The sequence below is a fragment of the Schistocerca piceifrons genome, chromosome 1, assembly GCF_021461385.2.
Source record: "Schistocerca piceifrons isolate TAMUIC-IGC-003096 chromosome 1, iqSchPice1.1, whole genome shotgun sequence".
Taxonomy (NCBI): domain Eukaryota; kingdom Metazoa; phylum Arthropoda; class Insecta; order Orthoptera; family Acrididae; genus Schistocerca; species Schistocerca piceifrons.
This window is the reverse complement of record NC_060138.1, coordinates 848,205,530-848,277,618: the sequence shown is the minus strand read 5'-3', so window position 1 is coordinate 848,277,618 and position 72,089 is coordinate 848,205,530. Positions and strand designations below refer to the sequence as shown.

General features: G+C 39.7%; 2 protein-coding genes across 2 annotated transcripts; one reads left to right on the top strand and one right to left on the bottom strand.

The window, feature by feature from the left end:
* Positions 1 to 20,730: 20,730 nt before the first annotated feature.
* On the top strand, positions 20,731 to 47,357 carry LOC124775872 (glutathione S-transferase theta-1-like). The gene is made up of 4 exons (XM_047250709.1): positions 20,731 to 20,842; positions 39,962 to 40,049; positions 40,137 to 40,287; positions 47,343 to 47,357. Exons 1-4 carry the CDS (start codon positions 20,731 to 20,733, stop codon positions 47,355 to 47,357), a joined length of 366 nt encoding a protein of 121 aa, XP_047106665.1.
* A 122-nt stretch (positions 47,358 to 47,479) lies between these two features.
* On the bottom strand, positions 47,480 to 48,944 carry LOC124775861 (glutathione S-transferase theta-2-like). Its single transcript, XM_047250698.1, has 3 exons — positions 48,919 to 48,944; positions 48,493 to 48,698; positions 47,480 to 47,779 (listed from the first exon to the last, which is right to left on the bottom strand). Exons 1-3 carry the CDS (start codon positions 48,942 to 48,944, stop codon positions 47,616 to 47,618), a joined length of 396 nt encoding a protein of 131 aa, XP_047106654.1. The 3' UTR covers positions 47,480 to 47,615.
* Positions 48,945 to 72,089: the final 23,145 nt, after the last annotated feature.

Here is a 72,089-nt window from a genome sequence, read left to right as displayed (position 1 = left end):
TGTACCTTTGCGTGTTGACCCACGTTTTGAAACATACCACACAAAAAAGAAGAACTTTTAGTCAAGTTGCTATGGCTGGAAGATGAAATGAAGCCCTTACTTCTGAAAAAAATTACTTAAAAATTTAAAATAAATTATAAAAATTAAAAAATATATATATTTTAAACTTCGCGATTGCCAATCCATACCCCCAGACGAATTACTTTGCTGGCAAACACCTTATGTACGAACATTTGAAACATCCAGTCTGTGCTGACACACACAGACTACATGCTTCAAATGTTCATAAAGAAGGTGCAAAAATAAAAACTTAGTACAAATTTATGGATTCTTCCAGAACTTATTGGTAGAAGTTAAACCTTAAACTTGGTGCAAATATCATTAATTAAACAAAAAATTCTAGCATTTTTATTACTACAAAATTGTAGCCTGGGTTGCAGTAAAAGATATTTATTTAAGCGGCGACTAGTTTTCAAACCACCATTTATTTATTTATTCATCCATGGAACAATAAATATTGTATGGATGTCGTCAGATTACAACACATGAGCACACATACATTTACAATTAAACAGGTTTCTCATATTTTGTGTAGTTTTTATAACTAGTCATACACATATTTATAATTACATAATATTTTGGTGATAATGTCATATGTTGCTAATAATCTACATCTATGTTAAATATTCTTTTAGAGTATAACAACTTTTACTTACTAAATAGGTTTTAAGCTTTTGTCTGAAAGTGAGGGGCTCATTTATTTCTTTAATTTCTTGTGGTAATTTGTTATACAGTTTTATCCCATTATAGAATATACTTTTTTGCGTCTTTGCCTTGTTCTTTCTATCTAGATGGAGGTGGTGACAAGCTCTTGTTTCATGGTCATGTATTAGGCTGTTTGTGTTGTACATGTTGAGATTTTTCTTAATGAACATTATGTTCTGAAAGATATACTCACAAGAAACAGTTAGAATTCCTAGCTTTCTAAATAATTCTAGACAGCGGGCCCTGTTGTTGCTATTTGTTATCATCCTTATGGCTCTTTTTTGTACTTTGAACACAGTTTGTATGTTACTGGCACTTGTTCCCCAAAACATGATCCCATAGCTGAGGACTGAGTGTAGATATCCGTAATATGTTATTTTAAGACAGGTATTATTGCATACCGGTGCAAGGATTCTAAGAGCATAGCATGCTGTGGATAATTTCTTTGCCAAAATGTTGACATGGTTTGTCCATTTCAGTTGGCTGTCTACATTCATCCCTAAGAATTTGGTACTTGTTACACATTCTAATTCATTATTATTAACTTTTATTCTAGTGGCATTGTGTTTTTTGTTCAATTTGAAGTGAATATAGTTAGTTTTCTTAACATTTAGGGTTACTTTATTTTTTAATGACCAGTTGTGGACATCATTGAGAGCCTCGTTTGCTCTTTCTGACAGTTGTGTTGGATTTTCACCTGTTATTACTATGTTGCTGTCATCAGCAAAAAGTATTTTTTCGCCATGTCTGATACTTTGTGGGAAGTCGTTAATGTATATAAGAAACAATATTGGGCCTAATACACTTCCCTGTGGGACGCCTATATTCACATTTTCTGGGTCAGACAGGTGTTTTATAAGGGAATTGTTTGAAACTTGTGATATCTCAACTCGTTGAACTCTGTTTGGAATTGTTTGAAACTTGTGATATCTCAACTCGTTGAACTCTGTTTTCCAAGTATGATTTGAACCACTTCTTTGTCACACCTATTATTCCTATTTGCCCTAATTTATGAAGTAAGATTTTGTGGTCAACTGTATCAAAGGCCTGGGACAAGTCTAAAAAGATACCACTTACATTTTCACCTTTGTCCAGTGCTTCTAAAATTACTTTAGTGAACTGTGCTATAGCATATTGTGTACCTTTTCCGGGCCTAAAACCGAATTGGCCATTGGAAAGAAGATTATATTTATTCAGGTAATTTAGCAGTCTCTTTTTGACTAGTATTTCTATTATTTTAGAAATGATAGACAGTATAGAGATCGGCCTGTAGTTCTCTACATTTTCCACATCTCCGTTTTTAAGGATAGGTATAATTTTGCTTGTTTTAGGTACTCCGGAAAGTATCCAGATTCGAAAGATTCATTAATTATGTCTGTTAATGGGCCCTTTATGGAGTCTATACAATCTTTAATTACGCAGACTGGGATTTCATCAAGTCCTACTGAAGTTTTATTTTTTAGTTGGTGTACTACTAGTGCCAATTCCCTTTCTGTAGTTGGCAAGAGCACCATTGAGTTTGTTGGTTGGTTCTGAGTAGGTAAGTCATACGTATCTGGAAATTTCTGCTGTAATTTTTTTGCAATACTACTGAAATATGAGTTTACAAAAATCAGCTAATTTTTTAGGGTTACCTACTGGTACATCTTTGTTTTTAATATTTGAATTGAGGTCCTTTTTAGCAGAGTTAGATGTTTCCTGTTTGACGATGTTCAGGCTGCTTTGCTCTTGTTTTCAGCTTCAAGTAATATTTTGTTGTTTGAAAGTTTTTTTGCGGCTAGCAACACCTTTCTGTAAATTTTCCTGTACTTTTTGTAGGATTGCAGAACTTCTGGGTTAGATTGATTATTTTTTATGGAGTTGAGATATCTAAGAGTTTCTGAGGATTTTTTGATACCTGTAGTCACCCACTGATTTCTCTTTGTAGTTTTAATTTGATAAAGAGTTTTGGGAAACATCTCTTCAAATCTGAGTTTAAAAATTGACATGAACTTGATAAATTTCTGATTTGCGTTGGTTTCTGCATAGACTTCCCTCCAATCTTCATATTCTAGCTGGGATTTAAACTAATGCAGGGCTGATTTGGAAAACATTCTTTTGTATGTACAAAGTTTAGGAGGAGTTTCTACATGAATGTTAGTTTTTAAGATCTGGCAGAGGTGGTCTGCCAGGCCCATGTTTTGGACAACAATATGACATTTTTTACTATCAATATCTGTAGCTACATGATCTATAGATGAGGAGGATTCTTTCATTATTCTAGTTGGACAATTAACAAGGGAGGATATTCCATAACGGCTTAGAATATTCACATATATGTTGCTAGCCTTATCAGGCTTCATCATATTAATGTTTAAGTCACCACAGATAATTACATTTGCTTTTGGTCCAGAAACCTTGTCTAAACTTTGATTCAGTTTCGAGGAGAATACATCAATGTCTCCACTGGGAGAGCGGTACACACAAAACATGACTAATTTTTTTGCTATGCCAGGTCCTATTATTTCAACAGCGGAAAGTTCGAAATGTTTGTCCTCACCTAGATCTAAAAGATCATATCTTACTTTAAATGACATACCTTTTTTTACATAGATACATGAACCTCCATTCATTGAGATTCTGCTATAGTAACATGCAAGGTCAAATGAGGCTAATGCAATGTGTTCAATTTGCTTCCCTTTGCACCAGTGTTCAGTGATACACAAAATTTGGCTATCAAATTTTTCCAATTCTACTTCTAGCTGTTGTGCTTTGTTCTTTATGGCTTGAATGTTTTGGTGAAACACTGTTAGGCATTTGTTTTCACTTATCTTGGTGGCGCCTTTCCCTTTAGACCTGATGCTAAAAAATCCTTTAGATGAGCTGGTGGCATGGTCATGGTTATTCTTCTGTTGATGACAGTGGAGGTGAGTCTGTTGCCAGTTTGACTTGGAAGTTGGTGTATCTGAAGGTATCTGCCTTATGTTAGTATTGTAACTGAGGCCGGGTACCATATAAAGCAAAAGCTGTGACAACCACATTATAGCTGTTATAAAACCTTAGAAGATGGATAGCTATTGAATGGTTTTATTAATAGCCATAATGTGTCCTTTTTGACATGGTTGTTTGAAAATAGGCTTCGCCTGAAACTAGTCACCACTTAAATAAATATCTTTTACCACAACCTAGGCTACAATTTTCTACTAATATTCAGTAACAGATTGGTGTCATATTTTTCCAGGACACCGGAAATGTGAAAAAATTCTAGGCCTACACTTGGAAAGGGCGTCCAGCACACGTTGATCAGTTGCACACACTCACCCATTTCTGAAGCATAAAAGATCATTAGGAATTAAAGGTGATGTTTAATTAGGTAGTTTAGAAACTTGAGTATTTCCTTATCTAATTCTTAAACAAAAGTTATAAATCATTGTTTATTTCTACGGTACAATAACACTTGTGTCCCATATAAAAATAATTCAGAAATGTTGAATTTTTGATTTTGAAGTTTCCTTGGGGCTAATTTATTGGGTTAATGCTCTCAAAACATAGAGATTAGATTCAAAAGTGTGTCTCGGCATCCAGATGCTTCCCCCGAAGGTTGTTTGCAGGCGAATTATTGCGCTAGTACAGAAGAACATTAATATCTGGTCGTTACGGATTCTACAGCGTTTACATCGTAAGTTGCGTACAAAAATCTGATAATTAAGTGTCAGTATGCCAAATAAAACACAGATGTATACTGAGACCTTATGACGATTCTCAAGAACTAATTGCAAATGAAGGAAAGCCTTTGATGAGGAGTTAGCTGTTAGCAGCGTAAGCATTTTCAGTGTACATTAGGTCTGTCGAGCAATTCATATCCAGATTCAAAGCTGTGGGATAAGTATTCAGATATCCTGCATTTATTTGTAACATCTGCAATCACACTAACTGCGAGACTGTCATGACTGCCATGGTTCCAGAAATACTCAGGCCAGGGCGAGGACAGCTGAGCAGAGAGCTCAGGCACACACAATAGTCCGCGGAAGTGGCTGCCAGTGCAGGTACATGGATTAGGTGGCCCCAAGGGCAGGCTTGACATGGCCAGTCATATGTGCCAGTGCAGCACTCAAAAGGTTAACTGCTTCCAGACAAGGGAAAGAAAGACAAGAAAGGCTTCTAGAAAACGATGTAGTTAAGCAGTAGAAAGAAATTTTTAAAGTACAGGGACTGTTTTACACAGAGGAAAAATTAACAAGCTATTATTTGACCTTCACAAGCGTGTGGCTTTGCAAATGCAGAATGGTATCCACATGAGCCAAATAGTGCATAGTAAACTCAGTTGTGCCAGCATTGCAGACTGCACTATGGCCGCAATAAGGAAGAAACACAGTCCATCCATAATACTAAAGAATTCCATGATCTCTGTATACATTGAATCTACATCCATGGCTTTACAGTCAGTTTCACTTGTGTATTTAAAGTAAAAAATTAGTGACTCTATTGTAAATACCTTCTTCTGGATTATCTCTGAACTTCTAAATACAGATGCAGAAGCAATAGGAGGTAAACTTCTAAGATGTTTCTCTAAGCATGGTATTTCTTCAAGTTATTTGAATGACTACAGATTGGAGCATGCAGTGATGGTGCTAGTGTAATGCTAGGTAAGAATTTATATGTTTGGGAATGACTTAAGAGCAAGCACAGCAAACTATTCAAATCACATTGTTTGAGAAACTAAATTGAATAAGGGGTTGCTGAAGCAACTGAAGAGGTTCCTGGTGTGTGAATCATATTATCATTTTTATTAGTAAGCTATATACATTGTACACTCTCCAAAGAATCAACGTGAACTGTCAACTGTTGCACAAGAGTAAGGTGCAGAACTTATGAAAATATCTATAGTGGTCTTGGCATGTTGGGTGGCCTGAGATTTTAGAGCAGTGCAGGCAGTATGAAAGTCCTACCAGGCTTTGAGTACTCATTTTAATAGATATTCAAACTGCATGACTAGAAAATCAAATGTATGGAAAGAATTCAAGGGACTGTAGAAAAAGCTACCAAGTCCGAAGTTTGTGTGCAACATTGCACTGTTTTCTGACGTTCTTGAATAGATTAGTATCCTCTCACCAAATCTCCAATGGAGTAGTGGTAATATTCCCTCATTATACGGGGCAGTTTTGAGGTTAATAAGAGCGATTGAACAATAGAAGAAAATGTCAGGTGCTTGCATGAAAGAAGTAGACAGCTATTTGAGAAGGGTGCTAGAAGGGGAAGAAAATCCAAGAAAAATGTGTAATCATTTTCTTCTTTCTTTTCCACATGTAAGAGAAGGTTTCAGAGATCATGTAGACAGCAGTGGAGATAAAATTCCTGAAAACCTGAAACCAATTTTTGTTTGTGTTGGCGCACTCCATATGACGACACTGAACTGTGAAAAATGCTTCAGCACAATAAATTTAATTATGACAACAAGGTGGAATTTGTTGTCTGTGTGCCATCACTCATATTTAATGTTTATTTCAATTGTGGTTCCTCTACTACATCTAGGAACCCCAAGGACTACATCAAAATATGGGTCAAAACATATACACATGCCTAGTACAACCAGGGCAAGAAGGCTAATCCACATGTACAGCAGTCTGAACAACATACCAATTAACTGGATCTTCTTTAGGTAAGTTCCCCACAATTTTTGTTAGGAATACAGCACTGACTGTATGTAAATTGATATTATTTATAAAGTCTGAGCTCTTGGGTAAAAATTGGTGGAAAAATTGAGCTATCACAACCTGCTAAGTGTAAGCTGTTACATTAAACCTGCTGAATGCACAGCAACCACCTGCAGAAAATACACTTACCACCTTGTTGCAACTACAAGCGGAATTTGTGATGCCTGATAGACATTAACAAATTTGGTCCATTGATGAAGTTCCAATGCATGAACGCGATGATCCCCAAGTTCCAGCACGGATGTGTTGCAAGAGGCTCTGATTATTAGTGGTTGTCGTGCATAAGATGTTGTCCGTGAAGTCGATATCAAGACAGTGGATTTTATTGCACAGTCTGAGTGGGGTGACGCTTGCAGGCATCATCCCAGTGCCAATATTCAAAGCCATCAATTTATGTACATTTATACTGCTTCTCGAAGTTTCACCAGAGGTGGCTAAACAGTCCAAGGTTCTGCGAACATCATGTTTTCAGGAAGAGTTGACATCAGATCATCTGCATATGCAGTGCACCTAAAAACGAAGCCACCAAGAGACAAACCTGTGAGACAGTGTTGCAGACTTCACAACAAAGGTTAGAATGCTAAATGTTGTGACTCGCCGATCATTCAACGCGCCGCCGCGCAATTACGCGCGTCCTCTACGTGCGGCGCTGTCTGCCAGCCATGCAGCAGCTGCGCCACCTAAGCGGCCAGCCGAGCAGCGGCCGCTAGACTGGGACTCAGTGCTCATTCGAATGCTAACGTGTACACATGTCTTGCTTGTCAACTTACTCTGTGACTTATATGTGTTGTGTCGTTCTGAAATATATTTGTTAAACTTGACGTTATAACAATTGGCGACGAGGTAGTGGATTTTTCCTTTTCACCGTTGACCCACAGGGTTCCATGGCTACTGTCGAGCAACTATTGCAAAATCTCCTTGAACAGCAAACGCTTCTACCAGCGGCGATTCGCGATTTCGTCGCGGCGTCAAATGCGGGGCGTTTCTCATCGTTGGCTGTACCTCCTTTTCCTCCTTACGACGAGACGGCGGAAGACTGGTCTGATTATGAAAAACGTCTTCGACAGCACTTCTTGGCATTTCATGTCACGGACGAACACGAACAACCACGTAAGTCTCTGTTCCTTTCCTGGATTTCACCTCAAATGTATCAGTTGTTGTCGCAATTGGCACCTTTGAAAGATCCTGCATCTTTGTCCTTTGCTGAAATGTGCTCACTTCTGTCTGTCTATTTTCAAAAGCAAACGCATGTGGTAGCCTCTCGTGTTGCCTTTTATCGTTGTCAAAAACAGCCACATCAGTCCTATCGCGCTTGGGCTGCTGAACTTCACGGCCTCAGTCGAAAGTGTCAATTTGTTACTGACGTTCACAAAGAATCCTATGCCGATTCCATGGTACGGGATGCTATTATCCGGTCGGCGCCCGACAAAGAAGTTCGGCAACGTGCCCTTCAGTTGGCGAATCCGACTCTAGATGAAGTTCTCTCCATTGCGCAGTCTTTTGAAATTTTTCGCGTCGCTGGGGCGCAAATAGAGGCGTGGGGTGATGTCGGGGAAATACAACCTCTGTGCGCTGTTGACGACGCGTGCGGCATGTCCCCGCCGGCCGACGTGGCCGCAGTGCGCTCCTACGCGCAGCCTCGGCCTAGCCGTAAACAACCTGCTAAGAAACTGCAGCAAAACCCCCGGCAACTTCCTTCATGTCCGCGGTGTTTAACGAAACATTCACATGAGGATTGTCCCCAACGTTGGGCTGTGTGTCACAATTGCAAAAAGAAAGGTCATGTGTCTTCCGTTTGCAAATCCGACCGCATACATGATGTTCATGAACATGACGCTGATTCTGATTCTGTGTTGTCTGTCGGTTGCACTTCTTCCCTTTCAGGGAAGTTATTCCCCACTGTCCAAATCCTTGGTCGAGATGTTCGCATGCAAGTGGATACCGGTTCTGCTGCCACTATAATTAATTCTCAGACGTATCTTCAGTTGGGTTCTCCACTCCTGTCACTCCGCAATTACGGACGTACAATAAACAGAAGATTTCTCTCTTGGGACAGTTTAATGCTGAGGTATCTTACAAATCCGTCGTTCGCACTGTTCCCATATTTGTGGTCGACCAGAGCAACGCAGAAAATCTTTTTGGTTTCGATGCCTTTCGCGTTTTTGGGTTCTCCATAGATGACTCTGTCAATATTGTCTCTGATGCTATTCCTTATGCTCAACTGGATTCCTTGTCGACGACATTTTCGTCCCTTTTTTCTCCTGGGTTAGGCCGTTCAAACGACTTTGAAGCTCATATCACGCTCAAACCCACTGCTCGGCTTAAGTTTTTTCGGGCTCGGCCCATTCCTGTGGCCCTTCGTGATCGGGTAAAACGGGACTTCAGGGGTCTTGCTTCCTATCACTTCCAGTGAGTGGTCCTCTCCTGTCATTGTCGTTGCAAAGCCAAATGGTGATATTCGTCTCTGTGGCGATTTCAAAGCCACTGTAAATGCTCAATGCCTCATCGACACTTACCCTATGCCCCGTCCTGAAGAACTGTTCACTAAACTTGCTGGAGACCAGTATTTTTCTAAAATTGACCTGTTAGAAGCTTATCATCAACTTCCTCTCGACGCTGCTTGCCGGCAGTTTCTGGTCCTTAACACGCCTTTCGGCCTCTATCAATACCAACGCTTGTCATTCGGGGTTGCTAGCGCCCCTGCTCTCTTTCAGCGATTCTTGGAACAATAATTACTCCCTGTCCCTGGGTGTATCAATTACATGGACGACATTGTTGTCACTGGCTCCACCACTGAAGAACATCTTCAAAATCTCCGCACACTTTTTCATGTCTTACAGACTGCCGGTCTTAAGTGTAATCTTCAGTAATCACAATTTTTTCAGGCATCTATCACGTACTTGGGGTTTCAACTCTCTCAGGATAGTATTCTTCCACTTCAGCAAACTGTCGCTGCGATTGATGCCCTTCCTCGCCCTACATCTGTTAAGGAACTGCACGCCTTCTTGGGGAAAATAGCATACTAGCACAAGTTTTTACCATCTGCGGCTTCGGTGGCTCAGCCATTGCATCGCCTGTTGCATAAAAACGTGCCTTTTCACTGGTCCGCGTCATGCGATGCGGCTTTCCAGAAACTGAAGACTATGCTGAAACAGGCCCCGTGCCTGGCTACTTTTCGACCTGGCCAACATCTTGTTCTTACCACAGACGCCTCTCAATACGGGGTCGGTGCAGTCCTTGCGCACCGTTTTTCTGACGGTTCAGAACAACCCATTGCTTATGCCTCCAAAACTCTCACGGATGCCCAACAAAAGTATTCTCAAATTGAAAAAGAAGCTTTGACCATTTTTTATGCTCTTCATAAGTTTGGTGTTTTTCTCTATGGCTCAAAATTTCATCTTGTTACGGATCACAAACCACTTGTTTCCTTGTTTCATCCATCAACGTCACTTCCCGACAAGGTTGCACACCGCCTCCAGCGTTGGGCTCTTTACTTGTCTCGTTTCAATTATGAGATTCATTTCCGGCCAACAGCTCAACATGCAAATGCTGATGCTTTGTCTCGCCTTCCCATGGGTCCTGATCAGGCATTCGATAGGGACGAACTTTTGTGTTTCCACCTGGATGTTGCCGAGCAGTGGGTTATGGACGGGTTCCCCATCACTGGGGACAGGCTGGCAGCTGCTACGGGTTCTGACCCTACCCTCTCCCGGGTTTTACGCTGTATTCAGAAGGGTTGGCCAGATCGCCCATCTGCTAAGACTTCTGATCCGTTGCGGAACTACTACGCTTTGCGCTACCACCTCACGGCTAGGGATGGTGTTATCCTCCTCTCCGCTGACAATGCTTTGCCGCATGTTGTGGTACCTGCGTCTTTGCATGCTTCGGTCTTGCGCCTCCTTCACCAAGGGCACTGGGGTGTGTCTCGCACAAAATCTCTGGTGTGCCGTCATGTGTACTGGCCTGGTATCGACTCTGAAATAGCACACATGGTCGCTGCCTGCGGCCCTTGTGCGTCACAGGCTGCTGCCCCAAAGTCACCTTTGTCACCTGAGAAGCCCTGGGAGCGCATTCATGCTGACTTTGCGGGACCCCTTTTAGGTACTTATTGGCTCCTCGTAATTGACGCCCATTCTAACTTTCCTTTCTTTGCCCGTTGCATGTCGCCTACCACCGTGGCAACCACCAGTGCTCTCGCCCACATTTTTCCTTTGGGAGGCCTCCCCTCCACTCTTGTTACTGATAATGGTCCGCAATTTGCCTCTTCCGAATTTGCGGATTTTCGTGCTCGTCACGGCGTTATGCACGTCACAGCCCCGCCATTCCATCCACAATCCAACGGTGAGGCTGAACGACTGGTCCGCACATTTAAGGCTCAGATGCGGAAACTTCTGACTTCTGCTGCTGCTGATGATGCGCTTCTCCAGTTTCTGGCGTCTTACCGTTTCACCCCCCTGGGCGACCACAGCCCGGCTGAGCTCTTACATGGCCGACAGCCCCGCACGCTACTTCATCTTCTGCAGCCTTCCACCTCACGGCCGCAGGTGCCTTCATTTGGCCGGTTCACCGCCAACGACCTCGTCTGGGTATGGGGATATGGCAGGCGGCCAAAATGGAGCCCGGGCCGCATCTTAAGACACCGTGGCAGACGCCTGTATGAAATCCAGACGGACACGGGTGTTGCAGTGCGTCATTCGGTCCAGCTTCGGCCTCGTGTGCCAGCAACGCCTGTTCCGAATGCTGCTACACTACTTTTGGCCCTACCTGACGCTCTCAATACTCACAACGCAGCCCTCTCACCGTCATCGCGATACCAGCGCAAGAACGGACGCCACCAGGAGACGTGCCCATGCAGGAACTGGATGACCATCCTCCATCAGAGAAAATCTATTCGCCTCCTCCTCCAACGGATGCCGACACATCTCCCATGTCTCCTGTTATATCAACTGGATTTGCCGCAATGGGCAGATTGGTGCAGGGGGCCCCAGCAGATTCGACCCCTACGTCTCCTGTCATTTATACATTTATACTGCTTCTCGAAGTTTCACCAGAGGTGGCTAACCAGTCCAAGGTTCTGCGAACATCATGTTTTCAGGAAGAGTTGACATCAGATCATCTGCATATGCAGTGCACCTAAAAACGAAGCCACCAAGAGACAAACCTGTGAGACAGTGTTGCAGACTTCACAACAAAGGTTAGAATGCTAAATGTTGTGACTCGCCGATCATTCAACGGGCCGCCGCGCAATTACGTGCATCCTCTACGTGCGGCGCTGTCTGCCAGCCATGCAGCAGCTGCGCCACCTAAGCGGCCAGCCGAGCAGCGGCCGCTAGACTGGGACTCAGTGCTCATTCGAATGCTAACGTGTACACATGTCTTGCTTGTCAACTTACTCTGTGACTTATATGTGTTGTGTCGTTCTGAAATAGATTTGTTAAACTTGACGTTATAACACTAAAGCATACAGTATTGTTGATAATGGGCATCGCTGTCTAACAGAGCAGCGAATTTGCAAGGTGTTTGACAATCTACCGTTGACAAGCACTTTCAGTGTTGCACCACGTCGGAGACAGAGTACCTCCTTGACAAAAGCATCCAGGTAATGCATATTCTGAAGAACAGCAGTTAAGTACATATGACTGACGTGATCAACTGCTTGACTGAAGTCTATCGCCACCAGCACTCCCAGTACGCGACACACCTTAGTGAGGACAATCAGTTCCCTGTAGCGGCACAGAGCAGTGTGGATGTTATGCGTCCTACCCATTGATGCCTGATCCACTGATAGGACACACCAAATTGGAGATGCCAGTAGATGTGTGAAGATTTTCATGCCACAGTTCAACAAAGTTAATGGTCAGTAGTCCATAATACGTGATCCTCTGGGAGATTTATGGATTGGGATGACGGTACCGTTCACAAATGCAGACGGAAGTTGCATCTCTGGTGTCATGAGCTCCTGACATATAGTAGTCTAATAGGTACCAATAGTCTCTGGAACATCCTATAAAACTCCAAGGGTAACCCATCCAGTCCTGGTGACTTACTGGGTGCCCCTTTTCCTATGGTATCCAACACATCTTCAGTCACCAGTTCTAGCAGTTCCTGTTGGAGTTCTGAAGTAATTGTTGTGTGTGTCAAACCAGCGAAAATAGTAATGATCTCTGGACAAGATCTCTTCTGCGTATACAGTTGAGAATAATGGGTAAAACATGCACTGCTTATGTCTCTTTGCGTGATACAACAGACGCCGTCTTCTGTCATGGATCAATGTCCTGTGCCTGTGATTTCTTTCCATGGTTTTATGGTACATGGAGGGCTGTTCGTTGGTGGTTATGGCCATTTGATGTGTGTGAATGATGGTCCCTTCCAGGTATTGACATGTCGTCAAAATCTTGGCTTTTGCTTGGTTGACAGTCATCTGGCAGTCTGGTGATGGAGGCACAATGGAACACTCCCTGAAGATGGTGTAGCAGAACTCTGTAGTGCTGCACCTCCATGGCACAGCTTCCCTACTAAAAGTCTTGAAGGTATGTCAAAGGCTTGGCTTGGCAAAGTCCAGCCATAGCTGTAAAGCAGAGGTACATGCTCCTTTTTGTTGTAGGCACTGTCTCCACATGTCTCTGACTGCCGCTTGACATTCTGGTGAGGCCAGGTGAGCGGTGTTAAATTTCCATGGGCTGTGACTGTGCCACACTTGTTGGTGTCGAAGCATGATGGTACTGATGTGAGCAATGTGGTCAGTAAATGCTGCTGGCCATAACTCAGCTGCCGTTACTGCATCCCTGAGAGAGCGAGAGGTGTATATCCTATCAATTCTGCAAAACAAATGTTCCGTAAACTGTGTGAAACCCTGCCTATCAGCATAGATGATGTCTCAGATCTCTTCTACCAAAATGAGCTCATGAATGACAGTACAAAGTGCTGGGCATGGTGAATGCTGAGGAATTTGGTTCTTGGGAGACTGTGTACAATTAAAACTGCCCCTGATCACCATATCACCCATCCTGCCTTGGCATAATTGTTTTAATTCCTCAGTAAAGAACAGTGAACCTTCACGCCTCTTGCTGGTAGCGTACAGTGCGTGAACGTTGATGAGGTGTATCCCTTGTACCATAAACGCCAAGCCTCTAGCATTCAGTAGGCAATGTATATCAGTGGCTATTAACCTTTCTTTGAGAAGTATTGTGATGCCACTGCCTGTATCCGACGTGTGTGATATGCATGTCATATATCTTAAGATGTCCTGGAAGCCAAGAATGTATACCTCCTGCAATAAGGCCACGTCAATGTCAGCCGCATGAAGTGTGTCACAAACTACTTGCACAACCAGATGGTATTTATGTTAATTGTTGTGAATTGATGTGACTGTCATTTGCCCTCGAAGGCAGCAGCAGTCATTGGTGTATGCAATGGCGATGGGTTTGGTCACTTCCACGGCATCCTGTCATTTCTATTATCATGCGGTCTGCAGGAAATGGGGAGGATTGTGTAACTCCCACTCTCCCTGTAAGTGACGTGCCCATCAAAGAGTTGTCTTCCACATTGTCAGCCCACGAGTTACAAGAGAGAGGCTGTTGGTGTGGCTCATCGGCTGCCAAAGAGGCCCTTGTTGTGATTCCTCATGTCTACGATGGTGTTCCTTCACCCCCCTCCATCTCCGAATGGGTGTCTAGCAGGAGAAAAGTCCATTGACTCAGTTCCTAAAGAGGTAGCAGTGTCGGTTGATGCCTCTGGAGCAGGGTCATCCATGACACTGTCAAAATCAGTACGATAGTGCGTATCTGTCTGCAAGAGACAGTTGTCAGATGGCATTCATCGGCATTTCTTGTGCTTGCCGGTCAAATGCTTCTTCCAGACATGTGTCCCTGAGTCAGAATGTGAATGTAGATCTGACTCCTCTGTGCCTTCTGAGCGGAAAACGTGGGTTGGCACAACTCGTGGATCAACATCCATCTGTTCATTGTGCAGTGGCAGCACAGGATTGTCTGGCGACTCCTTCTGCAGAGAGCAGGTGGTGTGTGCCTGTGCGGTGGTAGACTATCCTGATCCCCACCATCAAACGATGCAGGTGCTGCCACTTGTGCATCAGATGTCTTATGTGACATCATTTGTACATCAGATGTTGTAGGTGCCATCACTTTTGCAGGAGTAATTGGTAGAACTGATGGAGGAACATGTTGTACCACTTCTCCTGATGGATCTGGGTGATCTGCCACTGCAAACAGTGTAAACATGACCCTACTGTTCACATCCAGAGCACGTGTGCAGTTGTCCACCATACATGATAATTGCGTGACAACTGCCAATGTTTAAGTATGAAGGAACATACTTCATCAGTTTGATTTTGACTTATCTTACTCCGTTGAATATGAGACACATTGTAAAAGTCTGCCACCTCTCAGCCAGGTGGCTAATGACAGTCCCGTATGGCTTAAGAGCGGAGATAACAGACTCGGGGTACCTCAAATGGTAGCTCGAATACCCGAAGGGTCCTCATGCCTAAGTCTGTGTGCTCAATGGTAACACCACCAATATGCCCATCTGAGTGCCTAAACTGGGGTTTGCTGGCAATGCTGGTAACCTTCTTCATCCATGATTCTTAGTTAATCATGTTAACATTGACTACACTGGCCGTGACTGAAAAGTGAATACCAATTATGTCCTGTGAATCATGCAAGAACTTTTCTACTTCATATGCTCGCAGTCTTGGATATTTGGCTTGGAACGTAATCTTGATAGTCTTCTTCCTATATGAGTTCACCATGTCACTGCAATGAGCTTGTAGTAAGTGACTTGTGTTCGCGGGAAGTAAAAAAACTAGTTTACACCACTAGACTGGTGGGACAGAAAGCATACATCCTCACCACACCATCAGTGACAGCCAACTGCGCATTCAAAAACAGGCAGCTGCTCCCTTCTCTGACATGATCATTTTGTGGCTGACTGTCATTTCAGCACTCAACACTGGTTTCTAGCTATCATGAAAGACGGCATAACAAAATATGTTTTTGTTCACTTTACTTGCATCCTAGCATGCATCTGAAGAAAACTGGCGTTATTTTAGTGTGATTTCTAGATTGCATTTCAGTGGAAGTGACTTAATTTGAGTGCGATATTTACATCATGCTGTAGCACATTAACACACGATCACCAGCTGCCACAGTATTAAAGTGATCACCCTCAAGTTATGCTATCAGTAAAGAAATGAGGTGTTGTTATTTTGTTTGTTCAACAGAAACAAATCTTGTGCCGTGGTTATTGCTGTTACTTTATTAAACATGACAGTTGGTGCAGCTTTTTTGGTGGCTCTGTGCAGCTGCTCAGCTGATTTTGTGTTCTGCCACTCATCATATCAGAGTATCCACCAAGCACTGTTGTGACCTTTCTGGAATACAGACACATACTATGTAATTATGGAAAAATAGTTCTTTTGTCTCCAATACCAATCTATGCAACAGAAATCCTCCATCCATAAATGAACTTTGCCTTTTCAAAGTCAGTCATGCCTTTAGAGGCATCAAACAACTTGCAAAACACAGCTTTTTGTGTTTCCTGGACATCTATTGAAGATACTGAAGAACCAAACAAATATATGTGGACCAGCGTAACACACAAAAAAGACAGAAAGAAAAATTATAATAAGACAGAAAGTGAATTCTTTATTATAGGTGACACATTGTTGAAAAACATAGTTGTACCAAACTCCAAAATCGACGTTCAACCTGGAATCAGGATGCATCAATTGCATACACACCTAAACAACGTCTTAAACTCAAGAGAGAATGCAGCAGATAAGCATAGCAGAAATCCAAAAGGTGTTTTTATCCATGTGGGAACATATTCGCTTCAAAACAACAGTGAGGAAGAAATTGTAAACCACACAAGGAACCTCGTCTGAATGGCCAGGAGACTCCACCCAAATTCCAGTATAATAATAAGTGGCATTGTGTACAGAAGATCTGTGAGTGACAACTATGTGCAGAGAATAAATGGCAATATTAAAGAACAGTGCAATAAACTAGGAGTGCAAAGTGTCTTGCCAAAGATAGTCTACATCTGAATAGGTTAGGCTCAAAAATATTCAGTAAGATGTTCACAGATACTTGCCAGATCATAAAAAATAAGGGAACATTATAAGTAGTGATGGGGGTGAAAAAACTTGTTTAGCATTAAGAAAGACAGAACCAAACCAATATCTGGCAAGAAATATGCTAAAGCCTGTAAGTGATAGTCATAGTAGGTATGTTATCCACTGGAATACAAATGGCTTAAACACTGATACTTCTACAATAAAAGCTCCAAAATAGATGAATTGGAAATTATTACGTCAGAATGTGCAAATATTAAAGTTGTTTGTTTAAATGAGCACTGGTTTACTGAGGTCACAATTAAAATTCTAAACAAAATAGGGAACTTCAGATTAGCAAGTAGCTTTTGCAGAAGAAACAAGTCACGTGGAGGCTCATGTATACTTCTACATAGTGATATAAATTATAAGACCAGAAACTGTTTTAATTATTTAAATGAAGTATGTGTGTTCGAGAGCTGTTGTGTAGAAATAGTGGGTGCACTAGCAAATGTTATAATGATCTCAATATGCAGAATTCCAGGGATGTCAACAACAGAACTATTCTTATCTAAGCTTCAAATTATGCTAGAAGACCTTTGTAGAAAAAAAAGAAAAGTTGTAATAGGTGCTGCTTTTAATACTGATATCACATGTGATAGTAGCAAAGAAATATGGTTTCAAATTGAATTTCTTTGAATCTACCAGAGACAATGAGCAATCAGCAACATACATTGACATTGTTCTAACTAATTATGTATATGAAGATGTGTATAAATTTTGTCTAGATCTAGGTATTTCAGATCATTGTGCATTGTTCATTGAGCTGCCACAGACAGACAGGAACATTTCATGTGTGAGAACCCATATGAGCAGGAACTTTAGCAAAGAAAACTTGCTAATATTTAGTGAAAAGCTAAGAGATAAAACATGGCCTTTTGATTATTGTAACTCAAGTGATGAAAACTTTGAGAAGTTCCTAAATAGTTTTCTTGGAGACTTTAATGAAACATTTCCACCTAGACTCTGCAGCAGTAAAATAAGAAATACAGTAAAGTGGAAAAGGCAACTGCACAGAGAACTAAAATATAATAAAGATATTGATTTCATTAAATATGTTAGACTCTATAAAACCATATTTAAAAGAGTCGTCAAGGCAGCAAAACAGCTGGCAAATAACAGGCTAATTTTAAATCATAAAAATAAGACAAAGGCTGTGTGGTCAGTCATTAAATCTGAGTTAGGTGTTTAAGCCTGTAACCAAGAAATTCCAAAAATTGACATTGAAGGAAATACTATTGTAAATCCAACTCAAATACCAGAGTACTTTAATGAATTATTTATTAATGTAGCAAAGTCTGATGTAGATGTAACAGATTATCACAACAAAGTAAATCCATTTGGCCTAGGCGAAAAGTCTGAAAACTTTACAAAATTCTCAAAAGTTTCTGTGGAGGATGTAGAAAATGCTCTTCTAACATTAAGAAACAAAAAATCTACAGATTGGGATGGAATACCCACCAAAGTTATTAAAGTGGTACACAATAGAATTGCAAACCCACTAGCTCAGATAATAAATCAATGTTTTGAAGAGAGATGGTTTCACATAGGTACTGAAATATGCTGAAGTCAAACCACTCTTCAAGAAGGGATCAAGAGAGATCATGGGAAATTATCATCCTATCTCAATTCTCCCAGTCCTACCTAAAATATCTGAAAAACTTCCTGCTGCACAAATCCAAAACTTCATTGCAAAATATTCTGTTATTCTAAACAGTCAATTTGGTTTTCAGCAGGTGAAAAACACTATTGATGCAGTAAACAGTTTCATTGAGAAATGACAAGACAAGAGAAATAAGGTGTCAGGAATTTTCTGCAACCTCACAAAGGCGTTTGATTCCTTAAACCATGCATTGCTTGTTTACAAACTTGAAAAGTATGGCATTAGCGGCAGCACCCTACAATGGCTTAAATCCTACTTATCCAAAAGAAAGCAAAGAGTTAGCATTTCTTCACATGGCACATCTTATTTTTCCGCCTGAAGAAAAAAAAAAAAAATCTCAGGGTGTTTCACAAGGCTCCCTCCATATTAGGCCCAGTCCTATTTCTCTTTTATGTTAACGACTTACCATTAAACATCAGCTCTCCATCAGTTCTGTTCGCAGATGATGCTTCTGTCTTATTTGAAGCTCAGGACTCAGAAAAAAATTCCCAAATCTGTGATCAGTACCCTCAGTAGCTTAGAAACTTGGTTTCAACTAAATGCGTTGAATCTAAACATATCTAAGACTCATGTGATGCAGTTCAAAACCAAACAGTCAATATGTGAGCAGATTAAGATTGTACACAACAACCGAGGTATAGAAGAAGTTGACTCAATCAAATTCTTAAGTTTAAATGTAGATAAAAATTTGAGCTGGCAGGCACACTTTGAATACCTGGCAAACAAACTGAGCAGCTTTGCATTTGCAGTCCAAATATTACCAACTGCAACTGACATGGACACACAAAAAGTAGCATATACAAGCTACTTCGAATCCATTATTAGGTATGGTATTGTTTTTTAGGGTAACTTGACATACATATTGCAGATACTAAAAATACAGAAAAAAAATCATATAAAATATGTGCATTGAAAATCACAAAGAACCATGGCAACCATTATTTAGAAAACTTAAAATATTAACTCTGCAATCCTTATACATATATGAGATTATTATATTTTTGTACACCAGACATGAATTATTTGAGGGAAACCATTTTGTCCATTCACATGATACCAGAAACAAAGAAAATTTTATGCTCCCCATCCACTGCCTCAGACTGTATGCCCAGGATCTCAATACATGGAAATGAAAATTTGTAATAAATTAAAAGGGAAAAAGTTGATACAGATGAATTTAGGTTCACTTAAAAGAATGCTATATGAGGTACTGACATTAAAGTGTTATTACTCAGTGGATGAATTAATGCGGGACAAACTGGAAATTTGAGCTGGGTACAATGTGTTAAATATTCCTAGAAATATCCCTATAGTGTTGTTATTTATTATAGTGCTATTATTTATTAATGTAAAAATCATTGTAATTGTTTTATAAATTTTTGACGTGTCTCCTGTACACAAACCAAATGGATTGCAAATGTACGTCATAAGATGAATAAAACACAGTTCTATATCATCAAACATAGACAGAGGATATGGGGTCAGCTTATATTCCAAATAGTGATGATGCTCTTGTTTGTTGGACTTGTTGTGGAAAGTGATTCCGTGAAAAATTGTTTCACCACTGATAAGATGACCTCTTCGTGTGTTGTGACTTTAGATGTCATATACTTAGAGGCAGGCACCGATTTCTTCTTTGAAATTTCACAGTTTGATGCTCTGCAACTTTCCTTAGATAAAACTTTGTGTCAGATTGGCCAGTTCTTGTATGCTGCACATTTTATTATGACAAAATCAGTGTTTTCCGAAACGCATAAAAAATTACTGTTTTCTCACTTACCTTTTCTATAGGAAATTTTAATCAAATAAAAAAGTCTTGGTTCCCAATCGATGCAGAATTTAATGCTCTACATTTCTGGTAGATGAGGCTTTTTTGATTAAGTGATTAGTTTCGGAGTAATTTGAAATAACTGAAAATGTCCTAAATTTTTGTGGTTTTCTTTTCATCATAGCTGAAGCTCCACTCCGAAATTAGGGCAAACTTGGATAATTCATACCAGAGGCCTACTTGAGTGATTAAAACGGTTTCCAGATTTCCACTAATTTTTGGAAGACAGAACTCTAATTTTCATACCCAGTTTCAGATGGAAACTCATTAAGGGTTTAGATATTTTTGTGTGCTTAAAATAAAGATGTTGCATGCTAGGTATTGTTATGTTTGGGATTGGACAATGATTAGAGGCTCCAAATTCAGCCAAGTAAAGTATTTTTTATGACTAGAAATTTTTGTGTGCTTAAAATGAAGATGCTTGCCAGGTATTGTTATGTTTTGGACTGGTCAACAATAAAAGGCTTCAACTTCAGCCAAGTAAAATATTTGTTACGACAAACAGAACAGCTCCATAACATCTCAAGTTGTTTTTGTAATTTTTGCAGCAGTGGTGTTCTCTGTAACTAATGAAACATTTTTTTTTTTTTTTTAATTTTAGGATCACTGGTATCTATACATTTACGTGTACTGACAAAGGAGAAGTTTCAATATGTCACTGAAAGTTTACTATGATTTGATTTCACAACCATCAAGAGCACTTCTCTTGTTTTTGTTGACAAATGACATTCCTTTTGAGGCACAAGAGGTGAAACTCCTCCAAGGTTAGTATTCTAGAAATATGTAACATTATTGCATAGAAACTGGGATGGAATGGCAGAACGAATAACACCTGATTGGAAGATCTACTGAACAAGTGAAAAACATATTAGAAATGAAATATTCTTGTGTTTATTTAGGAGACTGTTAGAAAGGAATGCACTTTTTTGTCACTGTCAGATCTTCTCAGCAAATGAAATGTGTGCTTTCATTTGTCAAATTTCCATAGTCTGACATGTAGGCATAGTGGTTGTAGAACTGATATTTTTAACTTGAGAATATTCATAGTTATTCAATGTACAAGGTATTCCATAGGTGTGGAAGCACCTCTCCAAACCAAAATAAGAGGATAAACAGAGTATGACATGTGAGAGGAAGAAAACATCTGAGGACATGTCATCGTCCGCAGCTTGTGGTTGTGTGGTAGCGATCTCGCTTCCCGTGCCCGATTTCTAGGGGACTGATGACCATAGATGTTAAGTTCCATAGTTCTCAGAGCCACTTGAACCATTTTTGAGGACATGTCATCAACATGGTGGCCATTTGGAAGCTGCCATCTTGAATGCAACTCATAATTTTCAAATGGAAAGAGGGTCAGGTGATACATCTGACAGACAGAGAATTATTTGAGAGAGATAACGTTTTCATTTGAGCATAACTTTATTCATTTTTGAGTTATGATTGACATTTCTCCCATGTAGGTGATGTGAAAGTTGACAGCAGTAACACAAATCGAACACTGTCCTGATTTCAGGAGAGAGCTGCACCATTGTTATCACAGAGGATTTCAACCACTGTCATCCAGACAGACTTTCCATTACATGTGGTGCAGAGCTGAATCTTTTTGTGAACTTCTGTGAAACTCTCTGTACCAAACAAATTGCTTCAAAGATGCTATACATGAAGAAACATTATCTGCTTTCCTGGCATTGTTCAGGAAGGATCCAGAGCATAGACTTGCTGCATCTTACAGGAAAATGGGGTCGGTCATACATCAATAATGAGAATTTTGACCACATATAAATGGTACCTTTACAGAATTCAACTGTTACAATATCTCACAGAGGATGATCTAGACCATCAGGTTAACTTTGCTTACATAACCTGGACAAAGGCCATCGTTTTCCCTGTGATGTACTATTTGCAGATGGAGCTAATTTCTACATGATCATAGAGGCAAATAAAAAGAGTAACAGATACTGGTCAGATGTCAGCCCTTGGGATGAATCCACCAAAGATAGTGTGCTGAAAGTGTTGGTTTGGTGTGGAATATGAAGTTTTTATATTGTTGGGCTCATCTTGATTCAGCTTACAGTAACAGCAGCCCATTATCTGCAGTTATTAAACGAATATGTGCAGCTGTCACTATTGACTAAAACAGGACATCTCCCACTTTCTTTCAGCATGATGGTGCCTCAGCTTATTATGAGCAAGCTGTCTGGGTATATCCAGTTCCCCTAGAGATGGGTAGGTCACAGAGACCCAATGGAGTGGTCACCCACATGTAAATCCATTAGAGTTCTATCTGTGGGGATAAGTGAAGGCAGTTCTGTAAGTGGTGAAGTTTAATAACTTTGCACACCTCAGGTAATGGATGATTGTTTATGCTTAGTCTCACATTCTGGTACAAGAGGAACGGATGAAACAGTTAAAAATCATCTTACCACTTGCTGGACAACATATTAAGCACTTTCTTAGCCTTTGTTTTATACCAAATTTGCCTTCTACACAAAATGCAACATAGTATGAGAAGGAATAAAGCTATGCTCAAATGAAAGACACCATTGGTTTACTTGTGAAATTCTCTATCAGCTTGATTTACCAAATGACTCACTTCCCATATGAAAATTATGAATTGGATCCAATATGGTGGCTTCTAAAATGGCTGCCATGTTGGTAACATAGCCTTACAGGTGTTACCCCACTCCCATCTCATACAACTTTACTTTAAATTTTTATATACCGACCTCTTTTTGTCTAAGAAAAGTAGTTCCACAGATGTAGGCCACCCAGTAGGTTTAAGATTAGTAGATATTTGTGACAGTCATAACAGCTTCAAAGTGAGAAAATGTTGTGCTAAAATGGCAAATTTAATACACTCAAAAATGAAACACTGCCCATGCAAATCAGAGATAATGGATGTCACCAGACGGGTTGTGAATGGTAGTGTCTGTTCTTAGATGGACTCGAGCACATATTTTATACAACTGAGGTAGCAACATTGCACTAATTTTCAGTCATAAAATACATTTCCTAACAAAAAAAGTGAAGTGTCCAGAAGAGGAGAAGAAAATACAATTAAGCTTCACAGCTGGGGAGAGTATGTGATATTATTGCAGTATTACAAAATAAAATTTACAAAGAACTTGGCACTTTTGAGTTCACTTATCAGTGTGCCATTTTCCCCCTATAGCTTCGATGCATAAACTGATTCAGCTGGGGAGACTGTCATAAAGCCATTCTATCTCTTCTGAGGCAAGATGGTACACAACTGTTGTAATTGGTCCTTGATATCCCATTTACTGACACAGGGGAGGAATTGATAGCTGAGGCAGTCCCACACATGAGCTATCAGGGAGAGATCTGGGGATCTCACTAGCCATAGGAGTACCTCAACATCACACAGGCAGTGCCATGTGTAGATGAGCAGTGTCCTGTTGATAAGTGGCACCACAATACTGTCACATGAGAGGTAACACATGAGGATGCAATGTGTCCATGACATACCATTATGCCATCAGAGTTCCCTCAAACACTACTAGCCATGACATGAAGTTATACCCAATGGCTCTCCATTTCGTGATGCCAGGACTAAGACTGCTGTGCCTCTCAAAAACAGTTGAAAAATAAGACCTTCTCTCCAGGTCACTGTTGACCCAGTGGCAATGGTCACCCACAGTATGGCAGAACTGTGATTCATTGCTGAACAAAATATGATGGCATTTGTCAGCAGTCCATGCTTCCTGGTCACAGTGTCACTCTAAATGCAGCCTTTGACGTTGTGGTGTTAATGGAGCCTATGCATAGGATGGTAATTCTCTAGTCCATCTGCAGCTAGTCCATTACTTGTTAATGGATGATGGAGCAGATCTGAAGGGGTTTTGATGGGCTGGGCACACAACTGATGATCCTCCCTTTTGTGGTCAGATATGGTTGATTGGAACCTTGGTGAGAGATATCCCTGCTCTCACTTTCCCATGCTGTCCAACACTGGGCCACTGTCATAGCTGAATGCCCCAGAAATCTGGATATTGCATGATTTGAGAAGTTGGCACAAAAGAAGACCCACAGTGACGCTCCTTGTAAATTCTGTCAGTTGCTGATAATATTGTCTCACACGAATATGTGGCACCTCTGTGTCCTTCATTGACAACACAACATCTGACACTGTTCACTCCCCTTATGTAACCTACCAGGTCTAGTAACACCACCAGATATAAACAACTATAATGCAATCTGGTGGTTCTTCTGCTTGTCAGAGAGAATTGAAATTCTAATCATTTTCATAGCCCCTGATAGTGTGTAAATGTACAAATTTACATTGTCATCTGACCATGTCTTCTTGGTGCTTTACTATTTTTGTCAGGCAGCATAAATAGACTTCAAGTTATTAAAATAAAATTGCATGCAGTCTTTGCAATGAGGAAAAATGTTCTTCAGACAAGACATTTGTCAGGGATCATTGCAGGTATGAGGAGACAGGTTAGGGAGAAAAATCTCATAATTCAAACAACGCTGTTTTTCACAATAAGAGAGATTGAGAACTAGGAACTGGTGTAATAAATGGAGGATGCAAGACTTTTTGTCATGTTTTTGTTTGCTGTTTATTGTGTAAGGGTAATAAAAAAACTGCAGCTACCAGAAGAATGAGGATTTTTTTAATGCATTTCATTATTCTCTGGTAGAGTATCATCTAGATGCCAAAATATACTGTAGTACTGCTTTAATGTTTGTTTATTATACAGAGTGAATGTGAATTACACTGACAAAAATTTGGATGTCATTAAGCGATATTTTCTGAGTATTTTGGTACAAGGATGCAAGGTCTCTGGTGACTCATTGAAGAGTAATAATGTAATTATGGTTTATTTACTTTGTTGCCCTATTTACCTTTGTTTTTGTGAAAACACCTTCACAACAATGAAAAATATAGTAATAGGCAATTTCCAAAAGCAAAAACATAAAACATAGAGTTATGGGAAACGGAAATACAGATAACTGTATACACAACCAACTGTTCCCATAAATGTCTATACATACATATATTTCAGCACAAAGAAAGATACATGTGTACACCGTACAAGGTACAAAGGCTGACTGGAGCATTAACAGGTTGGCTCATCAGAGCAGTTAGAGTTCAAAGATCACGCTTTATGTGGTCAATACAACCTATCGACGCCACCCCCCCTCCTCGTAGCATGGAGTACGGCCTGTGAGACCTGAGGGAGGGGAGGTCGTATGGGTTTCGGCTTCGGAGTGAGTAGTGTGAGGCAGCAGGCGCATGACTGGATGCTCCATCTCAGTCAGGGCAGCATGTGAAGGCACAGTGACAGGCTGCAGGTCCACATAATAATCAGACAGCCAGCAGGAGCGGACAATGCATCGGCCGGAGGTGTGGGGAGGGGTGCGACTGTGCCTGCCCCTAATGCAGATCGAGCCATCTGAGGAGATCTCTTGATGGATCACACTCTCGGGGGAGGGACAGGTTATGCACTATCTTGACATCTAGTTCCTCATTGAGTGTCAGGTCTGCAGTGTCTGTAAGGAGCATGAGCACACGGTCATCAAAAGCGACAATTGACATGTCGTCGACGTGGTTAGGTGGTACATTGCAGTGCAAGTTGAAAGTCGGGGAGCAAATCTCGCCAGTAGATGAAACGTCATAACCTGCGCATGGGGTTGATGACGACATGCTTGGGAAACCCATAAACTGCTGTGACGAATCATCAGAAGGAGAAGGCCCTACCATGGGATGAGCCAACTCATTACCGGTCTCAGCAATGGAAAATTCTGGATGTTCTGACTGGGACGGCAGAGGGGAGTCGGAGTCCACAAAAGCAGGCTTGAGCCTGTGTAGTGAAATGGTCTGCGGGCAATCTTCAACCATAATGTCGAATGTCATCTCGCTCCTCTGGAGTACTTCAAAGGGGCCGAGGTATGGGGGTTGCAGGGTTGTCTAACAGAATGGTCCCTGAGCATCACGTGGGAGCATATGTTGAGTGTGGTTGGCACGTAACTGACCGGCAGGGAATGGCTAACAGGCGAGTGTAGCTGTGCGTGTCTAAAGTAGGTGCGCATTCTACTAATAAAGTCTGGGGAGGTGGGGAAATCCTTGGGTGCTTAAGGCAGGATAAGTTCTCCAGGTAGAACCAGGTTCTCGCTGAAAATGAATTCGGAGATGATTCCCTGTAAGTCAGGTTTAAAGGTCAATGGAGACTGAGTGACACCCAAGGAAGTGCCTTACAGCAGAGGCAGTCATGGCAACTGAGTGCTGTTTTAAGGGTGCGGTGCAGTTGTTCCACTAAACTGTTGCTTTGCAGGTGGTAGGCTGTTGTATGAATTTTTTTAATACCGCAAAGGTTACATAGAATCATGAAAAGTGCAGACTCGAATTGTCGTCCCTGGTCGGTGGTGATGGTGGACGGGCAACCAAACCTAGCGATCCATGATGAGACGAATCCCTTGGCCACGGTTTCTGCTGTGATGTTGGGTAAAGGAACAGCTTCCACCCAATGAGACATGTGGTCGATTGTGGAGAGGATATATCTGTGGCCCGCTGACAGTAGCAGAGGGCCGATAAGGTCTATATGTACATGACGAAAACATCCTTGCAGAATGTCAAATTTGCCAAGGGGGGAAGAGGTGTGGCATCCGATTTTGTTGCATTGGCAGGAAATGCAGCTGTGTGCCCAGGTTTGACAGTCCTACTTAACATTTTTCCAAACAAAACACATGGTGACGTGGCATGTGGTGGCGCAGACGCAAGGGGGGGCGAGATTATGCAAGCCATCATAGGCTTGTCGGCACAACGTGGGAGGGATTAACAGCCACAGAGTGCCAGTAGAAGAGTTGTTCAAAATGCCGGGGAACTTGGCTTTGGTAAACACAAACGATGTCTGAGGATCCGTGAGGAGAGCTTGAGATTCCTCGTCAGAGGCCTGGAGAGTGTCGAGATTGGATAAATTGACGATGTGTGAGACAGTATTGATATGCGAAAACAAATCAGTGGGGATGTTTTCTGTGCCTTTGATGTAGCGTACGTCTGTAGTCAATTGAGAGACCAGGTCGAAGTGGTGGAAACGCCGAGGTGGTGGGTCCTCGGGAGGGTTGCAGAAGGCATCCGCCAGTGGTTTGTGGTCAGTAAGGATGAAGAAAGAATGGCCCTCGATGTCAGAGTGAAAGTATTTGACTGCTTCATGGACTGCCAGAAGTTCTCTATCAAAAGCGGAATATTTCTTCTTTGCTGTAGTCAGTTTTTTAGGGAAGAAATGAAGGGGTGAAACTGTCGCCTTTGCGTTGCTCTAACACTGCCCTGAGCACAATGTCAATGGCGTCCGTAGTGATGAACAACTCGGCAGATGGATCGGGCTGGGTGACTACCACAGCATGAGTCAACACTGTCTTTAGGGCCCTGAAGGCCTCTAGCATAGGTTCAGTCCAACGGACTGGCTTAAGGCCCGAAGTCTGTTTGCCAGACAGCGATTCCGTCACCAGGTCTGCACGTTGGCGGCAGAAGGTAAATGTTGGCGGTAGTAATTTGTAGTACCCAGGAAACGTCGGAGTTTTTTGTACGTAGCTGGGTGTGGCAATGACGTGATAGCCTGCACGTGGGATTTGGGGCACTGTATTCCACCTGCGGAGACGGTGTAGCCCAGAAATGTAACAGAGGGCTGGCGCAATTGGAATTTATCTTTGTTGACCTCGACACCATTGGAGTTCAAGGTCTGGAGGACCTGGGATAAATGATCTTCGTGGTCCTCAGTCGACTTGCTGAAAATCAGGATGTCATCCAGGTATGCAAACCAGAACTCGAACTGTTGTAAGATTGAGTCAATGAAACATTGCCACATTTGTGCTGCATTCTTTAAACCAAATGGCATGAAGTTGTATTGGAACAAACCGAGCGGCGTGATGATCACTCTTTGGAATGTCTTCTGGCATTATGGGGATCTGGTGATAGGCACGTTTACAGTCAATCATACTGAAGATTGTGGTGCTCGATAACATGGGTGAAATTATTTATGTTCAGCACTGGGTAATTGTCCATGACGGTATGAGCGTTTAAGCATCTGTAATCACCACACATTCAAAAAGAACCGTCATGTTTGGTGACGAGGTGAATCGGTGATGACCAATTCCCGTCGGATGGCTGTAGAATGCCTGACTCCAGAAGTTCAATAATTTGCTGCCGGGCTGCACGCAGGTTAATGGGGTTGAGGCATCTAACCTTGTGCCTAATAGGAGGGCCGGCAGTGGTAGTTATCTTGTGTGTCATTCTGTCAGTGATGAAAGAGACTGAGAATTGCACACGAGGCTGAGTAATGTCCTGACGTGAAGTTTTAGGATGAGAGGGGCGTAATGAGGTGTAGCCGTTAGCACGAGTGGGAAAAGGCAGCGTGAAAGTCACATGCCTATTACGTGAGCGTGGCGTGCACTTGTATGGAGATGTCAGTTGCATGCACAGCACGGAGTGGATGGGGGCGCACAGTGACTGTCTGTTGTTAGCTTTGCCTTGAGTAACCGGCGCGTGCGAGAGAGGCATTGGCGTCGTGCAGGGAACAGCGATGGCTGCCGAATCACGTGGTTGGCATGCGAGAGAGGGGGAATGTTTACCAACACCTGGGGTGGCTGCCTGTGCAGTGGGCGTGCTTCCATCGCACTTGCAACTGTCATTAGAAGCACTGTTTGAAACACATGGCACTGCACGTAGCAGGCATGTGGTGGGTGCAGAGATCACTGAATGCAAATCGTCAAATGCAATGAATGTTTTTGAACTAACCTGCTGAGTGTCCATGCTGGTGTCTGCTGATGAAAGTCAATTGGGTGAAGGAACTGTGGATTGCAGTTGCAGCAGCAAGGTACGAGCTGCGGTGAGATCATCGAAAGTGTGAGCAATGCGTTATTTCAACTTGTCATTTTGCCGACGGATTTGCGCCGCTTCGTCGTACTCTGACAGTAGATTATTGGTGCAGGTCACAATTTGGCCATGGGGTTGGAGCACTCATGAACCAAATCACATGTTGCAACAGAAACGGAATGACCATCAGAAGTGCCTGAGCACGGTATCTGAGTGTCAGAAGGGTGGTGTAGCACTGAACCCTGGACTATGTTCGGGGAGAGTTTGTAATGGGACAAGAAATCCGTACCGAGAATTGGTTCGTCAATGTCAGCGATGTAAAAAGTCCAAGGGAAATGTAGAGAAGGAGATAGATGCACCATAACTTTAGCAGAGCTGACAGATTGTATTGTTGATTCATTGACAGCACATAGAAGCAACTTCGTCAGTGAAAAAATGGGAGAAGCCAATGATGTAGGTATGATGGACATGTCAGTGCCTGTGTCAACTAGGAAAAGAAGCCACGATGAAATGTCAGTCATGTATAAACAACTGCTCGGCTGAGAGAATGAGTGGATGGAGTGCAATGTTTGAAGACACCTCTGAAGTTCCCCACAGGACTCAGTGTCTTTTAGATCCTGCATACGGCATCTGGGTGCTGGCAAGGTAATCTGCACTTCTTGGCCTCATCCCTGAATGTCTTGTGGTACCAACAGTATGGATGAGCCGGATGTGGTGGTGGCGGTGATTGTGACAGCGGAGGAGGTTTGTCCTCGTCGATCTGTACTGGAATGTCAACTGGGACCTATGGTGCGTGTGCGATTCTTGAGTGCTTGGAAAGGGGAGAGAGTGAACGAGTACTGCCCGGTGGTGTAGATGGCGTGGAGGCAGAACAAGCCCTGCCTCTGCCTGCAGACAGCCAGTAAACAGGCAGCATAGTGCTCACCAGCAGTGGGAGGTGTACTGGTTGATTTTGTCGCAGTAGTGCATACAGCTGACATGCGATGTGAAGGCGAGAGCCGATAGACTCGAAGGAGTGTGGTAGCAGGTGTATCTGCAGGTCGGTAGGTAACTTGGCAGACCATACTGCCCACAGGGTAACGTCTGGTATCATGTGTTAACTCATGAGTAGCCGAAGGCGGCACCAGTGTTCTGACGGAGTGTGGGCCCCCAGGTGTTCCTCGTAAAGGATTTTCATTATTAATTCCTGTGGTGAGCAGGTAAGTCAGTCCAATATTGTCTTCTTGGCAAACTTATATTTTTGCGGCGGTGGTGGCGAAAGAAGGAGGTCACAAATGAAATCTGAGTGGTCACGGAGGTGCGTGACAAGACATGGAAATTTATAGCTGTCGTCGGTCACCTGATATAATTCAAAAAGGTGCTCCACAAGCGCGTACCATGAAACGGGGTTGTCCTCGTATACAGGAGGTAGCGTCAGCAGATGGCCGGGGGGGACGGGGGGGGGGGGGGGGGGCAGTGGCTTTGGGCTTTGGCGTATCTTGGAAGGCCTGCTGTCCCCTGATAGGATAGGCTGTCCTGCAGTAACCCAGCACTACTGGCATGGGCGTGTTACTAGCAAACACGTCCTGAACAACGGCCAGTTGCAATGTCCATGATGAGTCACAGAAGCACGACATGGCGGGCACCCTCCACCTTAGAAATGACGCGGAAGGCCGGCGCGGCAGGTGCAGACGGTAGTGCAGAAGGAGCGTGTGGCTGTATGGTCGGAATTGGGGCCCCCCGTGAGTGGGGGGGGGGGATGGTTTGGTACTTGGTGAGGCAACAGCGAGAGTTTTCTGTGCACATCAGGAATGCACCCCATGTGGTAGGACCATAAATCACTGGTGCACCCCATGTGGTAGGACCATAAATCATTGGTGAAACCTGCTGGTGGTCACATTGACATGGTACAATGTTCCTGGATGGCAAAGTGCTGTCGGGTGTGCTGGATCTGGTGGTTGAGCCTGGCAAACTTGATGTACTGGCATAGCTTGATAGCAGTTGACTGGGTGGGTGTGCATTTTGCATGAATGGCGGCGCTGCACACAGCACTACTGGAACTGACCTTGTGGCACATAGAGGATCAAAACACGTGTGTGAATTTGGGTCCCTTTGAACACTACACGAGCGATCGACTGTTACACAATTCTGGAAATCATCCACCTCACCTTTCACATGTTGGTGTGCACAGTCCGGTGACACGAAACATGAGTCCATTGTTTGAGGTAACTGTGTAACACTCGGCTGTTGTAGAGCTGAAAAGTTTGAGGTTAACTTTGTTGGAGATCGTGAATCACTGTCCGTTAATGGCAAAACAGCCATTGGCAGGGGATTGGATTGGCCTGGTAGTAGTAATTGAGCCTCCCAATCCTCGTATAAAATGTTGGGTGAGGCATCCATGGGGTCGAACATAAAACCTGTTAATTCCACACAGCCAGCGCAGAAGTCGTGGAAGACGTAGAAACTTTGGGGTCACAAATATGGGAAATGGGAATACAGATAACGGTATATGCAACAAACTGTTCCCATAAATGTCTATACATACATATATTTCAGCACAAAGAAAGATACACGTGTACACTGTACAAGGTACAGATGCTGTTTGGAACATTAACATGGCAGTTCGTCAGAGCAGTTAGAGTTCAAAAATCATGCTTTACATGGTCGATGTGACCTATTGATGCCACAGAATAGTGCAACAACCCTCTGATGCAAAAGCCTGCTCAGCATAGTGTCATTGTGCCACTCTTCCACTGCTTTCAATGAACCCACATACACTGAGATGCCAAAATTGTGTTGGGACTTCCTTCTGCCCAGGCGCAGTACAGCAACTCAATGTGGCATGGACTAAACAAGCCCCCTGCAGAAATATTAAGCCAGGCTGCCCCTTTAGCCACCCATAATTGTAGAAATGTTGCCAGTATAGAATTTTGTGCGCAAACTGACCTCTTGATTACGTCCCATAAATGTTCGATGGGCTTCATGTCAGGCAATCTGGGTGGCCATATCATTGGCTTAGATTGTCCAGAATGCTCTTCAAACCAATTGCAAACAATTGTGGCCCATTAACATTGTGCATTGTCATCCATAATAATGCCATTTTTGTTTGGAAACGTGAAGTCCATGAATGGCTGCAAATGGTCTCCAAGTAGCTGAACACAGCCCACACCATTATGAAGCCACCAGAAGCTTAGAAAAGAACCTTGTTGACAACTTGGGACCATGATTTCAGGGGTCTGTGCCACAGCCAAAACCCATCATCTGCACTTAACAACTGAAATTGGGACTCAACTGACCAGGCCATGGTCTTACAATCATCTGGGGTGCAAGCAATATGGTCATAAGCCCAGGAGAGGGGCTACAGGTGATGCCATGTTGGTAGCAAAGGTACAAGCATCAGTTGTCAGCTGCCATAGCCAGTTAATGACAAATTTCACTGCAATGTCTTAATAAATATGTTTGTCAAGTCCCACAACAAGTCTGTGATTATTTCATGCAGTGTTACTTGTTTCTGATCACAGAAAACTCTTCACCAACACCACTGGCTTCGGTCATTAGGCAAAGGCCATTGGCCACTTTGTTGTCCATGGTGAGAGGTAATGCCTGAAATTTGGTATTTTCGACATGCTCTTGACACTGTGGATCCTGGAATATTTAATCCCTAACGATTTCCAAAATGGAATGTCCCATGCATCTAGCTCCAACATGAATCACCTGAGTACAAAATGATGTTAATTCCTGTCGTGTGCCCATAATCACATCAGAAACATTTTCACGTGAATCATCTGCGTACAAATGACAGCTCCACCATGCACTGCCCTTTTATACTTTGTGTATCAATACTACTGCCATCTGTATATGTGCCTATCACTATCAGTACTTTTGTCACATCAGTGCATATCAACCAACTGTTCCTCAGTAAACCTATCCACACAGCTGTGTATCACTGTTAACTTACAATTAATACTGACAAGAACCAACCAAGCCATTCTGAGCTTGAGGGCAGAAAGTAACGAGGGCATTACTGTTGTCAACAGCAAGTATCTTGTTTTCAAACAATACACGCGCCACATATTGTTAAAATTTGCTCTGTTGTGTAGATATTTTCAGTGTATTCCTGATACAGAGATAGATGGGGGCTAGAAATCAAATGAAAAGTAATTACTCTGTATTAAGCCACTGGAGACTGTAGATCATTATACCAAAATACTCAGAAAATGTCCCTAAACAAAATCCAAAATGTAATTTGGTTTAGTTCTGGTTCAGCCTGTGATTTACATGTTTATAGTTTTAACAGTTCTATTTTCACCACATGTACCAGTTCTTGTGAATATGTAGCCTCACATAAGACAGATTTTTATTCCTACCACAACAGGGCGGGCCCCTGCATTCTGTCTTGTATAAATGAAGCTATCAAGGCTTTAACAATGTATGTATCAGTAGGAACCTTGAATAATTAGTACAGTTGAAATTATGATTCAAACTATTGTGGTATCATTTACAACATAATATGGTTGGAAATATGAAACAATAGCAAAATTTCAGTAAATATGCAAAAATTTTCACTTATTTGACATTGGAGATATTGAAACAGTAAATAAGTAGCAGCCATTAAGAGAGACGATTCGTTATTTCATTCTAAATATTTAATTTCCTATGTACAGTATCTGCCAATGTCTCTCAGAGTTCCATTTGATTTTATCTCAGTAATGGTGTCCACGGCACAGAAAACTGTTGGCTTCAAATGCTAATGTCATCAGTAAGTGAAATATTGGTAGTTCCTTCCCTTTATTGTGTATAATTTCTTTTACAGTTATCTGGGGTTGACATAACCCATCACTTTATCCATTTGATACATTTAATATCTTCTGATGAGATCAATATTATTACTGCATACTATAAATTACCTCTTGGACTTGCAGACACATTTTACAATGTGCCATGCGGAGTGGCTGCATGGGTTGAGGTGCCACGTCATGGATTGCACGGCCCCTCCTGTTGGAGGTTCGAGTCGTCCCTCTGGCAAAGATGTGTGTGTTGTTCTTAGCATAAGTTAGTTTAAGTAGTAAGTAAGTCTAGGGATTGATGACCTCAGCAGTTTGGTCCCTTAGGAATTCACACCCATTTGAACTTTTTTACAGTGCTGCGTTGTGCCATATCTTATGAAAAGCAGCATGCAGGTATTCTCATCCAGCAAGTGATTGATTAAAGACTATGTTTATGCACTACAGCAGCAAGTGTCATAATGTGGCTGTTGCTCAGCGATTTCTGCACGGTGTGACCTGTCTTTACGTCACACAGTGAGGTACTAGGGACACAAACATTAGACTCTCCATTAAGCTTAGCTCCACGTCCACATTAATATGCAGACACTGGAACAAATAACTTGCTTGAAGCTGGTGGTAACTGCTGCAAATAGTGATGGCACAATCCTATCCCCAGGTATGAATGTAACACACACATCAGATGGTGGGAACGACACGCCAACTGCGACAATGAAACATGGAGAGAGAACTAATAGAAACTGTTGATGACATTCTTGCAGACTTCCAAGCTGAATTAAAACAAAAAAGCATAACCCCAACAATCACAGTACCTTTTAGACAAAAAATTTGGTCACTTGCTCTTGTTCAGGTCAAACTTGCAGGTAACAATGCAGAATTAAGAGTGGAAAATGAAAGACTAAGAAAGGAACTTGCAATAGCCAATGCTCATATGTATCATTCAGAATTGCCAAAATACAAGCATAAATCAAGGCACTCAAGGAAGAGAATTACAAACTCTGAAAGGAAATACTGAATGTTCCAACATATGCTGCTGTAGGTTCTACTCCTAGTGTCACAAAACTGAAAAATGAAATGGCTAGTAAACTTGAGAAAGTAAAGGCAGACAAAACAGTGTTCTGTTTTTTAAGCCAACAAACAATCAGGACACAAGGGCAAAGTGATTAATCCATGTCAGGATAAAATCAAAATAAAGGGGATCAGATCAACAAGAAACACAATGATTATCAAAATGGAGATGAAGACAGACGCCATGAAAATCGTAGAGAAAACATCGCAGCTAAAGGACATCAAATGCAAAGAAGATAAAAAAAACAGACCACTAGTGACCATATACAACGTCCCCATGTCCATTTTCGACAAGGATTTCATAGAGAAACTGTACGAGGTTAACCTCAGTGAGGATGTCACCAGAGAAATGGTTGATGAAGAAGTGAAGCTTAAGTTTAAAACAGCCCCAGAGAACAAGTGTACGGTGAACAACAGTATTGAGGTTAGCCCTCAAATATGGTACGTCCTTATGCAATGATAATGGATATACATCAATTTCAAAGCACTTAGAATAAATAACTTCATAAGGGTTCAGAAATGCTACATTTGCCATGACTTAGGGCACCAAGTTAAGTGCTGTAGGCAAGATGCAGCAATCTGCTACAAATGTGTCAAACTGGGACACTACCAAACCAATTGTACTGAAAAGGCGGTTGGTTACATACCATGTATGTACAGACACTGTACTTGTAATAAAGCTGGCAGTCCAGAATGCCCCACATACAAACAGTTACTTGAAACACTGATCACTAACACAGACTACACTTACCAAAACTATGTCTACTAAGACCACTACCTGTCAAGAGACCCTTCATTCCACATATCACAACAGTGCATACAAAGACATTCACCACTGGGAACACAAGTCTCCAGCTACTAGGGTGAGGTCAGGGCGCCACGCAATTGCACAGCAGCAACAAATGGGCTTCCTCCTGGAGACATTCGATGATACTGAAATTCTCCTGTCATCGGTTTCCAGTGACATGGTTCAGCATCATTACTTACAGGCAACGGAACACATAGCCAGGCACCTAAAATGTGAAATGTATCTATGGGCTACCATGTACACATGCTTATTGTTAAGAACAGAAGAATTAGAAACAGCATTAGTAAAGATTGTAGAAAGCATATACATCACAAACAAGAACAATACGAAATTAATGATGAAATGTGCACCAACAACTACACATCTCATGAAACTTGACAGACACACAAGGATACAACCAAAATGCAGACATAGGAAAAAGCACTATGACAGAACACAGACATGACACACAGAAACACAACAGGGTCTACAACATCGAAAAGTGCAAAACCTATATTGAACCAGTGATGCTCATTTCAGGGGGGTTCATGAACATAAATAACACAGTACAAAATATCATAATGCATGATGATGAACTGCATGGAAGGAAAAAAAGTGAAAACTTGAGGATTCCAAAAGAATGCAAACAGACAACTCAGTACAACTTCAACCAAATAAGCTCAAACGTAAACATGAATACAACAAAAAACAGGAAATACAGACACCTGCAACACAATCACAGCCTGAGCAGACAGTGAGGGAATCTCAGACCCATACAAAGAACATGGGACTTGGAGAATAGACAACATTTTAATTCTGGAAGAAACTATATGCCTTTAGGGGCTAGAAAACAGTGGCACCTTCCAAACATCACTGCGACTTGTGACTAAAATTGGCAACTCAAAAGGTGCCACAATTTGGTATCTGACATTTCAGTCGAAGTGTTCATACGCTTCTCGATAACAGATTCGGTGACCGATGGATTGGTAGAGGCGGACCAATTCCATGGCCTCCATGCTCTCCTGACCTCAACCCTCTTGACTTTCATTTATGGGGGCATTTGAAAGCTCTTGTCTACGCAACCCCGGTACCAAATGTAGAGACTCTTCGTGCTCGTATTGTGGACGGCTGTGATACAATACGCCATTTTCCAGGGCTGCATCAGCGCATCGGAGATTCCATGCGACGGAGGTGGATGCATGTATCCTCGCTAATGGAGGACATTTTGAACATTTCCTGTAACAAAGTGTTTGAAGTCATGCTGGTACGTTCTGTTGCTGTGTGTTTCCATTCCATGATTAATGTGATTTGCAGAGAAATAATAAAATGAGCTCTAACATGGAAAGTAAGCATTTCCGGACACATGTCCACATAACGTATTTTCTTTCTTTGTGTGTGAGGAATGTTTCCTGAAAGTTTGGCCATACCTTTTTGTAACACCCTGTATATTCTAGAAAATGTGTCCATAACTGTGAAGGGCATTTCATATGCCTCTGGCATTAACCTCAAGCAATAATTCACTCTCTGTTGAAATTAGACCAGAAAACTTCATTTTAATATTGACATTATCCAGATCCAAGAAGCTGCAAATTTTCTACAGGGAACTGGCAGCTGATTTTCTTCTAGAGCTGAAGTTTCCATGTGTTAAGATTTTAAAATTAAGTTCGCTTTGCACAGAATTCATCCTAAATAACATGCAGTGATATCTCACTCATCTCTACCATCTATCAATAATTTGTTCTTTTTTTCTTCTTTTTTTAGTTATACAATTAGTCACACTCTGTGTAACTTTCAGCTTAGGCTTTGCAGTCTGGCCTCAGTGGACCATGAGCTGGCCCTTTTGACCTGTTGGCCTGGCAATGTGGATGCAGCCCACTGGGCCAGAGACAATGGGATAGCAGAACAGTCTTCCAGCCTATCAGATTGCCACTCCAGTGCACTATACATTTTGCTCACAGTATTAACCACTACAGCCCTTCTAATGTGCTAAGGGATGCCTTGCATGTGTCTGTATTGTCCTAAACTTATGGGGAGAAAATATGACTCATTAATATTTTGTGGACTGATAAGGGATATTTTCTTGTTGATAATCAGCCCTGCTGAGCTAAAATTTCTTTTTGCCAATGCACTTATTGAGTGGACTATTAGCATAGTTAGTGCTGATGTGAAGAGCCTCAGAAACTTTTTGTTGCGGACTCCCCACCATACCAGCAACTACACTGGATCCCCATTTTCAGAGTATCCTGTTCTAAGTAAAGTGAAATTTCATCTTATACTGCTGCTCGTCCTCTTGTAAGGGTCCTCTAGTTCATCTACCCATTCCCAAATCTGATTGTCTTTGTTTTCACTGAAACTGAAAGTAATTTATAAAGTAAAAAATACTGTTTTTGTATTTCCAGGTGTTTGCAACAATTAATTTACAGAGAATGACTAAATAAACAGAGGCAAACAGTAAATTAAAAGACAGAGAGCAAGGGAGAAGTTTGAGATTGGGTGGGAGGGAGAGAAAAATTTCAACAAATGGAGAGACACTGAGAAACAGAAGAAAAGGTTGGAAAATGAGTAAGAGAAGAGGACACAGAGAGGCAGATATTTGCTTGCACTGATGCTAGAACACCACACTGACAGCACATTTAAGTTGCACATTCCTCTAATGCATCAGACAAGCTATACTCAGTACTGTGCACTTCCTTCTTTCTTCTGTCTTCAAATTTGTATGATTTTGAATGTTTGAGCACTCAAATATTGAAACCAGATGCTCTTCACAAATCTCTACTTCCTCTTTCAGGGATGATTCTGCTCTTCACTTGAGAGCTATGATGTCTGTCTCAAATGGACAATAAGACATTAATAATGATGTCCTTTGGCATCAATGAATGCACATGAACAATGAATTCATTTGGATATCTTCCGAGTATACTTTTTTCAATGATGCATTGTGGTTCCTGAAAGGGTGCAATGAGCAAGCATATTGTAGTACCTTGTTAAAATAAAATGAAGTGTTGAGTGCTTCTTTGCTTGAAGCTCATTAGTAATATCTTGAAACTTCAATAGGAGGCCTTAACTCTCATTTCAGCATGTGACTGTTGAGGTACTGGAGTCGCTTGTGGCCCAGAGAGATGTTGACTGACACTACTATAGCATAACCAAATACGGGTTACACCAGCATGAGGTAGAGAAGGACTCCAGGCTGTGCTGGCAGTGAGGATGATGGATTCCAGCCATTGTGCTGCTGTTGCTTGAACATGGTCTATGTGAGAGCTCCACATAAGGTGCCTGTTTGAAGTTACACCAGAAAATTTGGCTGTCTTCATCGATGGGAGAGGGATGCCCTGACTTGTGTCTGCTGGTGTCTTCTGGGATCAATTCCCTGCAAAGGGCATTCACTTTTGTCATAGGGGCATTAAAGGACAGGCACTATTTCGTCCATATTGGGTGGTGGTGTTGCATGTCCACTGGAGACAGCATCCACTGGAGGTGCCCAGCACTCATGCCATGTGAGCACCACTCGTACTGTCAGCAAAACAGCATGGTGCTCATTCTGGACTCAAATATTCCCAGTACTGGTTGTTGATTCCGTTGTAAAGGGTTCTGCTGTTCACATCATGCTGATTACATATCTTGTAAAGTATGGTATATAAATAAATATTCAGTACACTGCATTCATGAATTACAAATTATTTTATTTGAAAATGGAAGTCATTGATGTTTTAAGTCATGAGATGGCAATAAAACTTATATCAGTAGGTAAATGTTGCAAGCATCACCTTGAGGTTTTATAAATGGTTTTAAGATACAGAGTTTGAACATTCATTCAAACTTCTGGCAACCTTTGCCCAATTAATTGAAATAACTATAGAGCTGGATAAATGCAGGGCTTTATAGACAGATACAAAATGAAATCTAGCAAAGGCAACAGGCTGGCCCAGTGAGTAGCCTCAGCATGTAACCCACTGGGCTGGAAAAGCATCAGGCCATTGGGGCATGTTAAGACAGCATGGCTGTGTATCACTCCAGATTGACCCCTCTCAGCAGTTTTACACCAACTGCCTTTCCATTTCTTGATTGTCTCGTTTAGGTACAAAAAAATTTAGCTGTTAAAAATTTAGCTGTTGTGGCTAATGTTGGGAGCTTTTGTTTTGCAGTGTTTTTCATCACAAGACAGATAATCCTTCCATATGTTGGGAAATATAACTGTTTTTCTTTTTATTGTTGTTGTACATCTCACCTTTCATTCTTATTTTCTTGTTTGTAATTTTTCTGTTCAGTTTCCACATATTTGTTAGCATTTTAAAATCAAATGTTTACAATACAACTCTTTAAAATATGGGGATTTAAATTTATTTGAAAAAAAAAATCCTTTGGTACATCCATAGTTTTATCATATCTACAGGCATAATTAAAATTTTCTGTTGAAACTTTCTGATAGGTGAGCAATTTGGTGAAGAATTTTCAAAACTGAATCCTATGAAAAAGGTTCCTATGATCATAGATGGAGATTTCACATTGACTGAAAGGTAACACACAGTAAATTCTGGGCTTTGGCACCATAACTTTGCTGCCAACAGCAACTCATTTAGACTGTGAATGGATTTTTGTTTCAGCGTAGGAATTTTAAGATACTTGAGCCGGGAGAGAAATGTTCCTGACCATTGGTATCCTGCTGACAGCAAAAGACAGGCAAGAGTTGATGAATATCTGGAGTGGCAACACACAAATACAAGGAGTCACTGTTCACTGTATTTTACTAGCAAGGTTAGTAAGACAAGTGATATGTGCACTTTAGTAATGTTGTAGTTCATGTATTTACAATGTTCTACATCCTGTTTGTCCTTTTTTTTAGTGAAAGAACTTCTGAAGAATATAGAGGTTGATGTACAAGTCTACATTTTTAAAGCTAAGTTGGTAGTGGTGGTGGTGGTGGTGGTGGTGATTAGAGGTTTTAGGTGCTAAATTTCATGGTCATCAGTGCTTGTTTAAAACTAATGATGAGCATTTAATCATCTATAGGTGCACTAATGGTAGGACACAAAGATGCTGTACCTACTATAATACAAGTCCAGTGTAAATCAAATCAAAGACACCAAGGTGATCACTGGGCAACCTCTCACCTAAAACATAACGTTCGCTTGCAGCTTTAGAACTTAGTTAAAGAAAACAGCATAATAATGGAAAAAATAAATAACACACACACAAAAGAGGAAAAGGGGTCATAGCAAGCAATAAAATACTAGATTTATTCAAGGAAAATAGCCCAAAATGGCACTCTTTCAACTGTGCTTGATCTTAGTTGAAAAACTGCTAGTTCATACTACAGTAACAGGCTTACAGGTCATCAAAGCAGCATTACAAAACACCAAAGACCTCAGCAGGTGGAACAACTATACTATACTTTAAAAAACAAAATTCTGTTTAAAATTTGACAGGAAACAGTCTAGAATGAATATCATGAAAAATACAAACATGCTAAGAATATGGGAAAACAGTTGCAATATCGAAAGATAAAGCTGACAGGATTCTTGTGAATATCTAGAACATGCAAGATTTGAAAATAATAATAGCAACAATTTCAGAACAACTAAATACATAAAGAATGAGGAGGACATGTTATCTTACAATCAGATAAAGCTATACATAGGCAATGGTATGGCTATTACAAACAGTGACACAAGAAAGAATTCTGGATTAGACTAGAAGTCAAGTTTTACATTAGCAGATGGAGACAATCACTGCATGCTATTTATGTAACCTGTACTTCACTGCTCTTCCACTTACACTACTCAGCAGCCATGTTGCCTGATATGTGAAACAAAACATTTAAGGAACTTTACGTAGAGCATTATCAGCTATCTATAACCTGGAAAAGTAAATACTTACTGATTAGGAACATCAGAATAGTGGAATTTACATCCCCAAGTTGAAACGTCCAGAAAAATTGTGGAAGGAGTGGCTAATAAGGTATTCTTTTAGTTTGTCCTGCCCAATGTCTAACCACAATTTGATACAGGCTTTTGTGCTACAATATAGAACACCATTCTAAATCATAGACAGCGACATAAAGTCTACACGGAAATTAGTTTTGTGGTTACAAATTTCACAATTCATCCTAAACCCACTCTTGCTATTAATTACAATTACCATTAGGGAGAGCATGAACTGCCACTTGAAAGAACCTCAAGGTTTTTTTTCATGCGGCTTCTGCAAGAATACGGCTATGAACTTTGTACAATATTCTTACTGCATTCTGCTGTAGAATTAATAAATCTTGACCTTCGCTACATTACCCCAGCAGATTATACTATTTATTTATTTGAATTCCATAGATCTATATTGTGATGAATCACAAGGATGTGGAATGAGTCAGGTTTACATTATTACATAGGTACAATAAACTGTCTACAATAAAATAATGTACACTATTGAGAATATTTTAGGGTACAAAAAGAAAAGTATGTACATTTATAAATTGACCATCATATATCAGAAAGACAAATAATGGTTAGCACATTAGAGATAGAGTCTCAAAACATAAATAGAAATTGCAATACTAGTTTACAAAAACAATCATTGATTAATCTTCATATTCTCATCAAGAGAGTAAAATGACTTAGCCATGGATATTTTCTTAATTTAGATTTAAATGTAGATGGGTCATTAATGTGGACTTTAATATCTGACAGAAGATAATTGAAAACTTTTTTAGCAGAATAGTGAACACCTTTTGTGCAAGACTTGGATGTTTTATAGCCCTATGTAAATCATTTTTAGACCTTGTATTGTGATGATGGTATGCACTATTAGATGTTAAGAGAGAGTGATTATTATAGCCAAATTCCATCAGAGAAAATAAGTATTGAGAAGTGGTCATTAATATTCAGAGCTTATGGAACTGGTTTCTGCAAGAACATCTTGGGTGAATGACACTCATGATTCTAAGTGCTCTCTTTTTCACAAAAGAGATTATTTGGCTAAAAGTTGTTTACCCAAAAAAAATATCGTATGATATGACAGTATATTACAAAGACAGTACTGACTGAAACTACTTAAGCAACCATTGTGCAGCTTAACTCAGTAAGAGTGATTTCTATAAGCAAAGCAGGCAGAATTGAGGTTTTTGGTTTATGTTCTGTGTGCTGGCATCAGCTCAATTTATCATGCATTCATATGAGTTGGAACTTCATATATGGAGTCTCATCCAGTGTGTGCTAGTTGGATCATTACTTCTGATTCATGTCATTTTTATTTGTGTGTAACTGCAAAATATGAGTCATTGTATGATTAAGAGTTAAGCTATTTGCTGTCAACCAATTGTAAGACTGAGCCATCTCTCTCAGCTGTGTCTGGCACAGATATTGTATCATCAAGCAACACAGTTTTTGAAGACTCCTCCAATGTCCCAGTCATTTAAATAAGCCAAGAATGGGAGTGGACTTAGCACCTGAACGTTGTGGAACACCATTTTTTATGTTTCTCACACTGAATTTAGTATTATTCCTGTTATATGATTTGACATGACTCTTTTTCTGTTGTAATGATTCCATCCATGTAAAATTTTCCAAGTTTCTATAGTAGAATTTTATGATGTTCAGGGTGAAAGAACTAGACAAAAGTCAGACAAAGTCAGAATATTTAGCACTGAAGGATGTGCAGATCAGGTCTTGCAAGATCCAGGATGATGAGCTGAAATCGGTCTGAAAATTTAAATACCTGGGGTCATACATACAGAGGGATGGAGGACTGGAAAGCGAGATACAACACCGAATAAATTGTGGTTGGAACAACTGGAGGAAAATGAGTGGAGTGTTGTGTGACAAGAAAGTGAGTATTGGGTTGAAAGGGAAAGTGTACAAGTCAGTGGTAAGGCCTGCTATGGTATATGGGGCAGAGACATGGACAATCACAGTAGCCCAGGAAAGGAAGATGGAAGTGGTGGAAATGAGGATGCTGAGGTGGATGTGTGGGGTAACAAGGAAGGACAGGATTAGAAATGAATTTGTTAGAAGAGCTGTGAAAGTAGGACCGATGGGGAAAAAGATACAAGAGAGCAGACTAGGGTGGTACGGACACTTACAGAGAAAAGGGGAAGAGTATATCGGAAACAGAGTTGAAGATATAAAGATTGAAGGAGCGAGAAGGAGAGGAAGACCGAAGATGAGGTGGAACGATAAGATATCTGGGGACCTAAGGGAGAAAGGATGGAAGAAGGAAGAGGCAATGGATAGAGAACTATGGAGGAGAATGATGCAGAAGAGCAACGCCGACCCTACGTGACGTGGGACAAGCTGATGATAAAGAAGAAGAAGAAGAAGAAGAAGAAGAAGAAGAAGGGTGAAAGAACTAGACAAGATCACAGAAAACACCAACAGGGTAATTTTTCTTTTTTATCGCTACCAAAGCTGAATACATTGCTTTTTTAGTAGAGAAGCTCTTATGGAAGCCAGACTGAGCTGTTAAAGGTGAAACCATTTCCTGTAAGCTACCTTCTGAAATATTTTTCGTAACATGGGAAGGAGGGAGATTAGTATATAGTTAGAGGTCATCTGTTTTCTCAATTTTTACAAATTGGGCTCACTGCTGCATACTTCATCTTTCATGAAATAAAACTTTACTTGTCAACTGTCTGATATCTTGTGGTGGAGTAAGTGTTGCCTATGTAAGTAATTTTTAGTTACCTGCTTTCAGTTACAGTTAGGCAGAATTATTTGAATTTAGTGCCCAACAACTTGACTTTAACATCATATGTCTCACTGCTACTGTCATCTGGGAATTTAGTACCAGCTGCATTACATACGTTGTTCATTTCATGCCTAATAATGCACCAAACGGCCTTTGCTTTGTTTTAAGAATTTTAAATTTTTTGTACATAATACAAAGTTTTGCTTTTTTGATGACAGTGAAGAATTTTGCATGCTGTTTGTAGTGCAACAAATGTCCAACTTTTAGCATTTTTCATTTTTGAGTCCTTTTCTACAACGCATTACACATATGTAACATTGAGATTCAAGGTAATGGTATTGGCATGGGTACGATAAATGTATAATCATAGTTTTGCATTCTGAATCAGATTATTACAAAAACTCATATAATAATGTAACAAGAATTGTATTTACATACATTTCTTTTAGTAGTGGAATCTTCTGAAGCAGTTTCTGTCTTTGTTCAAGCACAGAAAAATTTTGAATTTTGGCATTGAACAAAAGTGTTCTGTTTCCTGCAAAATTTTGCACCTTCCTCTTGTGTTATTCCACTGAGGAAAGTGGTCAATGTTGCTCTTCTGGCATTCTAGCACTGGAGTTACTGCAGTAGCTGGTTTCTTGAATTTTTTGGAGATATCTTCAGTGCTTGAATTTTAATTTTTCAGCAGACATCAATGCACTTGCAACATTAGCTTGAAACAGTCTGAGAGAAACATGTTTTTCAGGCAGGACCTTGCAGTCTTCTCTGTATTTCTGCCAGCTATTGACAATAGCTATTGTTACTGTGTGCCAGAAGGTATACAAATACCATCTTCTGGATTTTATGGGATATTTGTACAGTGATGTCAACATATCATAAAGATCTACTCCTCCCATATTACAATTGTACATTAGAACAATGTTTGGTCTTGAGACAAGAATATGTTCTTTATTAGTCCTATCCCATCTTTTTGCCATGTCCTTTGGCTCTACACCTGTTAGCAAAGATAACAATGTAATGCATTTGTTATCATACCATTTCACAACGATGAACTTTATTTTTATTTTTTTTATTTATTGTATTTTTTTTTTGCATGGAGACACCAACTGGTGTCTTTTGCAAACGTCATAGCATTTTTTTACAAGTTTAGTACAGTCATACATACATATGTGATTACATATACATGATACAAATGTACCATTGTACCTAATAAGGCACAATATTGGGTGTTACATTGAACCTATTATAAATATTCAGATTTTACACAACTCATATATATATATGTCGGCAGCACAACCCCATCTCTCTATCCCGTAATTAATCTGTGAAAAATGGTTCCATAATAAATTGTTTTTAATGTCTGATGTGGAACTACTTTTGATAACTGGCTGATTAGATGTAATGAATTGCTGATTTTATTGCATATATATATATATATATATATATATATATATATATATATATATATATATATATATATATATATATATATATATATATATATATATATATATATAAAAATAAACACACACACACAATATTTTATTTTAGTTTAATATTAATATTCACTTAAAGAATATAAACACTTGTTAATCAAGAAATATTTCAGTTTCACTTTGAATAAGTTCCCTTTGTGGCACCTTATAGAGCTCGGTAATCTGTTGTACCATATTTGACCACTAATGCATGGACTATGGTCTGTTGTTTTCAATTTTGTTCTTTATCTGTAGCAGCAGTCTTTATTTCTTGTGTTATAGGCATGCATATCAGAGCACTTTGTTGCTTTGTTTTGATGTGTCACAAAAAATATAATTAATTTGTAACGATACAGTGAGTAGACTGTGAGGTATTTATGATGGACAAAGATTTCCCTGCATGAATCTCTATACCCTAATCCATGGATAATTCTGATTGCTCTTTTCTGTAGGGTTAATATTCTGTTCATATGTATGTCGGCAGCACAACCCCATCTCTCTATCCCATAATTAATCTGTGCAAAAATGGTTCCATAATAAATTGTTTTTAATGTCTGATGTGGAACTACTTTTGATAACTGGCTGATTAGATGTAATGAATTGCTGATTTTATTGCATAAAAATTTGTTATGTTTGTGATAGCCTTCTTGTTGTGCCTATCTGCAACTCAGCATTTCTGCTATATGGTGATTTGCAAATATCCTTGTCATAATGTTGTTATTTTAAAAATCCATTATTTTTTGGGCCCTTTTCCATTCTTCAAACATTTAATAGTTTTGCATAGTTTATCTAGCATTAGTTCTGAAATGTAATTATTTTTATTAGTGGCCTCCTGTATTTCTGAGTCATCTCTTGAACTATACAAACATTTAAAGAAATCTTGGAAAGCTTGTAATACAATTTTTCTCTATGTTGTCAATTACTGTCCCACCTGCCATCTTAACTGATGAAATGTGACATTTACTCAACAAATTACTATTTTATATTTTCATACTTTTATTATTTTCAGTTGTTTTTTAACCAAATTTTCATTGTATCTTCTGAACAGTTTTGTTTAATTCAGCACATTCTAGCATTTTTGTATTAGTGTTTGCTTGAAATTCTCACCTTTTCATAAATAGTTGTCACATTTCATGTGAGATTTTTGTTTTCTTTGCTCTCTTTGTACCTACAATGTCTTCCGCAGTTTAAGTAAATACACTTAGCCCACTTTTCCTCTGCCCTTCCTCTCCACCCAGTCCACTCCTCCATGTCATTGTGCAGTGCATGCAACCCCCTGCCTGTAGTCAGAACAAGCTCACTAATCCATGTGCCAGCTGCCTCTCGCTCTCAACTGCCAGCCACCTTTGGCCAACCCTCCCTCCAAGACCCAGCCTTCTCCTACCACCCTCCCCCCCCCCCCTTACTCCACACAATACAATGCCTTAAGCAAGTGGAGCTACATTGATTGCACAATGTAGTCAGCCAAGCTACCAAAGTTCTCTGTCTTGTTTATGTGTCAATCAAGGGCTCATTGCTTCAGCTGTTCAGTGAGTTGTTGCCTTTACTGCTTAAATCATTAGATTTTGCACAGTCGCCCTTAATGCTATAGGCAGTGAAAGGGAATATAAGGTGCAGTCTCAAATAAGTATTAAATGAAAACTTTTGTTATTGCTTCAGCTGAATATATCTTGAATAGCTCACTGGGTGACGACACCTCTGGAATGAAGCACATATTCTTACAAAAAATGCTATACATGTTGAAGTAACGTTATAATAAGACACTAATTATTTTTCATGTGGCTTTACAATAAACCTCTGCATATAATGCTTTAACATTTTAAATTGTACGTTGTTATGTACAGCACTCAACAAAGGAAAGGCTGTTCAATGTAAAGATAAATATAAATCCATGTACCAAGCCTCTCCAACATCTGCATTTGTTGTTCAGTATCACAGCTTTGTGAGTGAAGGATGTGGTACACCTCCATACTTCTCTGTTATCTTTCTTACCATTGCATGAACTTTGTCATAATGTGGTAGTGTGTCACGATGAACTCGCTCTAACCAAGCTGAGAGTTTTGGAAATCCATCACAGGGATTGTAGCCTGCCATTCCTGGAAACATAATTATTAAAAAGCTAATACAACCTCTCCACTCTGAATTAGAAAAGGCAATCTTAAGCCTGCTATAAAGCTTACACAGTGGTGAGTCACATCCCAAGTAATATGCAATGAATGAATTAATGGTAAAAGGCAGTTCAAACTTTCCCATTTAGTTGTTTAACCTATTTCTTCCCAGTGGTGCAACACAAAGTTTTCAGTCATTTATTTTTTTTCATGAAGTGTTAGACTAATAGTGAACCATAAGAACATTGCCAGAGAACTTGTGACTGACTTAACACATGCATGATGAGTTTTATATGAGTTCAATTTGACTGCATTTTGTGAAGTTAAACTTTTTATTGCATGTCATATGCAACACTAGGAAGAAATGTGTTAAAAAGTCTATACACCTTTCTTTCTTTATATCTTCCTTTCTTGTTCCAAATGAAGCACTTATTTGTAAGCTCTCATTTTACACACTAATGGACAAAAGTCTTTGTATCTATTTTATTTCCTTGAAGTTGTATTCCTCATAATTTCTTTTGGGATTTTAAGAAACACTCTGTTAAGAAGAGAAATGGAAACAAAGGAGTAAAAATATATGCAGTCTGTGATAGAAAAACCTTTTATATTTGCTGTATGGTTCACAATTTTTTTTTTCAGCAAGAGCAGGAAGAGGATGAAGCAAGTTCCTTAATGGTGTTTCACAATGATGTAATACTCACTAGTTTGTTCAATCTCACATGCCCCAAGGAGATCAGCAATACTGATTTCGTCTCCAGCCAGATATGGTTTGTTGTTCAACCAGATAATTTCCACTTCATTCAATGTTGCTGCCATTATTTGTTCTCGTCTAGCAACTGTTTCAAGATTAGGCTGTTTTCCTTTCATTGCTGGAAGCAGAAACTGTTGAAAAAACAGGCATAATTTGCTGATCAATAAGACATGCTAAAAGAGTTAGTGTATTTCAGCCATGATATGCTAATTTTTAAATGTGTTGCTGACAACTAAAAGAGGGCCATGAATGTCTCAGAATATAAAAAAAACAGTTCTGTTTATATAAATTTTCTAATACGTTTCTTGTCATGATTTGTGAATGAGGTTTTTCACCATAAATTGGCCTATAATGCGATAACAGGCAAGTATATCACCTGACATAATGTACTGATATTGCCATATCCAGAATGTGTCCTCTGTAATAAATATAACCTCTTTTAACTACATTCAGGAGACACAACAAAGAAGGCGATTTATTTAATTCACATCAGTGTCAATTTCTTTTGTGCTGCATGTTCACTGACAGTGACACTGTGGTCTAACACAGAGTTATTTCATTACACACTTTAATCACTTTTTGCAATGCCAGTTGATATATCCTTTTCTAAAGCCAGAATCATTTTTTCAGATGATGACATCAAGTGTCAGCAGTCATCTTTCACTACCAAATGTGTTACAACAGGGTGATTCTTATTGCTCAGCGTGGGCTACGATTCTCTGCCAAGGAAGGATGTTGTGCAGCTGAAGAATAACTGATGATGGTTACAGCACCTTCTGTATTGGGGATTTTTTTTAACAGCCATTAGTGGGCAGTGCAGTGAATACAAGAGCATTTATCTGGTGCAGTAGCCTACAGCTGCTGACTGCCCGCCACCACTGTTGCATTGCCATGCTCATGGTGACGGTGTGGTGTCACCTGTTGCTGTGAGGACATCAGGATGCATCCCACTCCAGGGTTCAGAACATAGTTTTGGTACTCTGGCAAGGCCAGAGATGGCTAGATACTCTTGTTGTTCTCTTGGGATAGCAGCCAAGTGCAAGGCTGCCACTGGTGCCCAGATGCTTAGGTGTCAAGCAGCAGCTCGTGTCCCGGCAGAGGCAAGAGTGTCTGCATCATTGGTGCAGCATGGAGTAGCACAGGCACAATGTTGCATTGCTGCCCGTGTGTTCGACGATGATGAGCCGGTTCATGCATCCTTAAGTAGGGCCTCCTGCAGCTCCATGCTGATATTACTGTAATTTCAGAGTCAATGGGTTGCACAGAAAGTTCTGGGATGGGACCAATGACATAGTTGTTATACTCAGGCTGTAATACCTCCCTGAGGGTTGCACAGCATCAGCATGTGTGCTCTGTTGCCAAAGAGGCAGATGCAAAGTTACTGACTATGCAGCCTGCTGGCCAACACTGACTAATTTTGTTGGTGGCTGGCTTCCACCCTGTCACTTCACTGCTGATTCTAAATCATGTTTATAGCTTTACCCCCTTAAAGTATTGTCCTTGTGTGTCTGGGTTATACTACTAAATCTCATGGAAAATATGCCAAGAAATTAATGAGTGCACAAAAGATCAGCAACTTCACAGATCCAGGGGTACATTACTGTAGGGATAACATGAAGAGAGGGGGAGTAGTTCTTGTAAGTGGAATAAAGTTCCACATCATAGACGTGAATGAGTAATACATCATATAGCACTTTGAATACTGTTCTTCACTAACAGACAGGAGTTCTTACAGTGTACAAAGCCTCAGAAGCAAATGTTTTAAATGCCATTCCTTAGTACCCCCAGTTACATATATGTAACGTAAGTTTTATATGGGTTTTACTGGTCTTTAGTTAATGCTAATTCACCAATGCCTATTGTTTACACATTTGCACAAGCCTTGCAGTGCATTCTGCCAGGAATAATTGGAACTACTGTAGAAATATTATCTTTGACCATCTTTGTAATTTCTTAGGTGCTCCAGAGCAGAAGTTGGTCACAATCATGTCGTGGAAGGTATTTGGGATCCTCTGTTTGTGTAGATAATATGTTTTAATTAGTATATATTAAATATTGTCTCCTTAAATAAGTACTAGTGGACCAATTATTTGTATTCTTTTGGCTCTGCATTTTGAAATACCATAGGATTGTTGAAATGAACTCATGTTACGTATGTGTAACAGCATGTGGGCATTTAGGGTTGTGTTTATGAATGTTCATATTGTGATGCTTAGGCATTTTCTTTTACTTCCAGTTAATTATTGATGACATTCTTGAGAGTCTAAATAATCCTGATGAAAGTGATTTTTTTTTAACTTGATGATGAGGATGATGGTAAAATTTCAACTAATGGTAGCATGTATCATGGCAGTGGAGAAACTTCAACTCCAAAGGTGTTGCAAGAGTTGTCTGTTTTTGATTCAGTAAATCCTGAGGATGTTCCAGAAGATACAGAGTTGTTGTGTATCGATGGTGGCCTTACTCCAGAAATTCATCCATTTGTGCAGCTTCCAGAAGACAAACCTGAAGAAGTGCTTACCCCTTTGCAGTACTTCAATCTCTTGTGACACGTGAAATGCTGGAACTCTGTGTTCAACAAACTAATATTTATAGTATTCAGAAATTTGGTACAACTATTGACATTGCCCTAGCTGAGCTGGAGCAGCTTTTAGATATTTATTTGTGAATGGGCTTGGCTCAGATGCCTAGTGTGCGATGTTATTGGGAAAAATGTGGTGTATAATCTGGTTTCTGCTTGAAGCCGCTTTCAGAAACTTATTGTTACTAGACTAACACAGAGAGAAGATAAGTTATGGAAAATTTGACCTTGGCTTATTTTGTTCCCACAAGCTTGCCTGAGAATACTGCCAGAGCAGGATCAGTGTGTTGACAAAATAATGATCCTTTTCAGAGGATGCAGTAGTCTTCAACAATATATACAAAACAAGCCAACAAGATGGGGATTCAAAATGTGGGCTAGAGCTTGTTCGTTAGGATATTTGTGTGATTTTGATGTTTACCAAGTTGCAGCTTCTAAGGCAACAAAGCATGTGCCTGTAAAGGATCTTGGTTATAAAGTTGTGATGAAGCTAACTGCAGCATTGGAAGACAATTGCTTTTTTATGGTTTATCCAGACAATTTCTTCAAATTGTATCATGTTGCTGAGAGTCTCCTAAAGAGGGGTATTTATCAAAGATATACAAAACACACACACATACACCCACAAAAGCAATTCACACACACATGACCACTGTCTCTTGCAGCTGAAGCCAGACTGCCTCCCACAGAATGTGGTCAGGTTTGTGTGAATTGCGTTTGTGTGTGTGTGTGTGTGTGTGTGTGTGTGTGTGTGTGTGTGTTTTGTCTTTTACATTACATTACATTTATCATTCTCCATGGATCCCTTGGAGAGGAGCGTCGGGTATGTGGTAAGAGTGAAAGTCTTTATTTTTATTTTTTTTAATAGTCAGATACATGGATATTGTACAATTCTAATGCAGACAGAGTTATGAGCTTAATCCTTGTGAAGATATTCATCGATGGAGTAGAAGGAGTTGGCCAACAGGAAGTTCTTTAATTCACTCTGAAACCGATCTTTATCACTTACAACACCTTTGATATGCTCTGGTTAGTTATTGAATATATGAGTACCCATGGATTTGACTCCTTTTTGTACTAATGTTAAGCTTTTATAGTCCTTATACAGATTGTTTTTGGTTCTGATATTATAATCATGCTTTGCACTATGTTGTGTAGAAAGAGACATGTTGGAAATGACAAAGGACATGAATGAGTATATGTACCAAGAAGTAGTAGTTAGAATACCAAATTTCTTAAAGAGGTCTCTGCATGAAGCTCTAGGACTGACACCAGATATAATCCTAATGACTCATTTCTCAATTTTGAAAATGTTCACTTTGTGAGAGGAGTTTCCCCAAAAGATGATTCCATAACTCATTGTTGTTGTTGTTGTTGTGGTCTTCAGTCCTGAGACTGGTTTGATGCAGCTCTCCATGCTACTCTATCCTGTGCAAGCTTTTTCATCTCCAAGTACCTACTGCAACCTACATCTTTCTGCATCTGTTTAGTGTATTCATCTCTTGGTCTCCCTCTACGATTTTTACCCTCCACGCTGCCCTCCAATACTAAACTGGTGATCCCTTGATGCCTCAGAACATGTCCTACCAACCTATCCCTTCTTCTAGTTAAGTTGTGCCACAAACTTCTCTTCTCCCCAATCCTATTCAATAGCTCCTCATTAGTTATATGATCTACCCATCTAATCTTCAGCATTCTTCTGTAGCACCACATTTTGAAAGCTTCTATTCTCTTCTTGTCCAAACTAGTTATCGTCCATGTTTCACTTCCATACATGACTATGCACCATACAAATACTTTCAGAAACGACTTCCTGACACTTAAATCAATACCTCATTAGTGAATGGAAATAGGCTTAATAAATTAACTTCTTCATTTTTAAATCACGTATTTCTGCTATCAGGCATACTGCAAATGTAGCTGAACTAAGTCATTTCATTAAGTCTAGAGTGTGAGTTTTCCAATTTTTGACAAAGGCATTGTTGGCCAAAAGCTCATTTTGTGACAGTCTTTTTTTGTGCCTATCTGCGACTCAGCATCTCTGCTATATGGTGAGTAGTAACTATCCTTTTCGTAATATTGTTACGTTCCATCCTGGATTTTCAATTGTTTGGTGTTTTAAAATAAAAAGTCAGTCTAAAATTATCTCCGACAACAGAGGAGAATCATTAGATTTTAATCAGGTATGCAAATGTGCTGGCCTTAGAAGGGGATATAGCACACCAGAATATCTGCAAATTGATCATATTTACAGAATGGAGCAACAAGTATGAATTACCACTCTCTCTGCAAGTCATAGATTCTCGCAATGCTTTTGACACAGTTTCAACAAAATCTGTAACAACAGCACTGAACAAAAGGCATTAGTGGATATCAAGTAGATTATTGTGATGAGGACCATTAAGAATTTAATGTATGGGGATATTTAATAATTCCACAGCCTCTGCAGGATGATCATTTAATTAGTTTACTCAGTATTGCTCACTTTTGCTGAATGAATGCATTCCATATTTTAAGACAGAAGAGAATATATATTTGTTTGGTACATCTGCTTAATATTAGTTGCACTCTGATACTTATCACTTAGAACATAATTATCGAAGAGAAAGTATTATTCTATGAAAATTGCAGTAGTATCTAGTGACTTAATTTAATTACTCACTAGAGAACCTGGCAATATTTCACAATTGCTAAATATGTGTGGGAATTGGATACATGTCCTTCTCCCCATCTCTCTGTCCATCTCCTCCTCTCCCTCTCTTTGTCCTGTTCCCTCCCTCTGCCCAAAACCTCCCTTTCTCCATCTCCTCCTTCTCCCTTTCTCTGTCATCTCCTCCTTCTTCCCCGTCTCAGACCTTGAGCCTTGTTTATTGTTATTGCAAATTAAAATTCCACAATTGTATTATAATCATAAGCCAATAAGTGATCAATACAACTTTCCTGTTTTCTGTGACAGCCGACTGCAAGGAAGAAAGAAAAACAGCATTTTGTCTGTGTATACAACTTTTGTTTAAAATTATATATAACGAGAAAGAATATATATGGAAGAAACAATCTGTTCACCATATCTTATGGAGTATAAGATACTACAGAATCTAAGACACACTTTAATTCTAAGCAATTTTTAATAAATGACATTTTTACCATTTCTATTATTAGATTGCAAAGCCAGAAGAAGAAAAAATTCTTAGTTTATAAAATTGAACTGAGCTTTAAAATCCCTCAAAATCATCATCTAAACTTTCTCCTTCATTTTCTTCTTCTCCTTATTCATCATCGTTGTCTTCTTCATGTATAAGGTGGTCTTCACTGCCATTGACAGTATTACTTATGCCTCACTTCTTGAAATATTAACAATAATGTCTTCTCTCAGTCTAGACCATGACTGTTTTATCCACTGGCACACTTGTTTGATTGTATGTAATTTTAAAGCTCCCTCCAGCATGAACTCATGTTTGGTTTCATCCATCATCTATATGTTCCACTGCTCTCTAATACACACTTTAAATGGTTTATTTATCGAGACATAAAGAGGTTGCAATGGTGTAGTATGTTCTACCAGAATAACAGTGAGCTCTTTATTTCCCTGTCTCGTTTTCTCTTTCAATAAAGCATCTTTCCTTCTCTCCCACACTCTGTAAATCCAGAATTTCATACCAGCATCGTCCGCCCCCGGTAGATGCATGGTCAGCGCAACAGAATGTCAATCCTAAGGGCCCGGGTTTGATTCCCAGCTGGGTCGGAGATTTTCTCCACTCAGGGACTGGGTGTTGTGTTGTCCTAGTCATCCGCATTTGATCCCCACTGATGCACAAGTCGCCGAAGTGGCGTCAAATCGAAAGATTTGCACCCAGTGAACAGTCTGCTCAACAGGAGGCCCTAGTCACACGACATTTCAATACCAGCATCGTCCATCCAACCCTTGTCATGTACATGAACAACAACACCTGGCAGTATTACAGAAGGTTTGGGTATTGTTTTGCACTTGGAAATGATCATTGGGCCACCACAACATGAAAGGACAACACTGTGGTGCATTTTTTGGTGTCCAACAGTTTTTATAGTTACAGTTTTAACACCTTTCATGGCAACAGTTCTGTTACCTGGCACATCAGATATTCAGAGGAGTTTCGTCCATATTTGCTATTTGACTTTGTTTCACACTGGTTTTCTTTTGAAGTTGAATAATAAAGTGATGGAGAGATACCATTTCCAATTCATACTCTTGTGGTATTTTCCAAGATATTTTGGTTTTGGTTTGCATACTAAGTCCACGTGGTTCATAAACCTGTAGCACCAACCAGCTCCACCCTTAAAGTCATTTAAGTTCCACTGTGGCACTAGCTTATGAGCATGTATTTAAATCATTTTTTTTATGAATTCCAATGCCATTTTGATGGCGTCCTCAAGTCCATTTCAGTACGACGTATTCTAGTTTTGGCCATTTTGCATTCAGATCTTTATTTGCACATTTAGTCTTCCTCATTTTTTCAGTTCCTCTTTACCAGCCCGCCATTTGCAAATGGTTTTATCTGTTGGTGGAGGGTCAAAATGCCGCTCAGCTGCTCTGTTTCCATGTTCTTCTGCATATGCTGTTACTTTCGATTTATAGCATGCATCATATGAATACCTTTTATTTTTTTCCATTATGAAACTAGCTACTAATAAAAATATTGTACTGTTACCAATAACACAAATCACTTTCACATGAAGTTCACTGGCGCCGTTAACTGCAATGATGCATCATTTGCTAGACAGTGTTCTTGGTTTGTGATGGCAGGGTGGGAGGGAGAAAGTGTTAGCAGGCTTGTGAATTGCCACAACTCATTTTCGTGACATTGATGCTCTGCTGCTGGTAGTTGAATCCACTGTTGCCAGACAGACAGACAGATCAAACACTAGATATTTCTATGTTAATTTTGAGTATAAGAAGCACCTCAATTTTGGAGACAGTTTTTCAAAGAAAAAAGTGTGTCTTGTAATGCATTAAATACAGTAATGTTTTAAATGCCCTACTATCGTAGTTAAAATGGAATGTGAGAAAGAAAACAAACCACACATTTTCACAGCAGAGTACAGCACAACGTTTTATTTCTCACAGTCACTTTTAGCAGAAAACATCTAAACTTTTGTTAAAAAAAGTAGGCTATGTTTATCTGAGTATTCATTAGAGTACTGTGTAAAAATTTGAGGTAAATCAGTCAAGAAATTTTCCTTATTGTAGACTACATATATATATTAAAATTATATAGCCATTGTGTGTCTGAATGTTCATTAGAGTACCATGTAAAAATTTGAAATAAATCAGTCAGTAACTTTCCGAGATTTTTGGTAACAAGATTTTCCATTTACACATTACATATTCATACATTATTTGTGTATTAAAATATATAATCCACATCAACCTGAACATTTATTAGAGTAACAAATTAAAATTTGAAGTCTGTCCCCCTCCAACAGCTATACAAATAAACCACATGAATATTCAAATGCAATGTTGTGTCAAAATTTGAAAGCACTCAATTCAGAACTTTCGTAGATTTAAGATTTTGAATGAAAAAACATTAACATTTTTATTTATAGAGATTATTGATGTTTTTTGAAAGACTACATCTGTGTTGTTAATAATTTAAATAATGAAATACTACACCAGTTGTGCTTTTATTTTTACTGGTTCAGAATTTTATATTTAATTTATTAACACCTGGTGAGATATGACAAAATTTGAGTCTGGTGCAACGACTGGCAATAAGCCCTTAATGCAGAGAAATGTAATGTCGTGTACCTCATAAACAGCTAAAAAACTAGTGGCCTTTGATTACAAGATTAATTAGTACAATTGTGACTTGTATAGTTTGATTGTGTGTTGTACAATTTCAGCAAGATTTCAATAAACCTAGTTACTTATTGTTATTGTAACATGAGATTTTATTTAATCACTGCTTTTCCTGGCTAATGATCGCTATTTTGTTAAAGAAATCTCCACCTGGGAACGTGTAGCAATGTCGTATATCAAGCAGTGTAAATGACACTAAGGTCATGCACAAAAGTAATCATACGTAGCCAGCAAACAAGCTAGATGTATGATAAGTAATCTGACCTAAACAAGAGTAATAATTTTTAGTAATTTTCAGTGCTGTCGTATAATAGTCTCTTTACTAGTTGCAGATTGTTTATCGAATTTAAAGCTACTGTTATTTGAGGTGGCAACACTTTTCCTTAAGCAAAATGAACAGTTTTGTCACGCAGTACCACACGCACACAACACTAATGTATTTTTTCCTGTCAAAACATTACATAAAAGTTGTTGCAAAATAACCAGGCTTCATACATCAGTGGATAAGAATTTATGTCATGGAAGATACTGTTTGCATTCATAGATGTTCACTGTACTCACAATCTAACTGGAATTTTATTACCTCAGAGTGGGTTCTGGGCCACCAATACACAATTGTTATAGCAGTTACGTCCAACGACATTTATGTTTGAATAGAAAAGCAACTTAAAACTGCCGCTGTAATATTACACTAAGATGGCAGCTGACATAAGACAATCACTTATCGACTCTGCTGCAGGTCCTGTTTTTACTACTAACAAATAATATATATTAAATCTTTTTGTACCTTCACAATATGCATTAACATTTGAAAATATTTCTTAATGTTAATCGCTTCTTTTTCAGCATTTGCCAATAAACATCGCCATAGACCAATAGCTCTAACGGCTGTGCTCTTTTGTAGCTGAGCAGAAAACAACATTTATATAGGATGAGAATTACAATGAAATAAAACTCCAAACAAAGAAGATTCATTTCAATAGCACATAAACTCCATTTTTTTAATATTCAATTGGCAACATAATACTGTTTTTTTACAGACCTCTGTGTTATGAGACATCATTCACAGCCTATCAGTATAACACTTAGAACAAGAAGAAGGACTTTTCTAGAAGAATCCTAGACAGCAACAGATTGAGATTTTCATTATCTTTTTCCATGGGTATTGTCTGGGATATAATTTTTTACAAAATGTTAAATTATGTCACTGACAATAATTATTTATTATTTTATTAACGATGAAGTCCTTTTTTATTAATATAACGAGAATGCGATTAATGTTCATTCACATTCCACACATAATGCTGTCTCGAATATTATTCTGAATAAAATATAGGTGTGGATATTACAACATGTGGCATGGATCTCAAATAAACTCAGTTCTGCATAATGCAAGTGGCAGAGTTTATTGGTAAAATACTGATATACTGCAGTTTGTGTATGAAGGAAACACACAAATGTGATATCAGTACGAGGTCAAACAAAAAGTACATCAAAAACTGTAATGCAGATGATGACAAGCTTCTTTACAGGAAAGAGTAAAGGAAAGCCTGAAAAAACTGCAGCTGTGAAATATCTCACAAATACTATTTAGAAAATCCCTGAACCCATTTTGAGGGTGGAGTTTATGCACATTCCTCATCCCTCAACCAGTTGATTCTGTTGAGAACACAAAGTGACAAAGCTGTACTAATAACAGCAAGAATAAGCTTCACATAAGTAATTATTTTTCCTGTATATGTTCCATGAACAGAACTGAAAGATATCTGAATATATGATACAGGAAAGTATCCCCAGTCTACAGTTATTATTGATTTTGCACTACAGACGACCTAATTTCAGCTCTATCTTAAAGCACCTTAAAATTCATTGCTGCATTGTCCTATGCATATGGTAAATATACAGGATGTTTCACAGTTCCTATTACAGGCTTCTAGGGGTCGTAGAGGGGACACAGTAGATAAAGTTTTGATAAGGAGTCCATGTTCCTAAATGAACTGTTTGGACATAAAATAACTTTGAAGACTGGATCACTTTCAACTCTCCCATTTCACAGCACACCTACAGACTGATGAGAATCCCCCCCTACATAGAAGAGCAACAGATCAGAAAGTGATCTAATATTCAGAATAATTATACGTCCAGGCAGTACACTTCCAGACACAGTTTCTTCATCAAACTTCATCTACATACTCCTCTGTAACCCCTAAAAGCCTGTAATATGAATTGTGAAACATCCTGTATAATTGACCAAACACAGGATAAGATTATTTGGTATCTCGCTCAGTGTTCTTCTTGACTTGGTATTAATGGAATGTGGAATTCAGGCAAAACACCCACATAGAAGATAACCAAAGACACATCCAGTGCCTCATTGGTAATATTTTATGTTATACAAAGTCATTGTCACTCCAAAAAATACTGCCCTCATACCAATAATGTGGCTGCATTGAGCAAAAACTTATTCTCTTGACATAGAGATGTTAATTGTCCAGAATAAGTATCAAACTTTTTATGATCCCATTACACATTGCCAAAATCAGTTCAGATGTGAAGAATAGGATAATCATTATACATTGTTGCAAACTAGTGATTCGTGGATTACCAAATGCATAATTATTATGGGATGGTTAAAAAGTCTTTTGAACTCAAAAACTGTCAAAACACATATTTGCACTTGTCAAGACAATGTTATGGTAATCTTAGTAACTGGATACTTGAAAGGAGAAGCACAATACATTTTTAGTGTATTATACAAGCACAAAGTGTTACTTTCTTTCTCTCATGATGTATTTACATTAATTTTCCCACATTGTTTTGGCACATCTTTAAAAATACACTGCCTCACAAAATAAGTGAAGCACCCAGAACACACATCTACATCTCTACTCTGCAAGTCACCTTAAGGTGCCTGGTGGAGGGTACTTTGTGTAACACTGTCACTTTGCCCTTTCCCTGTTCCAGTCGCATATTGTTTGCAGAAAGACCAACTACTGATAAGTTTGCACGTAGGCTCGAAACTCTCCAATTTTATCTTCATGGTCTTTTCAAGGAATTCATGAAATGGGACTACCTTCCCATCCCTATCTGAAATTCCTTCCTCATGTCAACATTCTCTGAAGAGGTCATTTTTGGCTTGAATTGTTAACTCTCTGGATTTTGTACTGTTGTATGTATACCGAGTTCCAGAAGCAAACTGCCCTTTAAAATGAGTTTATTATCTCAGATTAAATTTCACTTTAATATACTACACAATTTATATTAGCAACTAAGGGGAATAACCCATTTGTTAATAATCCAATTTTGAAATTTTGTGATATCAATTATGCAGTCATGCTGCACCAGCCATTCTTGAAAATTTACCTCTCCCTTATTTCTGAAAAGCTATGATGTTTAGTTATTATGATCACTTAAACTGATAGCTCTACTTGATAGCAAATCGAAATACTGTTAGTAATTTTTATTCAAAGTAATTTGTTTATAATCAACTAAAATGTAACTTAAATTGTTGTACTGTAAATTCACTGAAATTATATATGAATTTTAGTAACCTTTTCCAAATTTAATATCGGAACATGTAGCGCAATAGTGACCCATTTTTTGATCCAAGTAACTAAAATTATCTCGTGACTTTTGTCACACAGGTGCATTAAGCTGTTCGACCTCAATCAGCTAGAAACTGTGGAACGTGGACAGTAATTGACTGGCATACTTGTAATGTGGTCTGACATATCAAGTTTTTGCCTATATTCAAGTGATGCGCATCGTTGAGTGCACAGAAGGCCAAATGAAACATTTCACCCCAAATGTAAGATCAGATTCAAGCCAGAGGTGGGACTGTGATATTTTGGGGGTGTTTTTCTTATGAATTGGGGCTACTCACTGAAATTACCGGTAACATGAACCAGCACATTTATTTAAACATTCTGAATGACCAGGTGTTGCCTTTCAATCCACACCTGCTTGTCAATTACACTATTTATATCCCAGTTTTTCAAGACAATAACAGCAGAATTCATTGATCTGGAAGAATATGTGACTGGTTTCCTCACAATATAATCTAATTGGATAGATAAGAACACTAACTCACTGAGTGTTGGCAGGAGAACACACGTAAAAAAGGTTTTACTTGTGGAAGTTTTCGGAGCCCGTTGCTGCTTCTCTTCTGGCAGAAGTGGTGAAGGGGAAGGAAGAGGGGGCAAAGGAAACGGAACTAGAGAGGTTTAGGACGAAGGGTAGAATTTGGAAAAGTCACCCAGACCTCTGGGTCATGGGGGACTTAGTATACAGGATGAGAAAGAAAGACTGGTTTTCTGATCATTCCCCACTTATTACATCTTGACTGGCCAATAAAATCATCTGACTTGAACCCCATAGAAACTCTATGGAACATGTTGGAACAGTGAGTAAAGTGCCAGCATCAATAACCCTGCAGTTTAGTGGAATTGTGTGATCAAACTCTTAGTGAATGGCTTACCCTGGATACAGCATACCTGCACAATGTTACGGACACACTTCCTATCCTAATCCAGGCAGGTATCACGTCCATGGGTGGAATTACATGGTATTAATGGTGTAATGATTTCTTTGGGGATGACTTAATTTTTTGTATGGCAAGCTTACTTTGTTTCATACAAAACTGTACTGAACTTCTGTCATGCAAAGACTTTAGCATCTGCACAACTGGCTAGCTTTATATGAAGTGCACTGTTGAATGGAAATGTAATAGTTGTATGCTACTTCACTTATCATATATAATGCTTGAAGTGGTGTATGCAGATTATATTGCGCTAATAAACTGCATATACTACGCACACTGACATACAGCCACTTTATCTTGACACTGCCACCTAATTCTTAATTCTATGTTTTGTTTTTCTCTCATATGTCACAACACACAGTTTCTCACAATTAGTTTATGAAACAAATGATACACATAATCCATCTAATCTAATGTAAAGCTTGGCTACAGTAGTTTTTAGTTGTTTGTGGCAATGAAGCCAGAAGGACCTCAATTTAAAAATTTGGCTGCATAACTTGTGGCATCATCTTACTCCATATTCACTTTCATTGATTTATGTTTTAAATTTTCCCATTAATTAATTTATGAAGCCATATGGGTTAACAAGTCACGGCTGCAAAATACTAACACGAATTCTTTACGGACGAATGGAAAAGCCGGCAGAAGCCGATCTCAGTGAAGATCAGTTTGGATTCCGTAGAAATTTTGGGAACACATGAGGGAATACTGACCCTATGACTTATCTTAGAAGAAAGATTAAGAAAAGGCAAAACTGTGTTTCTAGCATTTGTAGACTTAAAGAAAGCTTTTGACAATGTTGACCGGAATACTCCCTTTCACATTTTGAGGGTGGCAGGGGTCAAATACTGGGAGCCAAAGGCTATTTACACTTTGTACAGAAATCAGATGGCAGTTATAAGAGCCAAGTAGCATGAAAGTGAAGTAGTGGTTGGGAAGGGAGTGAGACAAGGTTGTAGCCTACCCCAATGTTATTCAATCTGTATATTGAGCAAGCAGCAAAGGAAACAAAAGGAAAATTTGGAGTAGGAATTAAATCCAGGAAGAAGAAATAAAAACTTTGAGGTTTGCCAGTGACATTGCAATTTTGTCAGAGACAGCAAAGGACCTGGAAGAGCAGCTGAACAGAATGGACAGTATCTTGAAAGGAGGACACGAGATGAACATCAACAAAAGCAAAATGAGGATAATGGAATATAGTCGAATTAAATCAGGTGATGCTGAGGGAATTAGATTAGGAAATGAGAGACTTAAAGTAGTAGATGAGTTTTGCTATTTGGGAAGCAAAATAACAAATGAAGGTCAAAGTAGGGAGGATAAAAAATGCAGACTGGCAATGGCAAGGAAAACGTTTCTGAAGAAGAGAAATTTGCGAACACTGAGTAAAGTGTCAGAAAGTATTTTCTGAAACATGGCTGATAAATAGTTTAGACAGGAAGAGAATAGAAGCTTTCGAAATGTGGTGCAACAGAAGAATGCTGAAGATTAGATGGGTAGATCATGTAGCTAATGAGGAGGTACTGAATAAAATTGGGGAGAAGAGGAATTTGTGGCACAACTTGACTAGAAGAAGGGATCGGTTGGTAGGACATGTTCTGAGGCATCAAGGGATCACCAATTTTGTACTGGAGGGCAGTGTGGAGGGTAAAAATTGTAGAGGGAGACCAAGAGCTGAATACACTTAGCAGATTCAGAAGTATGTAGGTTGCATAGGTATTTGGAGATGAAGAAGCTTGCACAGGATAGAGTAGCATGGAGAGCTGCATTAAACCAGTCTCTGGACTGAAGCCCACCACCACCACCACCACCAACAACAACAATTGGCTAATTAGACTAAATCTTTGAGGGAGTGACTGTCGCACACTACTAAACTAATTCGGACAAACCTTCAAGTTTTGTTAATAAATTGGATAGCTCTTAGTGTTCTGGTTTATTCTTCTTTAGAAGTGTTTATTCATTAAAATGACCTTTTGCGATACTGCCATATTTTTCAAGCAGACAATAGAATAGAATCTTCAGCTGTGAAACCACTGACATCACCAGCCTGAATACACCGTACAAAACATATCTTTGTTCATTGGTTTGACTGGTGCTTTGAAGTCTTTTTTGTTGTGCCTGTCTGTAACTCAAAATCTCTACTGTATGGTGAGTTGCAATCTATACTTTTCACAAGACTGTCATTATTCCATCCTGGATTTTCCATTGCTTGATTCTTTTAATCCTTTTTTTCTCATCCCATTAGCATGTGTCAGGGATTCAGTCTTTCTCAAGTGCAGCTTGTGACTTTTGTATTGGGGAAGACTATGACATTTATTGAATGGAACTAAATGGGACCTTGGATTCCGCTATATATCTGCGTCACCACAATTGATTTCAGAGTATCATGTTCCCTCACACTATCACAACAAATCATACTAAATGTCATGTTTTAGAGATATCTTTAATGCGTTATATGTTAACTTTACTGCATGCTCAATGTTTGCATCTTTAGTTCTAAGCTTTAGACATTTAATGTTTTGTGCATGTTCAGGCTGCAGTTTTAGTTCGCATGATTAAACAGTGATGTTTCCATGGTGTCATGGATCTTGTGCTGTGAATGACTGACAAAAGCATACTCAGCAGGTGCCATGTTGATCTAAGCATCTATGAAACTACCGTACAGTATTTGTTGGTTTTCAAATTTATGCTTGTGTACTATGGAAATGCGCAGTTTGAATGATACACTACATTAATGAATTCTCCAAAACACAATTTTTTGTACATTTTGCAGTGGTAAAATGTTAGAAAATGTGACATTGGTGGATAAACTTGTTACAACCCTTTTTTATGCACTTCATTTAGTAGGCTAAATAGGTAGTAACAACAAAGGAATTACTTCTATCACCTATTAATGCATGTTTTTCTTACCTTAATTCATTTCTTCACAGATGAAATCAGTTCATCTCCACTTCTGTGCTGCAAAATCATCTGACCGTTTCACCAAAATTTGTATGGTTCAATAGAGCTTTTTGAAGTTAAAAAACACATCACAAATGCACAAAGTCTGTCCTCATTCATGGTGTTTTGTATGAATGTTTTCACCAATTCTAATGTAATGACGCAGTGTTTTGCTTCTCCAATCATTACTGGGAAGGTCAAAATTATACGCATTTGTTTAACACTTTCAAGAGAAGCATTACTCAAGTTGCATCTATAAAAAATGTTTAATAAGGTCAAAGCCCCTGATGCTTTCATGAAGTCCCTCATCTCTTAATACCTTTAGGATGCAAGTCTGAAGACTTTAAGTGAAATAAATTAACAGCTACTTTCAGTTCTTTTTCTGGGGAAAAAAATTGTTTCAAAAATGGCAGTCAAAACTGCTGTGCATCTGATAAGTGATCATTAAAACTGTATCACTCACTGATCAAAGTCACAATGTGGCTACAGACATCTCATGCACACACCATTCTTGATTCTGTGAAATGTCTCTGTTATGAAGGTTGTCCTTCTTGCTCCCAGCGGTGGACTGTGTCACGTGAGGCCCTGAAATGCTGGACAGATGCTTGTAAAGTAGCAGGATGGGATGACCCTCGATGAAAATTGCAATTCTGATTCTGTTAAGTACCCAATACTATCCCACGATGTTTACACATACTAGTGCATGCACTAAACAATACAAATTCGATATACTAATGTGATTAGAATACCTGGAACGTAATTATCATAAAATACAACGAAAATGTGACAAAACAGAGCTACTACTCAAAAATCAGTACAATAGATGTAAACAAACGTTAAAACCTGTACTTACAAAATTTGTACACACAAACTTCATTATAATTATTGTTCAGCTACATGTAAGGGTGCAGGATTCATGTTAGTATCAAATTCAAGCCTGTACTTAAGAAGTTATTAAGAATTCTACATAAAACATTACTGTAAGAAGATATTTCATGTACTTTGGTCATGATAACTCTATTATTTTGGCATGCTAACCATTTTAAGAGGATTACGAAAAATTACAAATCTAAATTCAGTAAATAGTTTCAGAAAACCAATCAATTTTTAATTGTACACTTAAAAATTACTGTTTGAAACAATGGATGCTTTCATATTCAATTATTAAAACATTTATAAGGACCAGAGGCAACAGCTGTGATATGGCTAGTAGTCTTAGATTTTGTATAGGCAATTTTATGTCATCTTTGTGGTGCAAATAATTTTTTTAAAAGCAAGTCATTATTTCTATTTTTTCAATTTGACTTTATATCAGGTGGAGACAATTTGCATTGAAGAGAGAGACACCTCAAATTACAAACTTCAAAAAAAATGGAGTGTCCAATTCTGGTACCCTGAAAGGTCGTTATGCTTTATGTTGCAAAGGGAGACATACATTCAATAGTTTTCACTGCATTAGCATTCCTTTTCTGTAGTTCATCACACAAAATCCCACAATTAGGCACGACTTTATTTTTATAAAATTGTTACCAGAAGAGGAAATCTTTGTCTTGGAGCATACCCTTCAGCCTCACTTATTGTGCCATCTTAATATGGCAGTCAGTAATTTTTTCCATGGACAACAAATCCCTTTTGGTATTTGTATATACAGGTTACATTCTGAGATTTCAAATTCCATCTGATAGACTGAGAACAGGTAGGAATACATTTCTTCACCATCTTGTCAAGAACTGCTGAGGAGTTAGGCAACTGGGGGAGAAAAGAGAAATTTCTTTCTAGTTGCTGAGGGAGATCCATATTTGACTATTGCCTGTTACACAACATTCAACAACTAAATTATCTGGTGTGCCTAGAGATCAATAAGTGAGCATTTTCATACACCACTTCAACCTAAACTTTTAACTCTACTTGTGACCAATCACAAGAAGAGTAATGTCATACCACTGCGCTACAAGTTTTTTAGGTGTTTCATTTTGTCCACCTCACTGAGAACAGCTGTAGTTACACTGTCTACAGTGCAATTTTTTGGTCATACAAAGGAAATAATCTCAACTATTTTCCCTAGTACCATCTTTTGGAGTTATTTTTAATACTTACTCTGAAGCCATTCTGCATCACAACAATAATTGGAAACACAATAAAATGTATTCCAAAATTTGGGGAATGTTCCTAATGGAGTTTTTCTATAGGTAATAAAATTGTAGGTCAATATTTTATGTTACAAAAACAGGAAAATATGGGTGTTGCAAGTTACACCTTGGTAGGGGATTTCTTGAAGCACTTCTCTTTCTGACATTGGATCACATGTTAAAAACATCAGGTGTTAGTGGTAACAATGAAGGAACATTTACACAAAAAAATTTAACTGTAAAATTATTAATTACTGTAGTAGAAGACATGAGGAATCTAACAATGTAACAATTGGACACTTGACTAATGACTTCAATTGTGAAGAAATTTGTCACCTGGTGCTTTACATTGCTTCACACACTTGACAGCTAAAGAAAGCAACTAGCTACCAAATTTGTTTCTTTTTTAAATTTGAGAAACAAATCTGTCTGTAGTTTCCTTCCGTAAGCCTCCACTGCACTTTAGGAACATTACAATATCATCAGTCACATTTGGATTACGAAATTCTTAAAAATTATATTTTCTGACTTTTTCTCAGTTATCTTCAAATTCAGCACTAGATTATTACTGAACTGTAGTCAGCAACGCAAACGTGATCATGATGATCATGACCATCATCATCATGTCTCAAGACTGAAGATGAAATGCAGTATTTATAGTTGTTCCAAATTACCTCACTTTATATAAGCCTGGTGAGATAAAGAATTGTTAATGTGACATCAGCACCAACAAGGTAGGCTATGTTTATATTTTCATGAAACTAACAAGGATTTTCATATGGTGGCTTTTAGAAAGGAAGTTTTCAAAGGTAAATTTTCACATCTAAAATTGTCAACAGGATATTAACATCATTCACTTACCACAACTTCTTGTTCAAACTACTGGCCATCATATGGTTGTTCAGAATCAAACACAAACTATTATAGCACCCACACCATCATGCCAACATTAAAAATAAGATGGTTGAAAATCACATCAAGTTATCCTGCAGTTTCAAGTAACCCCGTTTTACGATAGCTCATACGAAATTATTAAGACCAGTTGAGACAAAGTGGCACATTCAGTGGTTTCATCAACTTCAATTGTGAGGAAATTTGTGAGTTCACTCCTGATGTGGTTGAGACACACTGCAAAGACTCATCCCAGGAGTTCATTTTGAATCATTTTGGGCAGACCAATTAGCCCCCAAAAAAATTCTGGGTTCTTGGAATTTTCTGTTTTGTTCTGGCCCCATAAGGCAAGCTTGAATCTTCAGCCGTTCTCTGACACATTTTTATTACATGTTCTTATATGAAGGTGGCCTGCATCTGTGGTCTAGGAGCAGCATCTTTGATTAGTAATCAAAACATCCTAGGTTCCGCATTCAAAACCCGCCATTGCTTGAATTTTGATTAACAAATCAGCATAGTGGCTGAAGACTTCCGGCATAAGAAGTCACCCTCATTCTGCCAACGGCCTTGCCAAAGAGGGCGGAGGAGTGGACCGGAGTTCAGGGCACTCTTGTGTCCTTGGGATGGGAAATTGCCCCTAAAGGTGGGAGAATCAGCAATGGTCAATGGCATGAGGATGCAGAAAGCAACAGAAACCATTGCATTAGAGACACATAACATGTATCTACAGGACACGTGGCCTCAAATTGATGATCTCTCCATTGGCAAAAGATTCCACAGTAGTCCCTCATTTGGATCTCCCAGAGGGGCAGCCACGGGTAAGGTGACCATGAGAAAAAGACTGAACAGTCAAGAAAAGGATAACATCCTATGAGTCAAAGTGTGGAATGTCAGAAGCATGAATGTGGTATGGAAGCTAGAAAATCCGAAAATGGAAATGCAAAGGCTCAATCGACATATAGTAGGGATCAGTGAAGTGAAATGGAAAGAAGATAAGGATTTCTGGTCAGATGAGTACAGGGTACTATCAACAGCAGCAGAAAAGGGTATAACAGGTGTTTGGGCTCGGCAACTCACTCCAACTGCCATCTAGCAGCAGCTTCCAAACTGGGTAGGTAGATTGTCCAGTATAGTCTGCTCCCTGTCAGAAGACCTTGTAACCTGCGGCAGAAGTGGATCCCCCGTGTCCTTTGGGGGCGCAGGTAACATTGGCGCCATTGTAACAGCCAAGCAGGTAGCCTTGAGACCCCGTAACGGATGGGTGTGTATGTCTCTCAGCTAAGACAGGAGCCGCAGATGGTGTGCTGCCTCTGCGCATTGTAAATGCCATTACAATAAACATTTATATTATATACTGTGTTCCGTCTAATTATTGTTAGTGGGAATAGGGGGAGGACAGTGAGTCCTCTCGCGCTACACGATCAAACTGAAATGCGCCACCATGGGAGGAAGAACCCGTGTGTACATTTTTTGGTCCTCCACGTTGCATACAATGACCATGTGAACTTTAAAAAAACCACGTGTGAGCTGCGCACATTATCGGTTTCATTGGTGACCGCTATCGAGTGTCCCAAGGACTGTTCGGGACTTCGACAATAACAGCCTTAACAACAGTGACAGGGGACATATTTATGAACGTTTAATGTGTCTCGAAATCAAACGCGAGACACACAGAAACGTGTCAGTGCCAGCATCATTGGTAATGTCACCTCCTGTTCCCGCCAAAACTTCGTGCCATCGGAGACAGCAACGCCTGCCACGCCAGCTGCCACTGCCTGTGACGCCACTGCTATTCCAGTCTGTACTGCCTCATATTGCCACTGCAGCCTAATAAGTGCAGCTGATGGCTTCCTGCTATCATCTTCCCAGTCCTAAAATGGAGGGTTGGGTTGGGTTGTTTTGGGGAAGAGACCAAACAGCGAGGTCATCAGTCTCATCAGATTAGGGAAGGGAGGGGAAGGAAGTCGGCCGTGCCCTTTCAAAGGAACCATCCCGGCATTTGCCTGGAGCGATTTAGGGTAATCACGGAAAACCTAAATCAGGATGGCCGGACGCGGGACTGAACCGTCGTCCTCCCGAATGCGAGTCCAGTGAGTTAACCACTGCGCCACCTCGCTCGGTCCTAAAATGGAGTCCTCAGAGAAAATGAAATTAGTCAAGCAGAGAGGTGTAGCAAAGGCCACTCTTGCGTGCTTAGCGAGCTTTGTGTAGTCTGCAGACAGTGCCAGCATCGAAATGCTGGAATCAAAATTAAGTCGACTGACTTGGATTCAGACTGATTTTGAGTTGTCCCCAACATGGCTGGAAACTGAAGACAAATCAACAGATCATGGTAAGGACAGGGCAGAATTCAAGGATTTGTGGGACTTTGTTGAATCCACTATCAAGGTTTCAATGAAGATGTGCACCCAGCTTTCACAGCCTTTGAGCTATAATCCATCAGGCAGTGTCAGTTCTTTGTAACTACCTGCTATTAACTTGCCAAATTTTGAAGGCGACAACCTTAAGTGGTCATCATACAGGAATGCATTTTTCAGTCTCATTACTAATAATAATTCAATTGATGACATTCAAAAACTTCATTAACTTGATTTTTCTTTGTGACATGAAGCTAAATACCTATTGAGACATATACCTGCCACAGCAGGAAACCTATCTATAGTCTGGGGCCTTATTATGCAGAGGTATAACAACTAAAAAATAATAGCAGCCAGACATGCTAAGGCTTTGTTGGCCTTACCTATGGTTGGCCATAGCACAGCGAGCAATTATAGGCAACTAATTAATCACGTATGTAGCCATTTGAAGCTCTTAAAACATGATGTTCCACTTCATGAAGTTATTCTTTTGGAAGCAGTTCTGTCTAGTACGTGACCCATGGATCGTCATCAGTGGAAGGCAAAGATGTCTGGGTTGACATTCACTACATTAAATCAACTGATAGATTTTTTGGAAACAAACTGTCAGGCCTTCGAATTGATAATTTTTAGGGATAACACCTCAACAGATCTGCAAGGAAATGCCAATAATTCAAATCAAATGAGCTGTTGAGGAGGGCTCATATGGCTAATACTGATACTGAGGAGTCACGCAATTTTCGTAGTGAACCTCATGTTATCACCAAATGCAAGGGATTTCAATCACCAAATATTGATGAGGGGTGGGCATATATGACAAAAAATAAGCTTTGTTTTTTGTGCATCCGCTCTGGTCATTTCTTGACTAAATGAAAGATTTCTCCTTGTAAGACCTGTAAGGGAAGGCACAACATACTGCTCCTCAAGCCTGCTGATCCAAGGAATAGGCAGAATAGTGAATCCAGAGACCATTCCTTGGCCCGTCAAGCTACGAAGGGGAATGCAAACATCCACTGTAATGTTTTGCTGGCAACAGCTGTTGTCAACATTAAGGACAGCATGGGCAGACAGCAGGTTTGCAGAGTTCTGCTAGATAGTGCGAGCCAGCTATCCTTTATATATAAGGGAATGGCAGAGAAATTAAAACTGAAACTAAGTAAACATTCGTTTCCTGTGAAGGGCATAAACAACACCTTTGCAACCTCAGTGTCTTAAACATGTAATGGAAACTGTCATCTAGGCTCAACGACTTTCATGTTAGAACTACCTGTGCTATCATAGACAATGTCACCAGTAACCTACCAGCGAGCCCTGGAGTGTTCCATGTAATCTTCCGCTCGCTGATCCAGAATTCAACGAGCCTGCCACAGCAGATTTAATTCTTGGTGCTGGGGTTTTCTTTGATGTTGTACAAGGAAAGGCTGTGAAACCAATTCATCTTTCAACGATGAAAACAAAATTTGGCTGGATTTTGTCTGGTAGGATGCCTTCAGCTGCATGCAACATGTCTTGCTTACAGTGACCTCGTGCTTTTTTTAGAGGTGATAATTTAGATGCCAAACTGCAAAGGCTTTGGGAGTAGAGGAACTGTCTACGAAAACAATAAATAAGCAGGATAAAATATGTGAGGCTCACCTTCAGCACCACACAAAAAAATGGTTAAAATGGCTCCGAGCACTATTAGCACCACACAACACAAGATGAAGGAAGATATGTGTTCAACTGCAAAACCTGACTGTAAATCTTTCGATGAATCATGACAAGCCTCTTAAATCCTTAGATGAATCATGACAACCATCCTCTCAGAGACTGGAGCATCTTGAGAGGAAATTCAAAAGGCAACCGAATCTGCAGAAGGAATACACTGCATTCATGCATAAATATGTTGAACTGGGGCACATGGAGGTCTCCAATTCTCAAGGTATTGTCGGTCCAAGGCATTACCTTCCACATCACCCTGTCTTCAAGGAATGCAGCTACACTAAGTTGAGGGTAATTTTTGATGGCTCTGCTGCCACTTCTAATGGAGTACCTCTCAATGATATTTTGTCTCACAGTCCAGTCAGATTTATTTTCATTATTATAAAATGTCACTCCTTTAATGTGGCTCTGACAGCTGACATAGCAAAAATGTATCGTCAAGTGTCTCTCCGTCCTGATGATAAGAATTTCCAGAGAATTCTGTGGAGGGTGTTCCAACAGTCACAAGCTCATGGAGAAAATACCTGTGCAGGACAGAGAAGTGCCTTTCGTTGTCATCTTTCTGGTAAACAAGC

Coding starts and splice junctions, on each gene's coding strand:
- LOC124775872 (XM_047250709.1), top strand. CDS start 20,731: ATGTCACTGAAAGTTTACTATGATTTGATTTCACAACCATCAAGAGCA. Junction 20,843..39,961: donor AGAGGTGAAACTCCTCCAAG/GTTAGTATTCTA, acceptor ACTTTCTGATAG/GTGAGCAATTTGGTGAAGAA. Junction 40,050..40,136: donor GATTTCACATTGACTGAAAG/GTAACACACAGT, acceptor TTTTTGTTTCAG/CGTAGGAATTTTAAGATACT.
- LOC124775861 (XM_047250698.1), bottom strand. CDS start 48,944: ATGGCAATATCAGTACATTATGTCAG. Junction 48,699..48,918: donor ATATCAGTACATTATGTCAG/GTGATATACTTG, acceptor CTTATTGATCAG/CAAATTATGCCTGTTTTTTC. Junction 47,780..48,492: donor ATGTGAGATTGAACAAACTA/GTGAGTATTACA, acceptor TTATGTTTCCAG/GAATGGCAGGCTACAATCCC.